The 72,089-nt window shown below is 41.9% G+C and overlaps 2 protein-coding genes across 2 annotated transcripts; both read right to left on the bottom strand.

The window, feature by feature from the left end:
- Positions 1-23,397: 23,397 nt before the first annotated feature.
- Positions 23,398-48,854, bottom strand: loxhd1b (lipoxygenase homology PLAT domains 1b; the record flags this gene model as incomplete). Its single annotated transcript, XM_083783348.1, has 44 exons — positions 23,398-23,878; positions 24,115-24,270; positions 24,534-24,666; positions 25,076-25,246; positions 26,006-26,191; positions 26,574-26,751; positions 27,394-27,511; positions 27,646-27,773; positions 27,895-28,080; positions 28,184-28,392; positions 28,783-28,912; positions 29,067-29,276; positions 29,448-29,602; positions 29,889-30,048; positions 30,735-30,851; positions 31,051-31,232; positions 31,313-31,477; positions 32,013-32,141; positions 32,228-32,332; positions 32,528-32,670; positions 32,816-32,949; positions 34,040-34,191; positions 35,406-35,736; positions 36,111-36,271; positions 36,966-37,158; positions 37,388-37,584; positions 37,938-38,014; positions 38,488-38,648; positions 38,844-38,998; positions 39,184-39,319; positions 39,699-39,785; positions 39,885-40,045; positions 40,545-40,680; positions 40,899-41,039; positions 41,315-41,424; positions 42,139-42,262; positions 44,738-44,886; positions 45,030-45,128; positions 45,311-45,495; positions 46,355-46,435; positions 46,787-46,798; positions 47,031-47,145; positions 48,200-48,565; positions 48,677-48,854. The coding sequence occupies 44 exons, from the start codon at positions 48,852-48,854 to the stop codon at positions 23,398-23,400; spliced, it is 7,083 nt and encodes a 2,360-aa protein (XP_083639474.1).
- Positions 48,855-66,190: 17,336 nt separating this feature from the next.
- ptger4a (prostaglandin E receptor 4 (subtype EP4) a) lies at positions 66,191-68,496 on the bottom strand (the record flags this gene model as incomplete). The annotated part of the gene is made up of 2 exons (XM_083783810.1): positions 66,191-66,792; positions 67,708-68,496. 2 exons carry the CDS (start codon positions 68,494-68,496, stop codon positions 66,196-66,198), a joined length of 1,386 nt encoding a protein of 461 aa, XP_083639936.1. The 3' UTR covers positions 66,191-66,195.
- Between the last annotated feature and the right edge of the window lie 3,593 nt (positions 68,497-72,089).

The following is a 72,089-nucleotide window of genomic DNA, read 5'->3' as shown; positions in this document are numbered from 1 at the left end:
ATGATGAAAAATCGCGCACTATAGCGTGCCACTTAATGACCTTGACCAATATCAATGACCTTGAGCAGTATAAATTACCTTCAATAAGGCTAGTAAATGACCTTGACCAGTATAAATGACCTTGACAAGTACAAATGACCTTGACCAGTATAAATGACCTTCACCAGTAGAAATGACCGTGACCAGTATATGACTGTGACCAGTATAAATTACCTTCATGAGACTAGTAAATGACCTTGACCAGTATAAATGACCTTTATAAGACTAGTAAATGATCTTCCCCAGTATAAATGACCTTGGCCAGTATGCGGTCCGTGACCATGGACTATAGCCTTTTACTTTTCCTTGATTTTCACCTTTAAAAAATCCTCAACAATGATGAAGAATCGCGCACAATAGCGCGCCGCTCAATGACCTGAGACCATGGACCAATGAATGAAATACAACACATTGAGCAGGGCACTGCAGGGAGTTGAACCCCGTTCCGGTAAACCAGAAGTCCGACACCAGTGCCTTAGTTTTTGTGTTGTTGTTCATTTACAGGTCCAGGTGTGCATACGCATGTGCGCCTGTGCGTGTGTAGGTGCATGTGTGCATGTGTGTGTGCACGCTTCACCACTGTTGGACCCCATGGGGATCAAGGACCTCAGGGAGCCACCCATAATTCACAACGGTCACAGCGAACTCTGTTGCATCACAACTGGTGGCCAACAGTCGTAACCAACACCGCCGCCGACCCAAAGGAGAATACAATCGCACAGTGGTATCAGACCAACCACAATCAGCCAGCTCTCAAACCAAACCCTTCGACCTAGAAGAACTCGAAACTGCAATGGGAAAGTTGAAACCTGGAAAAGCAGCAGGGATTGATGACATACTGGCAGAAATGATACAGCACCTGGAACCTAACGCAAAGACCTGGCTCGTGGGGATGCTGAACACATGCATGGCACAGAAAACCATCCCTTCTGTCTGGAGAAAGGCCAAAGTGGTTGCAATCCCCAAACCTGGCAAAGACCCATCATCCTCAAAGAGCTACCGACCCATTTCCCTCCTCTGCATCACCTACAAGAGAGGCTGCTACTCCAACGCCTCATACCACTCATAGACACCAAGCTGACTAAAGACCAAGGTGGTTTCCGTCCCGTCCTGTGCTGGACAGAGCTCAACCTCACCCAACACATTGAGGATGGGTTTGAGGGAAAACAAATAACTGGAGCAGCAACTGGAGGGCGAAGCAAGCACGCAGGCAGCTTGTGCCTGCCTGCGTGCCTGCCTGCCTTCCTGCCTGCCTTCCTCATGTGGAAGCTGCATAGTTGACTTTGTGTGTGTCTTTCTTTTTCTGTCTGTCTTTCTTAGGATGAAGATCAAGGTAGACGCCGTTGGAAGGCTCAACACAAGCCGATGCCCCTAGAGATCCATCCCAAAGCTTCCCTCAGGGAGTCCAGCAAGCCAGCTAGCCAGCAAGCCCGCCCAGTCAGCCAACGCAGCCAGCCAGCTCCGCCAGTCAGCCAGTGTAGAAAGTCAGGCTGACAAGCCAGAGCATATCAGCCCTTGCAGTCCGCCATTGCAGCCATACCAGCCTTGCTCAGTCAGCTCAGCCAGGCCTCTCTCGAGGCCTGGCTGAGCCCTGCCTTGCAGCAACAGAACCAGCCTTGCTAGCAAGCCAGCCAGCTCAGAATACGAGCTCAGCAAGCCAGCGCAGCTGGCAAGCACGCAGTTAGTCTTAACCAGTTTCAGACAGGCAGGCCAAGGCAGACAGACAGGAAGACCGAGGCGCCTAGGCAGGCAGACAGGCCAGGAAGGCAACAAAGTGCAGGCAGGGGGACTATCCGGCCTAAGGCTGCGCTGCAAGGGTTGGAGCCTGGCCAGCTCCTGCTGATCTCCGCTGAGTGGCTGTGGCTGCACAGTAAGGCTGCAGTAACCTAGTCTGGGCTTGTTGCTGCACTGGCTTGCTCAGCTCGCATTCTGAGCTGGCTGGCTTGCCAGAAAGGCTGGTTCTGTTGCTGCAAGGCAGGGCGGGGCAGACCGGGCCAGGCAGACAGAGAGCCAGGCCTCGAGAGAGGCCTGGCTGAGCTGACTGAGCAAGGCTGGCATGGCTGCAGTGGCTGACTGCAAGGGCTGATATGCTCTGGCTTGGCAGCCTGACTTTCTACACTGGCTGACTGGCGGAGCTGACTGGCTGCGTTCGCTGACTGGGCAGGCTTGCTGGCTAGCTGGCTTGCTGGGCTCCCTGAGGGAAGCTTTGGGATGGATCTCTAGGGGCATCGGCTTGTGTTGAGCCTTCCAACGGCGTCTACCTTGATCTCCGTCCTAAGAAAGAAAGACAGAAAAAGAAAGACACACACAAACCCAACTATGCAGCTTCCACCTGAGGAACCGAGACGCGAAAAAAGAACTGAGCGTCACTTGGGATGGTCACAAACTCTCCAACCATACCCACCCCATGTATCTTGGAGTTACACTGGACAGGACACTCTTCTTCAAAAAACACCTGGAGAACACAAAAGCCACGGTCAACACCCACAATAACATCCTGTGAAAACTAGTGAACTCCAAGAGGGGCGCAGACCCACAAACAATCTGTGCAACTGCCATGGCCCTGTCTTTCTCTACAGCAGAGTATGCCTGCTCAAGCTGGAGCCGATCACGTCACACCAAATTGGTCGGCACAGCCCTAAATGACACCTGTCGCATCAACACGGGATGCGTCAAGACAACACCTGTCCCGTGCCTTTATGCGCTAGCCGGCACCTCCCCCCGCACATCAGACGACTGTGTATCGCTCAAGATGAATGGAGAACACAGGAGATAGACAGTGAAGTTGGGAATGAACGAAGGAAAGTCTGGAATGAAATGATAGAGAACACCTCACACACACATAGTTTCCTTTTGTGGCTGTTTACATTCGAGGGTCGCCGGTCCTCTCGAACGGAACAGTTTAACGTCATGCCCAGGACGAAAAGATATAGAGAACACCAACATGACAAATAACAGCAGGAAGGCATGGGCCACAATCCACCGTCTTGGCAAAGACCACACCACCCATAATTCACAACGGTCACAGCAAACTCTATTGCGTCACAACTGGTGTAGTTATTGGATGGAGATGAAGAATTGCGCACTATAGCGCGCCGCTCAATGACCTGAGACCATGGACCAATGAATGAAATACAACACATTGAGCAGGGCACTGCAGGGAGTTGAACCCCGTTCCGGTAAACCAGAAGTCCGACACCAGCGCCTTAGTTTTTGTGTTGTTGTTCATTTAAAGGTCCATGTGTGCATGTGTGTGTGCACGCTTCAATGGCCACTGTTGGACCCCATGGGGATCAAAGACCTCAGGGAGCCACCCATAATTCACAACGGTCACAGCGAACTCTGTTGCATCACAACTGGTGGCCAACAGTCGTAACCAACACCGCCGCCGACACACAGGAGATTACCATTGCACAGTGGCATCAGACCAACCACAATCAGCCAGCCCTCAAACCAAACCCTTCGACCTAGAAGAACTCGAAACCGCAATGGGAAAGTTGAAACCCGGAAAAGCAGCAGGGATTGATGACACACTGGCAGAAATTATACAGCACCTGGAACCTAACGCAAACACCTGGCTCGTAGGGATGCTGAATACATGCATGGCACAGAAAACCATCCCTTCTGTCTGGAGAAAGGCCAAAGTGGTTGCAATCCCCAAACCTGGCAAAGACCCATCATCCCCAAAGAGCTACCGACCCATTTCCCTCCTCTGCATCACCTACAAGAGAGGCTGCTACTCCTGTTTACATTCGAGGGTCGCCGGTCCTCTCGAACGGAACAGTTTAACGTCATGCCCAGGACGAAAAGATATAGAGAACACCAACATGACAAATAACAGCAGGAAGGCATGAGCCACAATCCACCGTCTTGGCAAAGACCACACCACCCATAATTCACAACAGTCACAGCAAACTATGTTGCAACACAACTGGTGTAGGTATTGGATGGAGCCCGCACATCACAGGTATAAAAAAACCTTCTGTATTGAAATACTGACAACGTTTCGATCTATTTGATCTTCATCAGGTCATGTGTACACAAAACATACCACTTTTATACTAAGGGAGTGCCCCCATCAACCAATCAAAACACCACATTTTGGTGCCCCTCCCATCACTGCAGGTGTGACACGTCAACCCTGAGTGAGTAGGTGGGGACCCAGACATATTGATGTAAATATAGTCTGTTCAGAAATGTTAGTGCCTCTCATAGAGCTTGTAGGTGATGCCGAGGAAGGAAATGGGTCGGTAGCTCTTCGGGGATAATGGGTCTTTGCCAGGTTTAGGGATTGCAACCACTTTGGCCTTTCTCCAGACAGAAGGGATGGTTTTCTGTGCCATGCACGTGTTCAGCATCCCCACAAGCCAGGTCTTTGCGCTAGGTCCCAGGTGCTGTATCATTTCTTCCAGCATGTCATCAATCCCTGCTGCTTTTCCGGGTTTCAACTTTCCCATTGCAGTTTCAAGTTCTTCTAGGTCGAAGGGTTTGGTTTGAGGGCTGGCTGATTGTGGTTGGTCTGATACCACTGTGCGATGGTATTCTATGTGGGTCGGTGGCGGTGTTGGTTACGACTGTTGGCCACCAGTTGTGACCAACACCGCCACCGACCCACAGGAGAATACCATCGCACAGTGGTATCAGACCAACCTCAATCAGCCAGCCCTCAAACCAAACCCTTCGACCTAGAAGAACTCGAAACTGCAATGGGAAAGTTGAAACCCGGAAAAGTAGCAGGGATTGAAGACATACTGGCAGAAATGATACAGCACCTGGGACCTAACGCAAAGACCTGGCTCGTGGGGATACTGAATAAATGCATGGCACAGAAAACAATCCCTTCTGTCTGGAGAAAGGCCAAAGTGGTTGCAATCCCCAAACCTGGCAAAGACCCATCATCCCCAAAGAGCTACCGACCCATTTCCCTCCTCTGCATCACCTACAAGAGAGGCTGCTACTCCTGTTTACATTCGAGGGTCGCCGGTCCTCTCGAACGGAACAGTTTAACGTCATGCCCAGGACGAAAAGATATAGAGAACACCAACATGACAAATAACAGCAGGAAGGCATGAGCCACAATCCACCGTCTTGACAAAGACAACACCACCCATAATTCACAACGGTCACAGCAAACTCTGTTGCATCACAACTGGTGTAGGTATTGGATGGAGCCCGCACATCACAGGTATAAAAAAAACGTTTTGTATTGAAATAATGACAACGTTTCGATCTATTTGATCTTCATCAGGTCATGTGTACACAAAACATACACTTTTATACTAAGGGAGTGCCCCCATCAACCAATCAAAACACCACATTTTGGTGCCCCTCCCATCACTGCAGGTGTTACACGTCAACCCTGAGTGAGTAGGTGGGGACCCAGACATATTGATGTAAATATAGTCTGTTCAGAAATGTTAGTGCCTCTCATAGAGCTTGTAAGTGATGCAGAGGAAGGAAATGGGTCGGTAGCTCTTCGGGGATAATGGGTCTTTGCCAGGTTTATGGATTGCAACCACTTTGGCCTTTTTCCCGACAGAAGGGATGGTTTTCTGTGCCATGCACGTTTTCAGCATCCCCACAAGCCAGGTCTTTGCGCTAGGTCCCAGGTGCTGTATCATTTCTTCCAGCATGTCATCAATCCCTGCTGCTTTTCCGGGTTTCAACTTTCCCATTGCAGTTTCAAGTTCTTCTAGGTCGAAGGGTTTGGTTTGAGGGCTGGCTGATTGTGGTTGGTCTGATACCACTGTGCGATGGTATTCTATGTGGGTCGGTGGCGGTGTTGGTTACGACTGTTGGCCACCAGTTGTGACCAACACCGCCACCGACCCACAGGAGAATACCATCGCACAGTGGTATCAGACCAACCTCAATCAGCCAGCCCTCAAACCAAACCCTTCGAACTAGAAGAACTCGAAACTGCAATGGGAAAGTTGAAACCCGGAAAAGCAGCAGGGATTGATGACATACTGGCAGAAATGAAACAGCACCTGGGACCTAGCACAAAGACCTGGCTCGTGGGCATACTGAATAAATGCATGGCACAGAAAACCATCCCTTCTGTCTGGAGAAAGGCCAAAGTGGTTGCAATCCCCAAACCTGGCAAAGACCCATCATCCTCAAAGAGCTACCGACACATTTCCCTTCTCTGCATCACCTACAAGAGAGGCTGCTACTCCAACGCCTCATACCACTCATAGACACCAAGCTGACTAAAGACCAAGCTGGTTTCCGTCCAGGCCGCTCCTGTGCTGGACAGAGCTCAACCTCACCCAACACATTGAGGATGGGTTTGAGGGAAAACAAATAACTGGAGCAGCATTCAGAGATCTCTCTGCTGCCTACGACACTGTCCAACACCGCACAATGGTCAGGAAAGGCCTCCTCAACAACAGGCGCTTCTATGTCCAGTTAAATGACCAGAGGAGTAAATGGAAAGCCCAAAAGAACGGCCTACCACAAGGTAGCCTGCTCGCCCCCTCCTTTTCAATATCTACACAAACGACCAGCCACTACCCAAAGTAGTAGTACTGGAATTAAATGATAGAGAACACCTCACACACACACATAGTTTCCTTTCGTGGCTGTTTACATTCGAAGGTCGCCGGTCCTCTCGAACGGAACAGTTTAACGTCATGCCCAGGACGAAAAGATATAGAGAACACCAACATGACAAATAACAGCAGGAAGGCATGAGCCACAATCCACCGTCTTGACAAAGACAACACCACCCATAATTCACAACGGTCACAGCAAACTCTGTTGCATCACAACTGGTGTAGGTATTGGATGGAGCCCGCACATCACAGGTATAAAAAAAACGTTTTGTATTGAAATAATGACAACGTTTCGATCTATTTGATCTTCATCAGGTCATGTGTACACAAAACATACACTTTTATACTAAGGGAGTGCCCCCATCAACCAATCAAAACACCACATTTTGGTGCCCCTCCCATCACTGCAGGTGTTACACGTCAACCCTGAGTGAGTAGGTGGGGACCCAGACATATTGATGTAAATATAGTCTGTTCAGAAATGTTAGTGCCTCTCATAGAGCTTGTAAGTGATGCAGAGGAAGGAAATGGGTCGGTAGCTCTTCGGGGATAATGGGTCTTTGCCAGGTTTATGGATTGCAACCACTTTGGCCTTTTTCCCGACAGAAGGGATGGTTTTCTGTGCCATGCACGTTTTCAGCATCCCCACAAGCCAGGTCTTTGCGCTAGGTCCCAGGTGCTGTATCATTTCTTCCAGCATGTCATCAATCCCTGCTGCTTTTCCGGGTTTCAACTTTCCCATTGCAGTTTCAAGTTCTTCTAGGTCGAAGGGTTTGGTTTGAGGGCTGGCTGATTGTGGTTGGTCTGATACCACTGTGCGATGGTATTCTATGTGGGTCGGTGGCGGTGTTGGTTACGACTGTTGGCCACCAGTTGTGACCAACACCGCCACCGACCCACAGGAGAATACCATCGCACAGTGGTATCAGACCAACCTCAATCAGCCAGCCCTCAAACCAAACCCTTCGACCTAGAAGAACTCGAAACTGCAATGGGAAAGTTGAAACCCGGAAAAGTAGCAGGGATTGAAGACATACTGGCAGAAATGATACAGCACCTGGGACCTAACGCAAAGACCTGGCTCGTGGGGATACTGAATAAATGCATGGCACAGAAAACAATCCCTTCTGTCTGGAGAAAGGCCAAAGTGGTTGCAATCCCCAAACCTGGCAAAGACCCATCATCCCCAAAGAGCTACCGACCCATTTCCCTCCTCTGCATCACCTACAAGAGAGGCTGCTACTCCTGTTTACATTCGAGGGTCGCCGGTCCTCTCGAACGGAACAGTTTAACGTCATGCCCAGGACGAAAAGATATAGAGAACACCAACATGACAAATAACAGCAGGAAGGCATGAGCCACAATCCACCGTCTTGACAAAGACAACACCACCCATAATTCACAACGGTCACAGCAAACTCTGTTGCATCACAACTGGTGTAGGTATTGGATGGAGCCCGCACATCACAGGTATAAAAAAAACGTTTTGTATTGAAATAATGACAACGTTTCGATCTATTTGATCTTCATCAGGTCATGTGTACACAAAACATACACTTTTATACTAAGGGAGTGCCCCCATCAACCAATCAAAACACCACATTTTGGTGCCCCTCCCATCACTGCAGGTGTTACACGTCAACCCTGAGTGAGTAGGTGGGGACCCAGACATATTGATGTAAATATAGTCTGTTCAGAAATGTTAGTGCCTCTCATAGAGCTTGTAAGTGATGCAGAGGAAGGAAATGGGTCGGTAGCTCTTCGGGGATAATGGGTCTTTGCCAGGTTTATGGATTGCAACCACTTTGGCCTTTTTCCCGACAGAAGGGATGGTTTTCTGTGCCATGCACGTTTTCAGCATCCCCACAAGCCAGGTCTTTGCGCTAGGTCCCAGGTGCTGTATCATTTCTTCCAGCATGTCATCAATCCCTGCTGCTTTTCCGGGTTTCAACTTTCCCATTGCAGTTTCAAGTTCTTCTAGGTCGAAGGGTTTGGTTTGAGGGCTGGCTGATTGTGGTTGGTCTGATACCACTGTGCGATGGTATTCTATGTGGGTCGGTGGCGGTGTTGGTTACGACTGTTGGCCACCAGTTGTGACCAACACCGCCACCGACCCACAGGAGAATACCATCGCACAGTGGTATCAGACCAACCTCAATCAGCCAGCCCTCAAACCAAACCCTTCGACCTAGAAGAACTCGAAACTGCAATGGGAAAGTTGAAACCCGGAAAAGTAGCAGGGATTGAAGACATACTGGCAGAAATGATACAGCACCTGGGACCTAACGCAAAGACCTGGCTCGTGGGGATACTGAATAAATGCATGGCACAGAAAACAATCCCTTCTGTCTGGAGAAAGGCCAAAGTGGTTGCAATCCCCAAACCTGGCAAAGACCCATCATCCCCAAAGAGCTACCGACCCATTTCCCTCCTCTGCATCACCTACAAGAGAGGCTGCTACTCCTGTTTACATTCGAGGGTCGCCGGTCCTCTCGAACGGAACAGTTTAACGTCATGCCCAGGACGAAAAGATATAGAGAACACCAACATGACAAATAACAGCAGGAAGGCATGAGCCACAATCCACCGTCTTGGCAAAGACCACACCACCCATAATTCACAACGGTCACAGCAAACTCTGTTGCATCACAACTGGTGTAGGTATTGGATGGAGCCCGCACATCACAGGTATAAAAAAAACGTTCTGTATTGAAATACTGACAACGTTTCGATCTATTTGATCTTCATCAGGTCATGTGTACACAAAACATACACTTTTATACTAAGGGAGTGCCCCCATCAACCAATCAAAACACCACATTTTGGTGCCCCTCCCATCACTGCAGGTGTTACACGTCAACCCTGAGTGAGTAGGTGGGGACCCAGACATATTGATGTAAATATAGTCTGTTCAGAAATGTTAGTGCCTCTCATAGAGCTTGTAGGTGATGCAGAGGAAGGAAATGGGTCAGTAGCTCTTCGGGGATAATGGGTCTTTGCCAGGTTTGGGGATTGCAACCACTTTGGCCTTTTTCCAGACAGAAGGGATGGTTTTCTGTGCCATGCACGTGTTCAGCATCCCCACAAGCCAGGTCTTTGCGCTAGGTCCCAGGTGCTGTATCATTTCTTCCAGCATGTCATCAATCCCTGCTGCTTTTCCGGGTTTCAACTTTCCCATTGCAGTTTCAAGTTCTTCTAGGTCGAAGGGTTTGGTTTGAGGGCTGGCTGATTGAGGTTGGTCTGATACCACTGTGCGATGGTATTCTATGTGGGTCGGTGGCGGTGTTGGTTACGACTGTTGGCCACCAGTTGTGACCAACACCGCCACCGACCCACAGGAGAATACCATCGCACAGTGGTATCAGACCAACCTCAATCAGCCAGCCCTCAAACCAAACCCTTCGACCTAGAAGAACTCAAAACTGCAATGGGAAAGTTGAAACCCGGAAAAGCAGCAGGGATTGATGACATACTGGCAGAAATGATACAGCACCTGGGACCTAACGTAAAGACCTGGCTTGTGGGGATGCTGAATACATGCATGGCACAGAAAACCATCCCTTCTGTCTGGAAAAAGGCCAAAGTGGTTGCAATCCCTAAACCTGGCAAAGACCCATCATCCTCAAAGAGCTACAGACCCATTTCCCTCCTCTGCATAACCTACAAGAGAGGCTGCTACTCCAACGCCTCATGCCACTCATAGACACCAAGCTGACTAAAGACCAAGCTGGTTTCTGTCCCGGCCGCTCCTGTGCTGGACAGAGCTCAACCTCACCCAACACATTGAGGATGTGTTGGGCAAGGTAGCCTGCTCGCCCCCTCCTTTTCAATATCTACACAAACGTCCAGCCACTACCCAAAGTAGTAGTACTGGAATGAAATGATAGAGAACACCTCACACACACAGTTTCCTTTCGTGGCTGTTTACATTCGAGGGTCGCCGGTCCTCTCGAACGGAACAGTTTAACGTCATGCCCAGGACGAAAAGATATAGAGAACACCAACATGACAAATAACAGCAGGAAGGCATGGGCCACAATCCACCGTCTGGGGAAAAAAAATAGCTGATCAATAAGCCCCAAACGCGTTGCACTGCGACACGTTTTGAGCTTGTACATCGGCTATTTTTGCTACAACAGTAATATGCAACGTGGCCCTCTGGAGTGAGAGTGGAAATATAGTCTCTATCGTCAAAGTTGCCCACCCCCATTCTAAACACTACAACATGCAGAGGAGAAGTCATAACAGAACCATCTAAACACTACAACATGCAGAGGAGAAGTCATAACAGAACCATCTAAACACTACAACATGCAGAGGAGAAGTCATAACAGAACCATCTAAACACTACAGCATGCAGAGGAGAAGTCATAACAGAACCATCTAAACACTACAGCATGCAGAGGAGAAGTCATAACAGAACCATCTTAAACACTACAACATGCAGAGGAGAAGTCATAACAAAACCATCTAAACACTACAGCATGCAGAGGAGAAGTCATAACAGAACCATCTAAACACTACAGCATGCAGAGGAGAAGTCATAACAGAACCATCTTAAACACTACAACATGCAGAGGAGAAGTCATAACAGAACCATCTAAACACTACAACATGCAGAGGAGAAGTCATAACAGAACCATCTAAACACTACAACATGCAGAGGAGAAGTCATAACAGAACCATCTAAATACTACAGCATGTAGAGGAGAAGTCATAACAGAACCATCTAAATACTACAGCATGCAGAGGAGAAGTCATAACAGAACCATCTAAACACTACAACATGCAGAGGAGAAGTCATAACAGAACCATCTAAATACTACAGCATGCAGAGGAGAAGTCATAACAGAACCATCTAAACACTACAGCATGCAGAGGAGAAGTCATAACAGAACCATCTTAAACACTACAACATGCAGAGGAGAAGTCATAACAGAACCATCTAAACACTACAGCATGCAGAGGAGAAGTCATAACAGAACCATCTAAACACTACAGCATGCAGAGGAGAAGTCATAACAGAACCATCTAAACACTACAGCATGCAGAGGAGAAGTCATAACAGAACCATCTTAAACACTACAACATGCAGAGGAGAAGTCATAACAGAACCATCTAAACACTACAGCATGCAGAGGAGAAGTCATAACAGAACCATCTAAACACTACAGCATGCAGAGGAGAAGTCATAACAGAACCATCTTAAACACTACAACATGCAGAGGAGAAGTCATAACAGAACCATCTAAACACTACAACATGCAGAGGAGAAGTCATAACAGAACCATCTAAACACTACAACATGCAGAGGAGAAGTCATAACAGAACCATCTAAATACTACAGCATGTAGAGGAGAAGTCATAACAGAACCATCTAAATACTACAGCATGCAGAGGAGAAGTCATAACAGAACCATCTAAACACTACAACATGCAGAGGATAAGTCATAACAGAACCATCTAAATACTACAGCATGCAGAGGAGAAGTCATAAGAGAACCATCTAAACACTACAGCATGCAGAGGGGAAGTCATAACAGAACCATCTAAACACTACAACATGCAGAGGAGAAGTCATAACAGAACCATCTAAATACTACAGCATGTAGAGGAGAAGTCATAACAGAACCATCTAAATACTACAGCATGCAGAGGAGAAGTCATAACAGAACCATCTAAACACTACAACATGCAGAGGAGAAGTCATAACAGAACCATCTAAATACTACAGCATGCAGAGGAGAAGTCATAAGAGAACCATCTAAATACTACAACATGCAGAGGGGAAGTCATAACAGAACCATCTAAACACTACAGCATGCAGAGGGGAAGTCATAACAGAACCATCTAAACACTACAACATGCAGAGGAGAAGTCATAACAGAACCATCTAAATACTACAGCATGCAGAGGAGAAGTCATAAGAGAACCATCTAAATACTACAACATGCAGAGGGGAAGTCATAACAGAACCATCTAAACACTACAGCATGCAGAGGGGAAGTCATAACAGAACCATCTAAACACTACAACATGCAGAGGAGAAGTCATAACAGAACCATCTAAATACTACAACATGCAGTCATAACAGAACCATCTAAATTCTAAACACTACAGCATGCAGTCATAACAGAACCATCTAAACACTACTCTGTTCACCTCTAGTCGATTATTTATTCAGCCACGGACCACCATTTGAGGCCATTTAGCCTCTCAGACCCATTTGAGCCACTGACCACCATTGTGACCATAGAGTATATTATGAATAGAGTAGAGAAGGCACCCAGAGGAAACCCTGAGGCGAAATGGACATAGTGGCCGAATGAAGGTATTGCAGCCTGGCCCCAAACACATGAACGCGCTGGTCCGTTGACTATCATTGTGCACGTTCACGACGGCAGCACGCTAGCTAGCCATAAAGTTAAGTAGCTAGCTAACGAACTAGCGTGCATCCCAGAATGCTCTGTTCCTACTGTGTTGTGTTCATATATGTTACTACCACTTTATAAAACTAAGATCCAGTAGCCGTCGATGGCATGTGAACATCCGGGCCCGGGTTCACTTCCCAGTCGATGACCGAGTTTCTTTTCTTCTTAACAAACACAACACTGTTTGTTTGCGTCAAGTCGAGGTCCTTTATTCATTCAGTATCTGAGCCACGGGACCACCATTTTTAAGCTCAAATACTGAATGAATAATGGACCTCGACGAGAAAAGCTAAAACAATTGTGCTAGTTTGGTAAGAATGTAGCTAACTCTCAGTCCTCGATGGGGACTCGAACCCGGGCCCTGTTATCTACTAAGCGCCGAGATAAACCATTCGGCTACTGGAACACGGTTTTACAGAGCGGCACGAACATAATATATAAACATCACAACAAGTTAACATATAAAGTGATCACAGATGTTTGAACAACAACAACGTTAAGTATTAAATAACATTGAACGTACCTGCTTGCTGCGGACACGACGACGACCGACATGGTGACGTGGCAAAACAACACTGAGCAAAACCCCCTCCACGCGTCTCTTCCGTATTTGAGGGGGGGCGGCACTTCCTTCCGGGTGTGACGTGAGGCCACGCCCGCGAGGACGTGGAGCTTCCTTGAATAAGACCCGGAAGCGGGTTACGTCACGGCTTATAAATAGTCAATACAGACATTAGTCCCCTTCCTGGCAGCGTCCTCAGTGGTCTAGCGGTTTAGACACCCGCCTTTGAATTAAACTTTATATAACTTCACGGGTTCAAACCCCTCTGATGTTTTTCTCAATCATTGATTCACAATACCAGAATGCACGTTTAATCATAGTACATAAAGCAGACAGCCCTGTGATTAAACCTTCAGCATTACACTGCAACCCCACTGTGGCTATACCTTTTTATTCACAATGCAAAGTTATTGTACTCCTAATAATATATCATGGTGTAGTCTAGCTCTGGTTTGATTGATTGATTGAGATATTTATTAACAGTTTGTAGAATTACAGTACATTTCAAGCACAAACTCAATACAAAGACTTAACTGTGAGTGGACGACCCAATTAAGCATTACACTTGTTTACAACAGGGTCCACATTGTTCAATTCATCAAAACATTTAGAGACATACAAATAGACACTTCTATGTAGTTTAAAGAACAGAACAGGAATTCATCATATAGGAAGCAAAAAGGGAAAAGATACATATACAGTGAGGGGAAAGGGGGGGGGGGGCGGTGGTCCATAGCTCAATGGGCATTAGAACTATATATGGACCTGCTGTAGCAGTCAGCACAGTAGATTCATATTTCAATGGATCTGGGATGTTAAAATTGTGCCAAACTGTGTTCAATTAATTGCCTCTTCTGCTACAATAAACAGCAGTTATACTTATTATTGAGACTCAGAGAGCATGTTGACATGAATAGCTTAGCATATCTGTGTTATAATGAATGGGTTTGATTGATTGATTAAATTAATATTTTATAAAAAAAATGTAGAAGTAGGCCTACCGTCAAAACAAAATAATTCACATGCAAGTAAAGGCATGGTGTTGCAGAGGCAAAAAAGCACTGGTAGGTACTTACTAGCCTGGTTAATAAACCAGACCGAATCAGCCGTTAGGTACTTACTGCATGTTGTACCATATTATACACTGGTAGGTACTTACTGCATGTTGTACCATATTATACACTGGTAGGTACTTACTGCATGTTGTACCATATTATACACTGGTAGGTATTACTGCATGTTGTACCATATTATACACTGGTAGGTACTTACTGCATGCTGTACAATATTATACACTGGTAGGTACTTACTGCATGTTGTACCATATTATACACTGGTAGGTACTTACTGCATGCTGTACCATATTATACACTGGTAGGTACTTACTGCATGCTCAGGGTGGAAGACAGAGCGCGGGCTTGTTGTTTCATTCTCATACTGCTGACAGAGAGGTAATAAACATATCGTACAGCATACTATAGCACGCCGTTTTTCATCATTTTTGAGGATTTGAAAAAAAATCAAAAATGCACTATATTCACACTATATTTCTAAAACTATGAAACATTTCAAAGATTCCTTTTCAGGCAAACATGTCCACCGTGATGAACCTAAGTAGGCTAGAATGGGGTTGGTAGGTTTACATACTTACACCTAGAAACCCCATTCCAACCTATATACATGTTTGCCTGATAAGGAATCTTTGAAATGTTTCATAGTTTTAGAAATATAAGGCTTATATTTATAAATGTCTCAAATTTGAAAGCCTTATATTTCTGAAACTATGAAACATTTCAAAGATTCCTTTTCAGGCAAACGTCATTGTTTATCTAGGCTACAGTACCAAGTCCGCCATACCACCCATGACCGAAATGATCATTTTTAAACAAAATGACACTAGGGGGGTTTAATAACAAAATGATAGATAATAGGCCTATGGTAGAATATGACATCAAAGCATTGAAGTAATATGTTGCTAACACCGTCCCATCCCACTTGTCCCACACAAGTGATACTTCTGTCCCTCAAATGGACAGTTTTTGATCTGGTCACCCTACACAAATACCTCTGTAAGATATAGTGGTTGCATCACTCAAAAAGGATAATAGAAATGACAACCATGAAAAACGACATACAAACAACATAGTATGTTATCGAAAACCATTTATCTCGTAGTTTATCGTCTACTCTAAAACTATGAAAAACAATGTTGTTTTTCATCATTTATTTTTATGGTCGAAAGCCATGAAAAACAACATACTATATGGCAGTGTTTCCCAACTTTTTTGTCCCAGGGCACACTTTTTTAAACCATGAAAGACAACATACCATATAGTATATGGTATGTATGTATGGTATTTTTTGCTTTTATCGCCTTTCTAAATGCAATGGGATATACACATTTTTATATTTGAATTTTGACTTGTGGTTTTGAAGGCCAGCACAGAAAATATGCTATACACTGAATCTGACATTTGTCAATACAATAAAACAAAGACACAAAGTAACATACTTTATTTTCCATATCAGCTTCCAGGTTTCCAGATACAAAATACAAAAAAGATTGATGCACTCTCAAAAGAGATACATACATCAGGTATAAAGTGTACAGCATGAACTCCTTTCTCAGTTTGTAACATTTCTTCTAGCAGATTCAGCTAGGCTGGTAACAGATTCATTTTACATTGATTAGTGCCGTTGTGAAAGTGCAGCCATCACAAACATTCTACCAAAGTAAATGTACAATCAGATTCAGTAGTTATTAATAACAGACATAATTATTGATCAGCTAGCAGGGTTACTGCTAGTGGGAGGACTTTCAAGGGGCTACAAACCAGATGGGGCCTTCAGAGACAAGTTCATTCTTGGCTATGATGAGAGCTGTTCTCTTTATAGGAAAAGATCATTATGTCAAAATTCATACTAAAATCTGTCAGTTTAACCGTATGAAATCTGGTATAATATTCTGGGATAAACATTGTGCTATTTTCGGTGAAGAGATTTGGGGTAGATTTCTTGCATATTGTACCGTAGTGGGGCTTTCTGTAGTTGCGTTTGCAGTCTCTAGTTATGGTACGGTGGGGGGGAGTGGGGAAGAGGAGACAGTCTCTAGTTATGGTACGGTGGGGGGGAGTGGGGAAGAGGAGACAGTCTCTAGTTATGGTACGGTGGGGGGGGGAGTGGGGAAGAGGAGACAGTCTCTAGTTATGGTACGGTGGGGGGGGGGGGGGAGTGGGGAAGAGGAGACAGTCTCTAGTTATGGTACGGTGGGGGGGAGTGGGGAAGAGGAGACAGTCTCTAGTTATGGTACGGTGGGGGGGGGGGTGGGGAAGAGGAGACAGTCTCTAGTTATGGTACGGTGGGGGGGGAGTGGGGAAGAGGAGAGCCTAGCAGAAGGGTGAAATTAGCCATCTATCCCATTGGTCGTATAGGGCTAGTCTCCCATTGGCTTATAGGCTAGCCAATCATGAAAATATCGCTACTACATGGCTACTAGAGATTTTTATCAGCTCTGCAAGCTGATTAAAAAAAAAGGAGAATTAGAGCCCTTGAGACCCCAAGTCAACCTATTTTTATGTATTTTTAAAAATTTAAAAATACATTGAAAGAATCATTTTGGTCTACTTTTAAATTCAGATTACATTATGGGTCACGGCCACCAATTTTTCTCCTGTCCTCATCAAAAGACTGTGGTGGTAACCACTAACCACGATTAAAAATATATATTTATTTAAAATAAAATCTTATCAGTTGATCAAATTAACAACAACCTTTCTATAAATGGCTACAGTGGCGGTTACAGTCAAAATGTTCATATGCATATACAGCTTTTCTTCTTTTTTTAACCCAGAAGTATTTGGTCACATCGGTCCTGTTTTAAAGTGAAATTAATTGTTCACTCAGTCACACAACACTTTGAAGTATCAAGATAGCTTATAAAATGATTGCATTGTTACATACTGTATAATAAAACCGCACAGTATAATATATTTAACTAAATGTACCATTATTGTACCATATTCCATTTGTTTTGACAGCTCAAGATTGACATGGTAAATTCTGAATAAGTAAAAGGTGTTATTGTCCTGAAAACAATACACTCATAATTTAAATACAGCAGTAAACATTTCTAGTAATTATTATACCTTTATACTTTGTTGTCTCATTCCAAATTATTGTTATCTCTCAGAGGATATTGCAGGACGTAAAACGTGTTTAACATTAGCTAGTAAAGAATGAGCTACAAATGGAATGTGCAAAATTGTGGAAAATATATTTTGACATTCTTAAAATTAGCATGAAAAGTACACATATACAGTATACACTTTAAGATCAATATTCCTGCTGTAACACTGTATAGAATTATTCCAAGTGTATTCAGTGTTTCAATGTACATAACAATAGAGTAATACGGTATATGTCAACTGTTACCTGAGAAAGGTAAGTCTACCTCAAAATATATCTTTGCTGTTGAGAGTGAATACGGTTAGAAAAGTTGCTTTCACAATTATGATCTACTTGCATCAAGTAATAATTAATGTGTTGGATTACATTAACAAACTATCCTCAGCACGGTACTTAAAGTGTGTTTTGAATTACGGTTTTGTATAAAATATGAAGTGAAATGAATGATATAGTCTGATTTGATCACTATTACTGTATCTAATATCTAGTCAGTATTTTAACTCAGGCCCGCCATTAGCGTGAATTTGCGTCATTGGCGTTAGTCTGGCCCAACGCCATTGGCGTAGATTCACGGCGCAATGGTCTTTTTTAGTGCTTTTGATCGAGATGCTACTCACATTAGCATTGGGTTGCTAGCTGATGATGTCAACAACAATGGAGTGCACCATCTTGAATTTCGGATCCGTTTCTTTCAAACGCCTTTATCTCCAATTAGCGTCACGTCACGGCTTAAATAGTCAATACAGACATGAGTCCCTTTCCTGGCAGCGTCCTCAGTGGTCTAGCGGTCTAGACGCCCGACTTCTTAATACAACTTTATAGAACTTCACGGGTTCAAACCCCTTTGATGTTTTTCTCAATCATTGATTCACAATATACCAGAATGCACGTTTAATCATAATACATAAAGCAGACAGCCCTGTGATTAAACCTTCAGCATTACATTACACTGCAACCCCACTGTGGCTAATACCTTTTTATTCACAATGCCAAGTTATTGTACTCCTAATAATATATCATGGTGTAGTCTAGCTCTGGTTTGATTGATTGATTTAAATATTTTATTAATAGTTTGTAGAATTACAGTACATTTCAAGCACAAACTCAATACAAAGACTGTTAACTGTGAGTGGACGACCCAATTAAGCATTACACTTGTTTTAGAGGGTCCACATTGTTCAATTCATCAAAAGTCCACATTGTTCAATTCATCAAAAAACAACATTATTACAAACCTACATTATGTGGGATCCTTTAGCTTACAAACGGAGTGACATTTCTGGCCACAACGTGGGTGTCGCTGGGCTGTGGCGCTGCCAACTGACTTTTGTGTTTCCCTCTGCTTCATGATCACCTTTTAGTTCCTTTATTACAGCGAATCAAAGGTGTGTGAAATACTTCTGTAATTAATGACTTGCTGACTATCTCGCGATTTTAGCCTGGATTTAGTGTTCACGCCACATAGGCTATACATTGAAGACCACATAGGCTATAGCCTACATGAAGACCCGACTCCAGCAGCAGAACTGACAGGTAGGCTACAGTACCAAAAAAAAGCCCTATCTTGACCACAGAAACGCCCCTAAAAGACACGGTATCCTACCGTCGGTATACGTGTAACATAGTGTGTATAAATTGGCAGATTTTATTTTTTATTTTGCACGTCACTTTCTGACTTTCCAAAGGAAACGTTTTAATGCCTTATTGCTGTGTTGTTGGTGATTTGTGGATTCGTTTTAGATCAATCAGGGATCTGTTAATAACTTAATACTGTACTGCAGTCTGCAGTTGTTCCCAAATCCACATTTGTTGAGCCCCCATTAGACCCCCATTAGACACTACTTGATATGTATCAAACAAATTTGGCTAATAATAAATTAATTAACATAATTTCAAACATTAAACCATTTAAACTTCTTCACCTGAACTGACCAGCTCGGTGAAATAACTCAGTACTCAAAACATGTTAATTTATATCAATTTTATTTATAACTGCCAATGTCATGTAAATGTACAACGCACAAAATGTATGTCACCATAACCAAACATGTATTTCTACTTGATAAACCTTATTTATTGGAAGACGGAGCACTTGCAGCATGTATAGATTTTGAGTCTATAATTTTGTTCTAAATACCTGCAAATTGACAAATTGTACATAACTCCTGTACTGGACGCTTTATCGTATAAAGTAAAGAAAATAAAGAACCAGACCACGTGATTAGACAAAAAGTCTCTGCAAAAAAAAAAAACAGTTTCTTACCCAAACTTACAAGTGAAACTTCAGTAGTATTGAACCCATTCTGACCTGAGATCAGATTCATACGAGGTTTCCACATGGACACACACTGGTCTGATTAACCCATTCTGACCTGAGATCAGATTCATACGAGGTTTCCACATGGACACACACTGGTCTGATTAACACGGTTCTGAATGTGAAAATCTGACATAACATTTCTATGTTCCGCATCTAGAGCCATACTGTAAAATAGATTCCAGCCTCACAAGAACTATGCATACATTTCACCTGGGCTGGTGGTGATTCACATTAAATGCCGGCAAAGCCATCCATCCTTTAATCACTTGAAACATGTGAAATTATCCTTTACAAATGTTCAAAAACAGCCTCACAATGCTGTGTGAGTTTGTAGATCAGCCATTTTTACAATTGAACATTGTTGTGCGACTAAGTGTATATATTATGTAGGACTTAAGAGGTTAATTACAAAATGATGTAACAATAACTGAACGACTTCTACAAACATCTGTCAAAGGCATCACAAATTTAAAAAATTTGCAGAGTGTGGTTGCCGCAGTGGCTTACATATGCCCCTCCCACTAGTATTGCCAGCCAATTACAATTTCAAGTCACGCCTTAGATCATGCGTAAGTAATTCGGAGGGGATTTAACCCCCGAAATTCATGTTTTTGCGACAAACGGTTACATTTCTCGCATTTGCGGCGCCCCCTATGGATGAAAATGGAATTGCTTTTAGAACTTGGTTGATTGAACCACCCCGGACATGTGATTGAAATGTGGGATGGATTGGACATTCCGTTCGTGATTTATGGCATTTTTTGTGATATAGGCCCCTCCTACTAACTTCGGAAGACGATTACGGCCGAACGATACGCACTTTCAAAATTCTGCAGTTTTAATTGGATGGGTCCAGAGATCACGTGTGCCGATTTCTGTGAGATTTGGACAAAATCTGTAGGAGGAAAAGCAAAAAGTGTGTTTTGGACAAAATTCAAAATGGCGGAAAATCTATCATGGCGGAAATGGGCGTGGCCTATATGGGGAGATGCGTCATGACCCAAGGAATCCAGGGAAAAATATTTTTTATTTTACGACCTATGGTTCAAGAGTTATAAGCCAAAAGGTAAAGTGGGCTGTTATAGCGCCACCATGAGGCCGACCGATAAAATTTTAAGGTTAAATAATTTTAGGGATAATGTTAAATTATCCCTAAAAGTTTTGTAACTATAGTGATTACAGTCTCCGAGGAACAAATACTTGAATGTGAATTTTTGCCTTTTCCCATTCATGTCAATGGGGAAATTTAATTCACTAATAAATTCATATCAATTAAACTATACAACATTTCTCTTAACAAAATACAAGCAAGTGCGTACAGCGTACAGTGTGGGAGGTATAAAGCGTCAAAATAAAGACTACTCCAGTGAAATAATAAAGTGTCACAGTTACAAGAGTCTGGTTGCCCATTCGGGCAACCACACTAAAAAGACAAAAAACAATTAAGTCAAAATAAATGGACATCACCCCTCCACATTCTGTTGTTGACAATAGTGATTATATCATCTGTAATGTATTACAAATTGTTAATGCATAATATACAAATAAAAGTAGTCCCATACTAAATGTAATTTTCCTTTGACATTGTTCTTCCTGGCAATTGAGTATTCAAAAGGTGCAGTTTCAGTCATAAGTTGGGTCTGTGTGTGCATTTTGAGATAGAACTACAGACACTAGATTTCATGCTTATTTATACTTCATACTTTACACTTCATAGGCCTACTTTCACCTAGAAACTTCGTTCGAAATATTTAACTTTATTCATACATTTTTAATCCCATGGTGAAAATCATCCAACCTACCTAGCTTTGGCATACTTTTTGTAGAAACCTTTAAGACTTTTGAATATGTCACACATTTTCACAACAAAATCACAGTTCAACTATGCTTCTATGCAGTATGCACAGCTTTGTGTGTTTGTATGTATGAGCACGGAATGTGCTCAGCTGATTGGCTGAGCACAGAATGTGATGTATGATAATGTATGTTGATGTGAATAGGTCAAATGCAGTGCGTGATTAGGCACACCTAAAAGTGTTCTCAAAATAACTTGTGCTCACGGCCAAAGTATTCACCTTTAAGAAGGCAGGGATCCCCCAGAATTTATAAACCGAGACTAAAATCTAATTCCGTTTCCCTAATGAGTCTGACCGTGATATGATTGTGTATTCTATTCCAAAAATCACTGATTTTCCGGCATGCCCAAAAAGCATGCAGGTTACCCTCTTCCATCTGACACTTCCAACAATATGGGTTTTTCCTTCACACCCAAATCCTATTCCAAAACTGTTTTTTTTTAAAGATTTGTTTTTTCTGCCTTTATTGATAGTTTCAAGTGAAGCTTGACATAGGAAAGAGGAGGGGAGAGACATGCAGCAAGGGTCGTCATGTGCGGGACTTGAACACGCAACACGCTGTCAGGCCAGAGCCTATATGTGGCATGCACCTGGACCACTAGGCCACCGGACACCCATTCCAAAACTGTTTTAAGGGCAGACACCATCTTTGGGTCGATTCATACTCCTATTTTAGCGCTGTTTCGGCGCTGTAGTGCCGAAATGATTTCGGCTCGTCAGAAATTTTCAGTAGCACCGAAGAGCCGACTTTAGGACGGTACCCGCCCCCCCAAACCTCAAATGACGTCAAATTGTAGGCTCTACAGCGCCGAACCGACTTTTATTCGGCTCTAAAATAGGAGTATGAATCGGCCCTTTGTCCCCTCACTGTCAGAAAGCATAGAGTAATATATAGAAGTCTCATCATGTCCATTATTTTCAAAATAAGAGCTGTACAGGGACAAATGCTGGCGTGAATTATATCATAATTTATAAAAAAAAAATGCTAGCGCTAAAAGTGTTAAGAAAAGCAGTCTGTAGCAACGGCACACAACAGGTAGTCTAAATAAATATGCCCTCTCTTTGTTTTATTTGACTTGCATATTGTACATCACATAAATTGGCCGTATACAATTATGGTTCTAAATACGTGCTTTATCATCTCCGTTTTATTATGAATAACCATGTTTCCACAAACTTCAAATGTGTGAAGCAAATGTATAAAATGGTGCGGTAACTGTTTGACAGATGCTGTACATTTGAATACTGGCATTTCTTTCTGGTAAGATCCATGTAAACAATGTAATCTGGTTCAGTTCAGTACGGAGCGTTCATTTACACATCTCCCACAGTTGACATGTCATATAAGAACCAGTAGGAATTATCCCCAAAGTCCTCATCTGCCCAAGTCCAGAACTGGGCTTGGATCCAATGTCCTTTTATGTACTGTAAGCCTCTCTCCTATCACCTAATACCTGGGGTACAGCACCCTCTGAATCTGCCCATCGGACTTGCGTGTGTCCAACCACTTCCCACATTGGAAGATAGTGGTCACTGAATTGGCTGTGTTGGTCACTTCAACGCACTCCAAATACCACCCTGCACTGGGTCCGGAGTTGTCATGCTCCACCTTCACTCTCAGCAGCTCGCCCAGATCCAGCATCTCCAGAACAAAGCGGTCCGTGTGTCCCCGCTCGAAAAGGTTCCGGAATTTTTGCTGCATTTGTCGTATGCCAGAGTCCCCGTTGACACCGAAAAGGGTGATGAAAATGTTGGCGTCTGTGCCTGCCCCTTTGACGTCCCCAGTAATGACAATGATCTCATACTTGACAGGAACAAGGTTGCGAACTTTGCTCGCAAAGCTCTCTATGGACTTGTAACACTCGAAGGTCTGAAACTCGTCCTTTTTAGATGCCAGAGGAATCCGAGCGTCACAGCGGAAGAAATACCTACAGTAAACAGCAGGGATGGGCAGAGACATGGTGTTTAGGATCAGCATTCTGTTTACTATCAGGGTTTGATTTGCATGCATGCATGCATACATACGTGCATGATTTGATTATATTACAAATTACCAATCTTCGCTATTTGTCAATCAATTAAGTACATATGGCTGAAGTGGTTAAAACAATACTTTTAGTTTTTGTTATTTCAGGAACCATGTTTATGATATTCTTTCACTCACTTGTTTCCAAGCTCCTTTTCTGTCACCACAACCTCCATGACATGCCAGAAATGTTCCCCCTTCGCCTTCTTGCCCTCTTTAGTTATGTGGCCGAGGCAGATGCCAGCTATCTGCCCCACGTGCTTGGATGAAAATTCAAATGTGTCTGTGGCACCACTGTAAAGATACAAAAAGTTAAGTAAATCAATTAAAGTCAAATCCAGTTTCTGCATACAGATAGGTGGTAAAATCACTGGTGCTCTGCCAGGATGTTTTACTCGCACATCATGATGACGTAACTCCTGAGAGTCTGAGAATAATGCTTGTAGAACAGAAAGTACAAGATAAAAGGGTGGAAAAACAAAGTGGAAGAGACAAGATTCTGCAAAGCCACATACTGTATAAAGCAAGCAAGGGTCTCTTTGAGTTTGAGCTCCTACCTTTGGAACTTCTTTTTCTTATTCTCCATAACAAACTCCTTTGAACGGGCTTTCTTTCCTTCCAACACGATCCAGGCATTTTCAGAGGTGTCAGCATCATCTGTGGTAGCAGTTGTTGTAGCGATCTCATATTCTGAAACATAAAAAAGATAGGTTGGGCAACAGCAATAATTTAAAACTGTGTTTTCCAAACAGGGCCGTGACCCTTCTTGGTTGCATCTAAAATAAAACAAATTCCCAAAGTTATAAAGTTTCCAAAACATTTCTGGAAAATTCTCTCATTTTTCTTTCCAAAAGTGTTTCAGAAATGTTCAAAACCATTCAAAAATAGTGTCTATTGTTTTTTAACAGGATTTAATTCCAATCTAATCCACTTTATTCACTGTATAGAGCACATGTACACTCAGTAAAACAAACATATAGTTAAATATACAAATACTGTGATCATATATTATTATTATTATCGTATATTATTATATAGACAGTATACTACATAATACTGTCATACAGACAGTTGGACAGTTAGTAAATCATACACTAACTTGTTTTATCACTGAGGTCCACGTTGTCATTGTTAGCACAGGCCAGCTCTCTCATGATCTGCCCGTCATCTTCACCCCTTGCCAGCCAGCGGTCACATGGGAACCTGAAGGTCTGGCTCATGGCTTCATCCTTCACATCAATGAACTCAAGATGCCATCCTGGACAAGGACCTACAGCATGGGCAACAGATCCTCCTTTACTATTATACTACATCCAATCCCAATTTTGTCTTTTATCCTTTATCCTGTATCCTGTATGTCCTCTCGTGATTTATATAGATGAAATTACTATCTCAACCTGAAAATATATTTTCTTTTTACTAAAGAGGTGGAGAGAAAGTGACTCCTTTTTCTAAAAAAACACAATAATAATGATATAACTATCAGAATATCAAGCTATTCGGCCCAGGCCGTAGCGTAACGGTCTGGGCACCGGACTGGTGATCCAGTCGCGGTGTGCCGCGGGTTCGACTCCCGAACCCGACACGGCCTTTACCGCATGTCATCCCCCCATCTCTCTCCCGTTTCCTGTCAGCCTACTATCTGTCCCTTAAAAAATCAATAAAAGGCGTAAGCCGCAAAAAAATATCTTAAAAGAAAAAAAAAAAAGAATATCAAGCTATTCGACACATATTCTAACAGAAAGCATCACATACAACCCCTTTAACTAATGATGTGAATGAACCCTAACAGAAATACACATCTAATAATCAATTTATTTAGTGCATTGTGGAATGTTACTGTATACAGTTCAGTTTAGTCTAGTTTCTATGGCAATAAAAAAGAATAAAATAATCTGATTCTGATCAGACAGTATTGAATATGACTGATCGTCATGATTTTGTGTTGGTACAGTAAATCATGAAAAAAATGATGCACTTTCTTGCTGGTATGCTTTTCTAAAACTCATCCTTGCCATCACCTCCTCACCTTTGTTGTCATGCCACACCCGGGCCTTGGAGAGCTCACCAATACTGATAATGTCAGGGAATTTGAACACATCCTTCGCTTTACGTTCAAACTTGTTCCTGTTAGTGCTTTGATGCAGTAGGAGTGTCCCTGTGTCCCCGTACTCTCCAAAAAATATCATGGACACGTTGGCATCAGTGCCAGCATCTGGAATACAGCATAACAAAATAAGAGCAAGACCGTTACAAAAGGGACAGCTTTAGATTGAAATCCTACAAGAAAACATTTGTATTTGTATTATCAGCCATAACCATATAAGGAGTTCCCAATGCAGTTACGGACAAATATGGAGTGTGTTGTATATCCTAATGTGTCGTCATGGCATCAGGAGCAAACAATGGAGCTGAAACAGTCAGCTCCATATGATAGATTATTTCTGTTGCTCTAACGAGCCTTAGACATGTACTGTAAAGTAATACTTGGCCGAGAGACTACCGGCCACAGATTTATAGCTCACAAAAAGAGAGTTAAGCTTTTTCATAGGCCAGGAACCACAGTATGTATAGGACAGTATAGTGTGTGAACCCACTTCCAATGTCACTGGTCTGTATGTCGACGGTGTAGGTGGTTTTCTCCACCATCTCCTCATCATCCACAACAGCTGCCAGCTCACAGACTGTGGTCCTCTTTGGTCCTTTGGTCTTCGACAGCCACTCTTCATAGGTGAACACATATACCTCCTCAGTGGTCAAGTTCCGCATCGTGATCTACAGAAGACATTGTGACTGTCACTGTGATGTACTGTGAAGTAACACATCTTGGTTGAGAGACTACCAGCCACAGGTTTATATCTCACAAACTATCTGGAGAGAGAATGGCACTAAAGGTTATCTCAGGTTAATCAAAAGTAAAAACTTATATTATAATGATAATGATTATGAATGATTTATTATGATTTATTTATTGGCACTTATTAAGTGCAAGTTTGACTACACCTGTCCTGCACATCCAGGTACACTAGCATCCCTATAGGAAGCTATAGCCCTTGCAAAATAAATGAGTGAGGTTGATCCTTAAACTTCCCCCCAGAACACGTATTCTCCCTGCTCATTTTATTAGCCTCAAGTGCTCAGAGTGGAGGAGAGTGTGTCGCATTAAAATCAGTATGGTCCACAGGATTGTAAACAAGGTGGAACCCAAAGACCTAGTCAATTAACATTGGTTATTCCAAAGATAGACCTTGCAAGTTGTAGCATGTTCCATTTACAGTACTCTCACACAGATTGACTTTTTGCTATTTTCGTTGTGTAGTACACTGGCAATTGTTTGAATGTATTTATTGTTTGCTTTTATTGTTCTGTATGTCTCTGTTACACTCCCACTGCTATGGCCTGGTCTCTGTGACCAACCGTGTCAAGGAACCAGTCCGGGCGACTTCCCGTGCCATCAATTCGGAGTCTGATCTTCTTCAGAGGAGCAATGTCATCTACCTCCAGGTTGAACACGTCGTCTTGGCCCCGTTCAAACCTAGTTTGCATTGAAAGTATCAGAAAGGTTAGTGCCAATTGCCAATGCCAAACAGCTAAATTAAGATTTGACTATGCAGAGGGTCTCTTCATTACTGATGCATATTCAAGTTGAAGTGAAGAGAGAAGACTGACCTGGTTTCACACTTCTGTAGCATCATCTCCTCTGTGCTGCCGTTGGCTCCAAATACAGTCAGGAAGATGTTGGTATCTGTTCCTGCATATTGAGTATCACCTGTGACAACTGTGGTCTCATAGACAACCTAAAAGGAACATAATATTGTTGTGAGCGTGCGTGTGTTTGTCTTTTCAAACAAAATCAAAATATTTTTAAATCTATCATCCAAAGCTGGGTTCTATTATTTCTTTTTCAGAGTGAATCACCTTGCGGATAATGTTGAGCATGCTGGAGTCCAGCACATTGAACAGTCTGGAAGTGAGGCCGTCTCCTCTGTCTTTAGCCAGCCAGCAATTAACATTGAAGATATACTTGATACCTTTAGTTGGCACAGCAACTGACAGCTCTCCCACCAACCAGCAGCTCTCTGGGGTGATACCATTATGGCCGAGCTGAGGGTCAGATAGAGAGAAAGAGAAGAATTAAGGAAAACAAGAATTAATTTGATAAATGCGTAGTGGCTTTAAAAAGAGACAACTTTCCACATATTCTCACCTCCACCCTTTTGAGCTCTCCCACATCATTTCCGTAACTAATAAACTTCTCCATCGTGCCAGCAGCAAAACACTTCTTCCCCTCTGGCAGGTCCATCCATAGGCGCTCCGTCTCCGAGTCGTTGGGTCCAATGAGGATAACGTAGACCCTGGCCGTAGTTTCGGCATCACGGTCATTCACCGTGGACAATGTGAAGTGATAAGGGATGACTGTGTGGAAATAGAAGAGTAGTCAATTTTTCACGTGTCGCTGTTGACTCAAGTCACATGTTGCTGTCTTTTTATTTTTTACCAAATGGTAAATGGTGCATAGAGCCTTTATCCAATTATTTCATACACCCATTCACACACACATTCATACACTGATGGAGGAAAAAACCATGCATGCACCAGCCTGCTCATCAGGAGCAGTTAGGGGTTAATTGTCTTGCTCAAGGACACTACAACACAAAGCCAGGAGGAGACGGTGAACAAAACCAGGAACCTTCCAATTGCAAAATGGATGCTCTACCTCCTGAGCCATGTGTCACCCCCAAACCACTAGAAAACAGCAAAGACATTATTTTTCCTGGGAAAAATACGAATAAATGTTTGCCTTACTTGGACCCTCCTCTACAACTGCTGCCTTCTTTTTCTTTTTTTTCTTGTTGGCATTTCTATCCAAGCCCAACTTGGCCTGGGCAATCCGCTTGGCGTTTGGATCAGTGTTTCTCTCACTTCCCTCATAACCCTGAACACAACACAAAAGATAAACAAGCTAGACATAGCAAGACAAACCTGTATGCCTGTTGACAGCAGCTAACCGAAATCTTTTAATGATCTATTAATTAAAAAAATAAAATAAAAATAAATAAATATTTGTTGTTCTGAAAACGAAACCAAACCTTGACAAAGAAGGTTCTATCTATGCGTTTGTCCTCTTTCTTCTTTGATAGCCATCGCTCACACAGGAACATGTACACCTCCTCTGTATCCTCGTCCGCCACCTCTACCTGGTCAAGGTACCAGTCCGCTCCCAACCCAGAGTTGTCATGGACAATGCGGATCTTATACACCTGGCCCAGGTCCACAGCCTCAACCGTGAACTTGTCCACCTGGGAGCCAAACACGCAGGATATCTCAACTACAATCTTGACACTCTTTGCAACAAAACGACAGCTCAGCCATGTCAGTTTTCAGGTACTTTGATAGGATGCCACCTCAAAACTGGGACAGCTGGGGAAGAAATGCACTGCCCAAGTCATGATTGTGTCTTTCTCATGTACCTCTCCTTTTTCAAACTTGTTGCTGTTGGTCTCAGATTTTCTGAGTTTGCGTGGTCCAGTGTCTCCCAGATCTCCGTAGATGGTGAGGAAGACATTGGCATCAGTGCCTGCTCCTCCCATATCGCCCGTCCGCACAGAAACGTGGTATATGTGAGCTATCACGGAAGAAAACCGTGTCAGTCAATGATGAAACTGATCTCTTACAATTCCACCGTTTTCATGCAGTTACTTTCTGAGTTATACTTAGTGTCTCAAGTGAAACTGTCAGTGTAAAATGTTCACACCTTTAAGCCCTATTTCATTGCACAATGAATAGCGACAATAGCTGATATACAAGCTCACAACAAAGCTCACGCTGTGGGCTTGTAGATTTACTACTTTATTTATCCTTTAAAACTTGTTGTGCTACCATCTCTGATGTGACACACATGGGGGACCTACTTTCCAGGGCGTCCTCTACCTCGATCTCAGTCCGTTTTACTTTTTTCTTTTCGAGTTTTTCAGTGATTATATCAGAGGGAACCAGCTCCATCACTGTCTCCCCGTCTTCCTCCGACTTGGCTAGCCAGGTTTCACATGGGAAAATGGTTGTCTCCGAACCCTAGACCAAAAAACAGATACGAGTCCTCATATTGGGTTTCACTGCTGCCCTTCTTCTCTGCCTACAGCATCTATCTCACCATCATATTGTATATGTTTTACAATTTATGCATTTAGCATAAATCCAGAGTGACTTACATTAAGAATGGTGAACAGTAACATATACATCAAATGCAGAGAGACAGTGTAGTACCTCAGTAATCTGGAAACCTAGCATTAGTCTAAACAATATAATATCAAAACTATAAGTGTACATTGAAACTATAGATACTATAGGATGCCAGGTAAACAAATTAAGCATCTGTCTAAATGACATTTTAACCTTTGCATAAGACTGCATAGTCGTCAAGGCTAAGTAGGAGTATATGAAAAGGTGAGTCTTCGGATTACGACAGAAAATTGGGATTGAATCTGCATTGATTGAAACTGGAATGGGGAGTTTGTTATAGAACTGATGCCATCTTTGCCATCCTCTTTGGTGAAAATGACAACACAGGTAACTCTGCGGTCAAATGCCTAGTCCTATAATTGTTATGACATGGTATGTGCTGCATGCAATGTTTAAATAACTCAAATCTAACTGGTCCTGTATCTCCCACCTCCACAATGCTGAAAAAGTGCAAGTCCCATAAAATGTGCATAAATCAGCATTAAAGAATAACCAATGGGGTTTCAGACTTTTAGTACCTTTCCTTTTCTTAGCAGCCGTCTGATCTCCACTCGGTCGAGGTGCCATCCAGGATTGGTGCCTCTATTGTCGTGTCCTATCCTGATTTTTTCTATGACTTCGCCAACATCCTCCAACTGGGGAAGGGTTAAATTGCATAAATAGAATTTAGCAATGAATGAATGAATGAATTAATCAATCAATCAATCAATCAATCAGTCAGTCAGTTAATCAATCAATCAATCAATCAATCAATCACTCAATCAATCAATAGGTTTCCACCCGACAAGTTATTTAGCAAGTTTAAAGTTCATGCAGATACATGCACTCACCCACCTCCACAATGAACATATCCTCAGCCCCCCTCTCAAAGTACAGCCTTCTCTCTCGCTCGTTCACACACAGGGATTTCTGCTGTGTGCAGACGCCCTTACGGCCGTACAGAACTATGAAGACATCAGCATCCGTCCCAGCGCAAAACTCATCACTGGTGTATACCTTTATCTCATAAGGCACAACTGAAAAGACAAAAGAAATGTCACGATTGCATGTTAAATATATGATGCACGTATGATATCATACATACATGCTCACTCACATGGCATGTAGAGTTCTGTCTGCAGCTCAGCAGGGTAGAGGTCTCTCACTATGAAGCCGTCGTCCTCTCCTTTGTCCAGCCAACGGCCACACGGGAAGCGTAGTCGCAGTCCTTGTGATACGGCGTCAATCTCCACCCAGTCCAAGAACCATCCACTTGAGGGCCCTGGTAGCAGTGGTGGAAAGAATCCTCACGTGTTTTACTTAAGTAAACGTATCAATACTGCAATGTAGATATTACTAGTAGAAGTTCCGTATTAAAAATGTACGTGAGTAAATGTACAAAGGTATCAGCATCACAATAGGCTACTATATACTATACTATTATACAAGTAACAAAAGTAAAAGTAGTCATTGTGCCATTTCACAAGTTCAAAAAATTATATTTTGAAAAGTGAAAAGAATTCCCAAGTACCACGGAGCAGGGCGGAAAGTAAAAATACCTGAAAATTGTACTTAAGTACAGTACTTGACTACATGTACTACTGTAGTTACTTCACACCACTGCTTGGTAGTAGGATGCTTGTTATATGTTATGTCTGTTTCATACAATTCACCGCTCATGAGTCATTACTGAAAATACATAATTTTGATCAATACATAAACATTATGTAAAATAAGCATATTTTTATTACATTATGCTGTAAGCTATGATCTACAGAAGTTGCCATTTTACACCATAATTTCACTCTGAAGCTCACCAGAATTGTCGTGGCCAATGCGTATCTTTTCAAGGTCTCCCAGATCCACTGCCTCAACAGTGAACTCGTCAACCATTCCCTGTTCAAACTTATTTTTATGGGACTTGCACGTTTTCAGCATGATTATCCCTGAGAGAAGGAGGAGCAGTTAGATTTGAGTCATACCTGTCATAACAATAGGACTAGGAATTTGACTACCGACACCGCAGCGTTACCTGTGTCGTCATTTTCACCAAAGAGGATGGCAAAGACATTGGCATCAGTTCCAGCGTTCTTCTTTTCCCCAGTTTTTATTTTCAGAGTGTATGTGGTGGACATGGCTGTAAGATGCAACACAAGAAGAACAAAACAAATTGGTGCCAGACTTTGTAATGTTACAATGTTACACTGTATGCAGAATCTGGTTTGTTTATACATTAGTTGACCGCAGTCTCTACTTCATCCCCTCCTTTGAACAGGGTTAATTTTTCATCCATAAGATCTCCATACAAAAAAAGATGGAAGGGGGGTGTTACCTTTCTGCTCGAGGCCCAGGGCGGTGGCCCCCTCATCATCATCATCTTTCTTCATAAAAGCTTCGTCCACAGGCACCAGCTCTCTCGCTACCTGTCCGTCATCCTCATCGATCGCCAGCCAGCGGTTACATGGGAAGTAGTAACTACAGACCCAAGAACAGAAGGTGATCAGCCAGACATTTATGTTATTATGTTGTGTAATTACATTGGGATTCAGGCATTTAGCAGACGTTCTAAGCATGAGCCCTAAAATAGGGGTGGCAGATTGTTGAAAGTAGTTAAACTTACGTGGTGTCATCCTTCGTGTCCACTATTTCCACGCGGTCCAAGTACCAGGCTGAGTAGTTGTTGGTGTTGTCATGGCGAATACGTAGCTTTTTCAGAGGGCCCAGTTCAACAGCTGTTATGGAGAAATTATCCTCCTGGGAAATAAAATCATTATCCAATATAAGACAAGTATCAGTGGATTCTATGTTTGGGAAGCTTTACTTAATTGTTCACACATCATTTACAAATGTACAAAGCAGAGACGGTGGCTACAATAACGGCTAATGCTGCCCGAGGAAGACCATAAACAATCACAACACCAGGATCTGGTGATCCTTGTCATTAATACAATATTTGTGTTGTTTCTTTGTTTCCCCACTAAAAGCCTAAATACTGTACATTTCAGTTTTATAACTGGGGAAAAAAACTATTGTAGATTCATCACGTTCCTCCTTTTTTTAAATATTTAAATATTTCAACAACTAGCGTGTATTTTTGTCCATGGCTGACTTCACTCATTGATGTCAATATGAATGGCTGCTCTGTAAGCACAAGTCCACTTCACAACAGTGACTAGACTCCTGTTACAGTTGATCTGAAGAAATCAAACCAATTGTCTGTTGACACGAGTTTCGTGATCCTACAGAGCCATGTGTAATGTTTATATAAATAATTCACTGGCTTGAATTAATCAAGTGATGAGTAAAAGCAGGACAGGTTGAGTGACTCTGGGAGGGCCTTCTCGGCATCACAGCTGGCTAGCCTGCATGTAATCATACCAGAGCACACTCCCATCTACAGCCTGCTGGAGGGCTCATGTTGCGTGGAAGTGTTAGTGTCTTTGACTAACTGCTCATCTCCAATGGGATACCCTTTTCAGCAAGGACAAACACAGTGGCAACAAAGGCTCACATTTCTGTCATTGTTATGTGGGAAATTGTACTGACTAATATATAAAAGAATGAGGTCCTGGCCAAGAAGTCAGCTTCTAAACTTATACAGAAATATTGTTCCTTATAGAAAAAAAAGAAAGAAGTAGAAAAAAAAGAAAGAAAAAACGTGGCTACTTTATGTGATATTATCATCATAACATTTTATATCAAATTATTATTATTCTTTCTTATGTTGTTTTCCATGTACCATCTTGTATTGATGTTAGTAAGCTTAATTCTTATTCAATGAAAACTGTTTGTTTAATCTAGCCGATTAACACCATTGTTCTCGCCTCTGTTTCACCTATCGTACCTGTCCACTCTCAAACTTGTTGAGGTTGTTGGATTTCTTGAGATAGCGCTCTCCGGTGTCCCCGTTTTCTCCATAAATATTAATGAAGGCCTTGGCATCAGTCCCAGCGCCCGTCATGGTTCCAGTGATGACGGTCACTTCATAGGTGTTCACTGTCAGACAATAGAGGGGAGGAATTACTGACATCCTTTTTGACCTGTCATATGTAGGCCAGCCAGGCAGTAAGGAAACTGTGTCAAATCAAACCACATAGTATGCATACTGTCTGTGCTGCACTTCCTCAAACAACATTAGCTACTTGTACACACGTATGATGTGCAGAAAATATGTAAATATCATGTAATGCTCAGTGTGTATCCAAAACGTTCAATTGGGGTCTCTTCCACTAATCTATATTATTCCAAAATGTCCTGTGTGAAATGCAACAACACACTTTTGTGTGTGAAGCACATTTTTTATGTTTGAAAAATTGGAACCTGGGCTTTTTGAGCAGTGCTAGCCCCTCCTATGCCCAGCTTTCCAGGTTTGTGTAAACACAAACATTGAAGACAAAAGTGAGGACGCAAATTGTGATAGGCCAGAATGAGATGAAGTATGATGATAAGAGCGCCCCTCAGTCACGGGTGTGATTTTTAAATGTCAATTGCCTCTCTGCGTAAGGCTGTTTTTTATCCCTTTTCAGACAGCTTGCATCTACACAACCTCGCAATGCATTGTGAGCTTGTAGATATTTTTTTGCTGATTTGGCAAAAATGACATGCCCAAAATAGGGATTCCAGGATGAAAGTGGTTACCGGAGAGTCCGTCTGTGGGTTATTTTACCAATGAAAAGTATTAACAAGAGACTAAATAATAACAACATTGGATCAAGTGGAACATGGGTTATTTTGTCCATTTCCTGAAGATTGTTTACAACGTCTCAGACCGTCAAATACGCTATTAACATATTTGATGTACATAAAATAATTATAATTAAATTAATAATTATTTTAAACCATTAATATAAGACATTAGCTCCCCGTCCTCCTCTCCATGGGCCAGCCAGCGGGAGCAGGGGAACACCTACCTTCCAGTTCCTCTGAGTCGTCAGGCAGCAGCTCCACCACCAGCTCCCCGTCCTCCTTACCTTCCAGTTCCTCTGAGTCGTCAGGCAGCAGCTCCACCACCAGCTCCCCGTCCTCCTTACCTTCCAGTTCCTCTGAGTCGTCAGGCAGCAGCTCCACCACCAGCTCCCCGTCCTCCTTACCTTCCAGTTCCTCTGAGTCGTCAGGCAGCAGCTCCACCACCAGCTCCCCGTCCTCCTTACCTTCCAGTTCCTCTGAGTCGTCAGGCAGCAGCTCCACCACCAGCTCCCCGTCCTCCTTACCTTCCAGTTCCTCTGAGTCGTCAGGCAGCAGCTCCACCACCAGCTCCCCGTCGTCCTCTCCGTGGGCCAGCCAGCGGGAGCAGGGGAACAAGTTGGTCTGCACCACCTCCGTCATCTCCTCCTCTCCGTCCCCTTCCTCGTCGCTGTCCTCGTCCTTCTTCTTTTTCTTCTTCTTCTTCTTGTCGTCCTTGTCCTTTATCTTGGCCTTGGGCCTCATGGCCATGATGGTACGCCTGAGCTCCACCTTCTCCAGGAACCAGCCGGGCCCGATGCCTTTGTTGTCGTGACCGATGCGAATCTTGAACACCTTCCCGACGTCTTTGCCTGCTATCTGCGCAACGGATGGAGAGAGGGATGGATGACTTATACAGTACCATGGCAAGGTTGCTATTGGCTGGGCAATGTATCAATATTATATCCATATTCTGATATGAGATATCACCTAGATATCGTGATATAGGTAAGTGGTGTTTCCTGTTTTCAATCACTGAAGCCCTATTTTATACTTTCAAATGTTCAGAAATAGCAAAAAATGCAATGCATTGAAACATGTTGTTCTATCCATCCATCCATCCAAAATATATATATATATGTGCAGTATTAGTCATAATACAATATTATCATCACGATATCTAGTTATTTGATAACTAAATACATAACAAAAATGCATACACAAAAACAAATATGAGGCACAATTGGAAATACCTTGAATATGTCTGTGGTGTTCCTCTCAAAGTTGTTGGATCTGGTTGCAAGGGTCAGTACCTCCGTCTTACCATTTTCTCCATAGATCTGGATGAACGCATTGGCATTGGTGCCAGCGAATGTCACATCTCCAGTTACCACCGTGACTTCATAATTAATAACTGAAAAATAAGAGTATGCAAAAAGCACATGGATACGTGCGTTGTGTGTTGTGCATAACATTTGCAGTTTATATTTCTGCCATGCATGTGTGTACGTAAAGGTATGGTTCTCTTTGCAGGGGGGGATGGGGGGAGTTCATGCCTCTTATCTCTTCTTTTAGATTTTCTTTTTTGCTTTTTCTGCCTTTCATTGATAGGTTGAAAGTAGATTGACAGGAAATGGAGAGAGAGATTGGGGAAGACACGCCGCAATGGCCATCGGGATCGGGAGTCGAACCCGTGGCACGCCGTCAGGCTGGCTCAGCAGCCTAGGTGCCCAGATGGTTGAGCTAACCGTCCGGGCCACCTCTGTTTTTGATATCCCCCTCTGGTAATTCATTTTTCTTACTGGTGGGAATATCGGTGAGACTGAATAAACTTCATGCATTTCCTTTTGGGAAATGTAAACTGTCTTACAACTGTACTTGGAATACAGCATAACATTGCCAACGATAGCTGATCTACAAGTTCACAATGTGTTGTGTCACGTTGTCAGCTTGTAGATCTGCTATTCTTGGCGAATGTTCCCCCCAGAATAGGCATGCTGGGGTTCAAGTGGTTAGGAAAATGTCCTCTGCTCTGTGTAACCTGATTATGTGTCTATTCCTATGACTGCAAGAGGGAGTATGTACATGTATGTGTTTCTGTCGCCTACATTGTTCAGCGTCCAGGACCTCACTGGGGTAAAGCTCCACCTCTGTCTTGCCATCAGCCTCTTTTACGTCGAGCCAGCGGTGACTAGGGAACATGTACTGTTTCCCATGTTGAGGCACTATGACCTGAACACTGTCCAAAAACCATCCAGCACGCATACCTTCATTCATATGGCCGATCAGGAGACGGTTGATCTGTAATAACAAGCAAATTACGCAGAATATTCAACATACTTGGAGACACTCACTGTATAGAGTGTAGAAGGGTTTAACCACTTTCAACCTGATCATTATAGGCAAAAAGTCAATATTATTCAATATTATTAGCTTGTACAGTAGATCAGCTATTTTCGTTATTTGTTGTACGACAAAGTATACAGGGGTGAAGTGGCTGACAGACTAGTTTGTCTCAATTATGTCCCACCTGTCCAATGTCAAAGGTTTCCATGACGAAGATGTCAATCCGTCCGGTTTCGAAGTAGTTCCCTAGGTCGTTGTCTGAGACCACTAGCATATTCTTAGTGGTGTCACCTTTCTCCCCGTAAAGCTTGACAAACACCCTGGAGTCTGAACTGGCCCCAGGGACATCACCTGTCTTCACCGCAATTATATAATCGGTATCTAACACACACACACACACACACACACACACACACACACACACACACACACAAAGTATACAGACAGATATACACACAGATATACACACAGACACAGATACACATACTGTGGGCATTTGTATCTTCATCAAACCTAACACCGGGGCTCCACCGGGTGCGTCAGCGTTGCGTCTCCGTCACCGTCAGGGAATGTTCCCTTTTTAATCAATGAAGGGTGGCTCCACTGCCCGCGCCCGGTGGAGCCCCGGTGTTACACACAAATTACACCCACAATTTGGGGTTGTAAATAACCCCCTTTCCCACAAAAAAGAAGGAATAATAGAAGAAGAAAGAAAGAAAGTAAAAAGCACTTACTGAAGAGACGTTGCCCTTCTACTTGTGGCACTAACTCCCTAACAATCTGTCCATCATCCTCACCGCGGTCAAGCCATCTAGGACAATATAACACGAAAAACATTGTTATCTCACAGTCTAACTAACAACTGTTGACTAGGAAGACTGCATTCAGTGCTAGAGTGCATACCTCTGCTATATGCAACACTATAGCCTATGCAGTTTCATGATATTACATGGATCCGCTCAAAAGAAGCCAAGCTCACCACTCAACAGACATGCCTTTGGACAATCAGTTAAAAGGTTCACTTCTTCTCTGTCCCATGGTGAGTCTGACCAAACATTCCACAAGGTTTCCTACATGATAAAATACCAATCTGGGACATATCCCTCTAACAGTCAAAGTGAATCTGTTTGAAAGTTGCATTCCCTTTCATGAGACGACAGGGCCACAGCCACACACCCCAGTCTTGTGGAGATAACCTACGAACAGTAAAAACAAACAAACAAACAAACAAACAAACAAACAAACAAACATAACTCCTTTATATGAGCCTCTTGTACAACCCACCTATTACAGAGGAACTCCAGAGCATGGGCCTCAGGCTGTCCCTCCTCTCTGACGAGCACTTTATCCAGGAACCAACCACAGCCACCACCCCGGCCATCATGTCCTATCCTCACCCTGCGCACCTGTCCGATGGTCACTGCCTCCACTAAAAACTCATCAAACTGTAAGAGACAGAGTATAAGGAACATATCATTAGAATACCGTGTGCCCATTGGCACACTGACATCTGCCATACTATTTGAGCAGATAAACTACATTATTAGATATGATAATTGGACTGTTTATGCCACGAATATTTGTTTTGAAATATGACATGATGACAATGTTACAATAGGTTATAACATGGTTGTACGCACGTTGCCTTTCTCAAACTTGTTGATGTTATTTTTGCAGTTGATCATCATCCGATCCCCGGTGTCACCCAGGTCTCCAAACACATTGATGTAAACCGTCGCGTCTGTGCCACTGCCACCAACCATGCCCGTGCATATAGTCACTCTGTACTTGGTCACTGCCAAACACATTCACATCCTCTGTCATGTTCAGACTTTCACTGTTGTTCTCTATATAGGACAAGACTTTTGATTTTGGTTGCATATAGGTGAATTCACACCGCAACAATTTTTTTATCCATTTGTATGCTTTCAGAGTTCAAGTAACACTAAAGGTATAATAGAACAGCACATATGAACATACCGATAAGTGGCTCTGCGATCAGATCTCCAACGGCAGGGAGTTCTCTCACCACTTCATTGTCATCCTCACTGACGTCCAGCCAGCGCTCACATGGGAACTTGTACTTCTCCTTTGTTAATGTCTTCATTAGAGTAGCCTGGGCAGAGGAAGAGAGAACCGGAGAAAAGCTTGTTTACTTGTTATAGGCATCAGGGTTTGTGGCATCAATGTTTGAGTAGTCTCCATATTCTGGGCATGGCATAATAGGCGAACATTTGGCAAAAATAGACACAAATAACAGATCTACAACCTCACTATGCGTTACACTATTTTCAACAAAGGGATTTGATGTAATGGGAAAAAAGTATACAGTAGATCCCTGGGGGACACCGCTTCAGGTTTCATTTCATCTTTTAGATCGAAATGTGCTCTTACAGATTAATATAATTTCACAATAAATAGAAATGATAATAGAACTATGTATACAGTATACAGGCACATCAACAAGCTACTGTAGTAATTACATATCTGCTCACCTTACTGAGATGCCAGCCTGCGAACGGACTTCTCTTCTCATGCCAGATGCGAAATTTAAGTAACTTCCCCATTTCAGGCAGCTCAACCTATCAGACCACAGCAAAATAAAACTCTGATTCTACTAGTATTCATTACTAGCATACATGCATGTGAGGTATCTGCATATGAAGGCATGGGACACTTACCATGAACTTATCCACCATGCCCTGTTCAAAATTGTCTGTCTTGTTGTCCAGCCTAATCATATCTGACTTGCCCTTCTCTCCATAGAGCTGAAAGGAGATGTCTGCATCTGTCCCAGCACTGGACAGGTCTGACGTCCAGATCCACAGGGACCAGGGGTGCCCTGACAAGAACCAAATACATTTCATTACCATATTAGTCCCACAGAGGGAATTCAGTTTTCAGCACTGTTGGAAGAAGTACTCACATTTTTAGGTAATAAAGTAGCCTATCAATACTGCATTGTAGAAATACTCTGTTACAAGTAAAAGTCCAATAACCAAAATTTACTTGATTAAAAGTACAAAACTTTGCATCAAAATATATTAAAGTACCAAATGTAAAAGTAATTGCGCAGAATGTCCCATTTCACAAGTTCAAAATGTATACAAATCTTTTGAAAATAGCCGAAATGTATTGTATATAGGGCTGAAGTGGGTAATGTAGCCTATGTTTTGAGAGAGATGAGATGAGATGAGAATCTACATGTACATCCAAATCTACAAAGTAACTAGTAACTAAAGTTGTCATATAACTGTATGACAACTTTACTCAAAAACACCCACAATATTTACACTCTCACTCTTACCATGGTGTATCACAGCCAATAACATGTGACTTACTCTTCTGTCTTCTCTGTCTGAGTGAAACCATCTCGTAGATCTCCCGCTCTATCAGGCAATCTCCTTCTCGCTCATCCAGCCACTTATTGCAAGGGAAGGTTTGCTCAATCCCTGTGAAGGGACAGTACACCACCACCTAAAAAAACCCACAACAAAAAGACTTACAGTAGTGTTTCAGGTTAGTTTTAAAACCCTTTGAGCGAGAGTAACATGTGATTCTAGGCTTTACATATAAACTTGAGTGGAATTATATCTGTGTGTGAGTGTGTGTGTGTGTGTGTGTGTGTGTGTGTGTGTGTGTGTGTGTGTGTGTGTGTGTGTGTGTGTGTGTGTGTGTGTGGCCATGCACTGTACCTTATCACAATACCACCCAGCACTGACCCCATCGTTGTCATGTCCGATAGTGACTCTGCTGAGAGGGCTGAGGAGGGCAGCGAGCTCAACGTTGAAGATGTCTGTCAGACCACGCTCAAACTTACCACCCTCCAAAAACACCTGAGTCAGAAATAAAAAACTGATCATTTGAACACAATCCAAGTTCTGCCAAGGAAACTTTGTTACTCATTGTGTGCATACACATGCCCATGAATTAAAGCATTAATGGAAGCGTGAAGCATGGAAGCATGGACTTATGCTTCAATGGCTGAACGTGTTGACCAGACCTTCTTTGTTTTTCATAAAGCCATTAAGCCACAACCCATGGTTTTTTATCATTTATCCAGCAAAAAGTGCTTTTACAGCCTTTCATCCTACACACCGCTTCTCATTACCTTGCCACTGTTCTTCGTACCCTTGGAGCCATGCATCACAATGTGTATGTTTGAGTTCGTCCCAGCACCTCGGATGTCCCCTGTGATGACCTGAACCCGGTACACAATGCCTGATGGGTACAGTTACATGTCAGACAGACAATCAGAGAGTCTGCCAGCAGCAGCGCCTCTCTGCCTCATCACCCATACTCCCAGAGGAGATGAGCATGAAAATCTGTCAGGTCAAAACACTGACCTAAGAATTAATCCTGTAATAGCAACTGGTAAGCCGGAATCCAATGTTTGGAACAGTGGAACCATAGCACCATAGCTTTGCGGCGAGATACGGTGGAGTTTTATGACACTTTGCAGATTGCCCTACAGCTGCAATGTTAGTGAATTGAATGTTGTTTAATACAAGCAGATCGGAAATGCAATTTGGACCAATGGGCTGTCAATGGAGGGTATTGCAACTCGAGTCTAGATTCATCCCATTACATTACATGACATCTAGTGTTGCAAATTGCGGCTACTAGTAGCCTACAGTTTATTAAAAGTAATGCAACTATTATTACTTATTCTGTAATTAGATTTGAATAAGCCATTACTTGACATGAGCGTAATGTACTCAAGTTAGTGCACTCATGTTGCTCAGCAGCAGTTCAAGTTGCGCTCGCTCAGAAGGTTGGAGTGTTTGCTCAGACCGATGAAAAATTTGAGGGAACAGGGAACATTGGTGCACCAGTTCCTGAATAGTATACAGTATACGGTTATTAGTACTATATAACTTTTTTTCCTGTGTTCCATTTACACTCATATGTATGCATTCATAATGATCAAATAACCTGTGGGCTCCGTCCCTCCCACTAGGATGTCCCTCTGGATCTTCCCATCGTCCTCATCAAGAGCAAACCACCGACCGATGGGAAACTCATACACAACCTTGTTCCCCATATCATCCACTGTCGCCTGCATTGAAAAGGAAAGTATTATAATTATAATAAACAAGGAAGGCAACCTAGAGGTTTGTATTACGTTCAAGCTCAAGTTTGTTTTGCATTTGCAGCAGACAGGGTGTAATAAAAGTAAGGTTGTCCCGATCGGATCGGGTGATCGGAAATCGGGGCTGATCACGTCATTTTCAAATGACCGGAATCGGATCGGGAGCCAAAAAAATCGGGACATCCCTAGTGTCAATATTATATCCATATCATGATAATAGACTGGATAGTGTATGTGATTTGGGATATTGTACTATTGTGATATGGCATAAACGTGTTCTATAAAATATATAATTATCGGATCGGTTGCAATCGTTATCGGCAGATACTCAAAATCAAATGATCGGAATCGGATTGGGAATAAAACGTAATCGGGACATCCCTAAATAAAATTAATGTTGCACTTTCGCCTTACATGACTCCACGAATACCAAACGAGTCGCCCCTTTACCAACTCCCCCCGGGCGTACAGCTGGCGGAACTGTACGGCCTAGTATTCCTAAAGTATAACCTAAGTAAATTATAACCTTTTAACTTTGAACTTTTAGTGTTTCTAGTAAGACTAAATCATAATTGCCCAGACTCTTCTTCAACAAAGATGGCGAAAGCAAACATTCTTTGTTCTGTACTTATACATACAATTAAAATAGTATGGTACAAAACACTCAAGTCCTTAAACCAGAAACTTAACCTCAGTAAAACTATGCCTAAACCTAACCCTATGCCTAAACTTAACCCCAGTAAAACTATGCCTAAGTAACCTAAACTTATTTCTAACCTTATTCTCAGTAAAACAAAATAAACAATACAAGAACCGCGGCACAGAGCGGTCGACGGAAAGATTTAGGGGCGAGACGGTTTAGGGGCGAACGTACCTGTTACCGACTCCACTAATATCATACTATAATTAACCGAATGTCTGTCCGTGTGTGTGTGTCTGTCAGAAACAGTGCCGTAACTCCTTACTGCCTCCTCACTCCCACTTTTCACACAGGCATTGACCATATGCATATGGAGGGCGTAACGAAGCCCTTTTTTCGATTTGACACATTAATGATTATTAATTAATTTATTAGTCAATTACAAACGCACCCGGGCGCAGTACACTTCACGGCCACAAGGGGGGGGGGGCAAATATCTCACAACGGGTAAGGACTAGTAACTATAACATAACATAATATGTCCTTAATCAACAACCTGGCTCAGTAATGCTATAAATGTTGTGTACCAATATAACAGTGACCCAGTACTTTGAGGTGGTTATATTCACGACAATTGTTTTGCCAAGTTATACACAGTACAATAGTGGATGCAACAGGTGGCTTGTGTTGACTGGGCATTTTGGCATAACAACACCAAACCCCATACCTAAGCTTATAACCTTATAAGGTAGAGAGAGATTTCAGACACTCCCATAAACCTCCACTGTAAACAGAGAATATTCATAAAATATTCAATATACAGTACGATCATCCAAAACATGGAAGACGATGACATGGAATTTATTGTTTTTGGGTGTGCCCAGAAATAGAATGCGGAAGTAGTGCCAACTCCTAGATTCAGAACATGTAGATTGTAGATACTGGGCTGTATTTTGCGTGTCTTAAGTACCAGGTCTTATTACTTAACTTAAGACCTGGAGACGTGATCAATGCCATTTGGCTATTCTGTGTGGCCAAAGAGCATTGACCACACAGGTCTTAAGTTAAGTGATAAGACCTGGTACTTGAGACACGCAAAATACAACACTAAGTCTTGGTTCCTACTGATTCAGGAGCCATATACTGTACATTACAAAATGCTCGGAGTACATTTACATTCACTGTATCATTTGTACAAACTATACAACACATACACTCTTATATACAGTAGATTAGTTTAGACTCTAGATGACTTTGTTTGGACTCCTTTCATATAAATATAGATAATCATGGTTATCATTGATGGATCTACTGCAGGAAAGCTAATCCGTTAATGGAGCAGGGTTTCTCTTTACAGTGTATAGGATGACGCCATGCATTGTGTGTGTGTGTGTGTGTGTGTGTGTGTGTGTGTGTGTGTGTGTGTGTGTGTGTGTGTGTGTGGCCATTTGAGTGATCTCATTGGTCCTGCAGCTTGTACTGTACTGTATGTGTTGGAGTAGCAGGGAGGGACTGTATCACATGTCTTAAGTACAGCAACATAATAACTTATTTAAAGACCACTGTGTCTCTGAGGGATGCAGACATTTCAGAAACCTGCCTATAGTGCCTACCAGTCAGAGTGACAGTGGCAGTGGCTTCTATTTCAGTATTCTAACTTTGCAAGAAGAAAGGATCACATTGTGTGTCGCAGTTGTGAGCACTTGTAGATCTGCTAACTATGACATGTGATACCTCTGTATGAGCAGTATGACAAAGTATGAAATAGGACAGGAGAAAATAAAAACATGGTTCATTCTTACTCTGTCCACAAACCATCCTGCGGATGAGCCTTTGTTATTATGGCCGATGGTGATCTTCCTGATTTTCCCCAGGTTTGGAGCTTCAAGAGTGAACTTGTCTTCCGAACCACCTTCAAAGTTGTCTTTTTCACTTTCAAGTCGCCTTTCCCCTTTAAAAGCAAAGCAAATTTAGAATTTTAGGAGCCTAACTTGCCTGGCTTTTATAATACAGATGGAAATAAATGCATATATACTGCAAGTTCCATTGTGGAGGCGGGTAGATCAAGTTCCACAAAATAACTACAGTCTTTACCTGTATCCCCAAACTCCCCAAAAATGTTGAGGAAGACATCTGCATCTGTTCCACTGCCTTTCACGTCAGCGGTGAATACACTAACAACATATTTGTTATCTAGAATTAAGAATACAAATTAATATAAATGCTTATAGAATTAAAAAAAAATCATTAAAAGCAAGAACTTGAAACCAAAACAAAATTCAGGCAGTGATGCACCATAATTATGTAATCATGTTTAAAATGCAGCAGCACGATGAATTAAACTACTATGGACATATACAGTTTAATACTCATACATTTGGGCATGTCCATGGGGTCATTGGACCCCAGCAGGTCTCTAACAAAAAGGCCATCTCCCTCCACTTTACTAAGCCAGTTGTTACAGCCAAAGTAGAATCTCAGATGTGGCCTGATCACATCTGTCACAACCACCCTATCCAGGAACCAACTGGCGTTCATTCCTGTGTTGTCATGCTCAATTCTGTAGGAAGCAAATAGAGATAGAAATGACGAAGTAGACAGCACAGCAGTATATCTGGAAAAATATTTTACTTTCACTAACCTGTTTTTGACTATACAATATTATGCTCAATAACAATTAACCTATAGTTAGAATTTACATACTAGTAGTCCATATCTAGACAACATCAGTTTATTTCTTTCTTAAGTATGGAAATGACTTAAAATTTGAAAAGTTCTCCTGAAGAAGCAGGAGAATCATGTCTAATGACTTCACAGGTGGAGGATCAAGTTGCTAGTTGTACATTCTGTATTGACTATCGGTACAATATTGGCCTATAAATGTAGGCTACATTATAAAGGTCTATATTTAGAGAGCTCTGGAATCCATTCCACTATTAAATATAAAATGATTAATGACTATACTGTAACTAAGTATGTTTGAATTTGTTTATATGGAGGTTGGGTGAGTTTGGTTGGACTGGAAGACTGGAACTCCTGATATCACAAAACTACTTTACTGGGAGATTGTTTGCCCATTATGCTTAGAACAGGGTTTTGTTTTTCTGTTTCTCTTTGAGAGAAGCATACCAGCAAATAAAAATTCATTAACAGTTCTCTATAACTGTACAGTAAAAATCGTCAAAATTCAATGGCAGTCATTAGTGTGTACAGGATGTAAAGGAGAGGAGAGCATTCACAGCTCCCATGGGCAGAACGGTTGTTTAACTTGTTGCACTGTTCAAATATAGGTTTAAGAAATGCATAATATATTGATCCTTAATGAGAATGCCCATTCTCTTATAACATTAACACTTATTTGATTTCCAGCATTTAGCATTCAGTTGTCTTAAACATGCCATGGTAGTCACATGCATTACCTTATCTTTTTAATAGGTCCAACATTGTGGGTTTTTAACCTGAAGACGTCCGTTTTTGCCTTCTCAAATGCAGTTCGATTTCTGAGATGGGAAAATGTAATTGAGTTAGTGTATGAGTGCAATGCATGGGAAGGCAGTACAAGAAAAGCCAAACTGCAGAATTAGCTCTATTTTAAAACACTATAAAGTATTATAATGTCTTATAATTCCATATAATTGGATTTATGAAAGAAAGGGGTGAATTGAAAGAAATATGCAATGTGTCTCCATATGTAGTCAAATTGCATGTCCAAAATAATGGCTTTTCTGTGCTGTATTTTGGGCAGACATCTGATGATGCAACTCCAAAATCCAAAAGCAGAAGCTGTCTTCTGGGAATCCACCTTCTTACCACTACCACCTACTCACTAAAGCGAGAATATGAAGCTATACCTCTTCTCTGTGCTGTTGAAAGGGAGAGAAAATAAATGGTTTCAATACTAAATCATAATTTATAATATTAACAGAATGTAATTTTATCTTTCTTTAAAACTCTACGTACTGCACACATTTGAAATGGTACCAAAAAGGTTCATTTTATTTGCTCAATATCAAGAAACTTGCTTAATAAACTTTTTTCCTGTTATCACATTGCGGACCTAACATCACACTTCGGATCAACTTTGAAGGAACTCACTTGCTAGCCAGGTGCAACTTGGGTGTGATGCCAGATTCTCCAAACAGAGTGACAAACACATTGGCATCGGTGCCTGCCCCTCTTTCATCTCCAGTGATGGTCACCACTTCATACACTAACAGGATCAAAAAGAGATAGAGATTGTGTGTTTTAGAACAGATTGCTATTACACTGAGATAGAGAGAGGGGTCAAGTAAACGTTTGAGATTATGCTGGGTGTATCTGCTGAGGTCTGATCTGGGTCAGTGACATACTGCACTGTAAATTAACCATGGATACTCAATGACTGCACTGGGTTTTCATTGCATACCTACCGTAGCTTTACATGAAGTCATCCTGCATATAACAAAGCTAGAGTAGGTGACTTCAGGTCACTAGTCTAAACCCTTACCTTGAGTGACGTGAAAACCTCTTTGTACGGTAAAGATTAGTGTCATGACAGGTGTAATGTAGCTGTAAGCCGGAGATAATACCATCATAGTGGTGTGTGGATACTACACTACATGGTGTGTAGTGTTACCAAGACAGTTCATTTTAAACAAGATGCTCATTCATCCAGGAACCAGACAGCTCGATGACGTAATTGCAATCAATCAGAATTGGCTTTTGAAATAAAATACTTCAAGTTGATTTTGTTTCATAAGCTGTCAAATCTTTATGGGGGGTCCACCACTGGCTATGATGGCATACGGTAATACCTGTCTGCTTTCTATATCCATTCACTGTGGCGGCGTGGCCCCTTTTCCACCGGTTGGTTCCCAATGGGAACCGGTTCAGTTCTTTTTGGTTCTAGTCCACGAGCCAGAGCTCCAAAATTGGAACGTTAATTATGAATTGAGTGGGCAAAACCATACCAGATTGTTATCAGCATGAAACTTCCCCAATTGAGTACTTACACGAAGACAATGATTTATTGTATTACAAATTTTACATTTTTTAATATGCAAATGAGGCATTATGTAGAAAATATGCAAAATAATCGAAAATATGAAAAAGCTACTACTGTGGAAGGGTTATCATGTATTAATTCACTTGTATTGAGCCTAAACAATTTAATATAGGTCTAGTTTTTCCCACCAATTTTGGAACTCAAAAAAACCAAAAAGAACTGAACCAACCAGTGGAAATTGGCGCGGGTCTCAGTGAAAAACTGAAAAACACTCCTTTACCTTTCTTCTTATGGTAGTCGTCCTCGTAGTTCTCTGCTCTTTCTTCATAGTTTCGCAGCTCGTTCTCATAGATCTCCATATAGTTTTCGATCATCGTCTTCTTCTTCTTCTTGTCCTTCTTGCCCTTGGTGTCCTCGTCGCTGTCCCCATCACTACCCCCCGACTTCTTTTTCTTCTTCTTTCCCATGTCGTCCTTCTGGCTGTCTTTGCCTGAATTATTTTTCTTCCTCGTTCCCTCCCCGGTGGTCTCGATCACATCAGGGAGCTTCCCTGCTCTCTTCTTTTTCCTGGGAACATCATTGTTGTCCTTCTCGTCATCTGTGCTCCTGGTAGATTTATTGCTCAACTCATCCTCCTCCTCGTCCTCTGCGGATTTCTTCTTTTTCTTGACTTTTCCCTTGACCCTTTCTCCCCCTTTTTTCTTGCTGCTCCTCACATCAGTTCCCGATGTGTCAGAGTTGTACCCTTCCTCCTCACTAGTGGACTTCTTCTTTACCTTCTTCTTTGTCTTCTTCCTCTTCAGCCTGACAGCATCCTCAGTCTCACTGACCTGCTTACCTTTGTGCTTGGGTTCCTGATCCTCCAAGTCCTCGTCATCCACATCTTTGGTTTCCTCCACTGCCCTCTGAGAGTTTTTTTTCTTTTTCGTGGGCATCTTTAATTTATTTACTACCTTAAGTTGTAACCGTAACCTGTTCTTGTGGGTTCCGGTGAAACTTGATTAAAGTGACCTGTTGTTGGGGCAGCACGGCAGTGACCTGCGAGCGGGTTGAAGTTTACGGTGAGGGAACCAGGTCGGGCCGGGGCAGAGCAGCTCACAGACGGTTGTGTCACAGCTGAGCAGGTGCCTGGCCTGGGGTCTCTGCTTAATTGCTTATCCCCCACCCATGGCAACAGCGGATACTATGACCTCATCATTAAACATGACAACTTGTTGTCACCCGACCACCGGAGATAACTCTGAGTGTCACGGCATGCCAGAAAAGGCTATGTACCTTATTACAGGCATTATTGTCACTTTAAAATTATGAGAATATGACATGAACGAGGCTACAGTAAGGCCTACTACTGCACTGCTCTCTTTACATGACATCTATCTTTTACTTACACTAGGGGAAGGCTATCTGATACCGAGGAGTCATTCTTCCACGACTGCCTCATAGTAGTGCAGTAAGTAATAGAACTTAACACAGTCTACGTACGCCAAACACTGGGACATACATTTTGTCCTATCTCAGAATACATAAACTGTATTCATTGTCTCCACCAGGCCGAAGGCCTAGGGGGAGAGTATGTTTTGCACAGCGTCCGTCCGTGTGTCCGTCCGTCCGTGTGTCCGTGTGTCCGTCCGTCCGTCCGTGAGGAGCTAATCTCGGCCACCGTTAACCCGGTCGATGCCAAATTTTGCACACACACTCCCTGGATGCCAACGATGAACCTCTGCCCCAAACTTTCCACAACGGCCTGTTATAGCCCCACCAGGAGGCCGCTTTGTGCAAAACAAGTTTTTGCACAGTACACCTACAGATTTTGTCCAAACATCACGCAAATTGGTACACAGTCTCTCTACAGCCATTCAACGAAACCGGTCTTTCACATTTCTCAGACTCCATCCTGATTGGCTAAGATTGGCTTCCAAAGTTCACAGGAGTGCTCAGTTTGAAACAAAATGCTGCAAATCATGAACACATCGCGTGATTTCCCTGAAATTGTGCACCCACATTCCCACTAGGCCCAGGACGAAATGCCACATGAACAATTTCAACTCAGCCTCAAGGTGGCGCTATAACTGGCCCAAAAGTGTTTTACCTCTAACTGCACGGATCTGTGGATAACTTTGTATGCCAACTCCCTAGAGGCCAAGGAAAAACCTTTGTCTGGAATTTTTCACATCTGCTCTTTATAGCGCCACCAGGAGGCCCACATATGTAAAACACATTTTCTATTATTACTCCTTCAGATTTATCCACATTTCACGCAAATCGCTACACATGATCTCCATAGTCATGTGATCAAGACAGCTTTGTTTGATTTCTCATATTCCATCCTGATTGGCCACGATTGGCTCCTACAGTTTTCAGGAGTAGCAAATGGCCACAACTCCTCAACGCAGCGTCCGATTGCGATGAAACTGTGCACACATATTCCCACTAGGCTGAGGAAGAATCCTGGTGGAGACCTGTGCCGATTGGCACTTTATCTAGTTCATATTGTTACTGCAGCCATGTCAAGGTTTTCATTTTTCTGTATTTGTCCTTTTGGGGGCGCTAAGTGTGTTCTATGTGTTAAGGGTTCTCAATTATGTGTTTTTGTTGCATCTGTGCTTCTGGTAATTACTAACCTCGCATCACCAGGCTTTCCTCCGAGGCGGTGGAAAGCCTGGTGATGCGAGGTCTCTGTTTCAAAAGTCCGTATGATCCGGGCTGGGGCCGGATGATGTGGTTACGTCATGTTGTAGTATTGTTTTGTAGTCGCCAGACAGGATGAACAGGCGGCGGCAACTTCCTTTTCCCTCTCAATAAAAGCTCTCGTAAGCGAGAGCTTTTATTGAGAGGGAAAAGGAAGTTGTCGCCGCCTGTTCTTCCTGTTTGTTGTAGGCAAACCATTGCCTACTACATGACGTAAGCACATCATCCAGCTCCAGCCCGGATCATATACCGAAATGAAATGGTGCCCAGGCTAGGTAATTACGCTTGTTGGTTTCACCTGTGAGTGAGAGAGGGCAGAAGTCTCATTACATTGAAGGAGAGTGCACTCACTGTGAGAGAGCTCTGGTGCAGAGGAAGAAAGCAAAGTAGACAAGAAGAAGTAAAGTAAATTAGGAGAAGTAAAGTGAACTATAAAATGTAAAGCAGAAGAAAGTTAAGTTAAGTACACGAAATTAAGTAAAGTAAAATAGAGAAAAGAAGAGAAAACAATGTGCAAGCAGGCAAGTGGTTAGCCCTCCAAGCAGAACCCAAATGCTACTGAAGTTTCTGACTTTTTGACGACACAGAGCATTGGGTCCTGTTGCAGCTGTATACTGCCACCTGGTACGCAGCCATCCATAAAACATAAACAACGTGTTTACGGCCTGTCTGCGCTCTTTGACGACATTTTTTCGTGTGAGGGTTTCTGAATATGTGAAGTATAAGTACCCATACATGCCGCTGCGAATATCTCCTGTGGCGCGGAAGCCGTTAAGTATTTTTAATCTTTGTTTGACCGATTTGGTCGCTTTGATTCTTCTCTTCCTTCCTTGTTTATTGACACCTCATTGTACCGCCTATCTGGCTAGCGCTAGCTAGTGGCGCTATAGCTATGACAGAGCAGATCAGAGGCAGGGACGTAGCCGCACAAGCCAACCGCACACCGGGAGGCGGTACAATAAATGGTAAACAAACAAGAAGAAATAAAGCGACCAAATCGGTCAAACAAAGATTAAAAATACTTAACGGCTTCCGCGCCACAGGAGATATTCGCAGCGGAATGTATAGGTACTTAAAGTTCCCGAATTCAGAATAACGCAAACAAAAAAAGGCCGTCTAACGCCGCAGATTCGATCTCAGAGAGCATGTTTATCATCGCGTTCCAGAATTCCCATACGAAAATATAGTTATGAACAGGGACCCTACATAAAACTCATAAAATTTTCAGAAAAGCTTTATGGAGGGTTCCGAGAGGGGCTAGCAAGTGGTCAGTATTGTATTTTGTTTGTGAATCTCATTGTGAAAGTCATGTATTATTGTGGCTGTAACTATGAATGTCCCAAGTTAATGTTTTGTTTGTTGTTTTAAGAACATGGTGTTAATAAACGGCCTCTCTCGTGCGATGGATGGTCGGCACAGATTCATATCTCTATACTTTTCTTCATGATGACAGGAATGATTGAAGGTAAATTACCCAAACATATGTCTCTGATGCCTTTTCATAATGTAGCTTCATGCTGCAATCTTGTGTCATATTCATGTTTGCAAAAGTGACTCAGTAGTGGTAACTAAAATCAAATTAACATATCAGCATAGCCACTCACACAAGACTGCCGCAGCCGTATCACTTGTTGGTCAACAAGCAGAGGCGTCAGGTTCCTATAACGCCCCCCCCCCCCACCCCCAGCCTGCTTGGATTCATGGTGAGTGCGCACCGAAAAGTAATTGGAATATATTTTTCTTGCCACATTATAAACAAGTTTACTTTACCTCCTCAGTGTTTGGGACGGGACATGCGTAGGCCTGTATCATGTGCTGTCTTCGTGCATATAAGCGCTCCGCTCCAGTGAAATTGTGCGGCTTGAGAAAAAATTGTTAATTTGTGTTGGATAAGGGCTTATTGGAGGGTTTTCCGTAGATATTAAGGACTAGTTAGTTAGGGTGTGTTTTAGCCGGCGGCGGCGGCGCCGAATTGTAGCATGGACTGGACGAATCTCTTCTTGGCTGGAGGTGGCTTCATCATCGTAGTCAAATGGAAATAAATCCTGTACTGTACTGTATGCAACATTTATACTCTTTACCATTGTGCTTGTTGACAACAAGCACAATTTTCATATATCTCAGGCAAGCCGTGTGTATTCAGAGAAACACATGTACTGTGCTTTACTCATTGCATCCAGCAGAGGGAGGCAATTGATTGCTATTTAGAAGCCTGGGTATCGAGGCTATATTTTGGGGGGAATCTAAAAGGACCCCATTGTGTTTGATAATGTCAATACATTTCTATGCACAAACAAACAAAACAATTGTTTAACATTTATACTACCATAAAGTGCTTACAAAAAATATCAACGTGTAGGTTGCTTGGTTGACATCTGTTTCCCCCATCACATTTTAATAAGAAACTAGATTTAATATATTCACTTCATGATGTGATGGAATTTCAACAGGCAAGGAAGGAATTCCTTTTTGAGACTAAGTCGTTAGAACATAGTGGCCTGTGACCTTCCTTTCCGAGGAGATAGTTCAGCTGCAGCCTGCGGGTTATGGGAATAACTAAGCTTCCTGACAGATACTTCTCTGAATGATGTGTAAAAGATGGCTGGCAAGAGCTCTTTCAAGTCTTTCACAATGTTTATTCCAACAAGCTACAAAAGTTACTGCAGTCATTTGATGCTTTCAAACGCTTCAAGATTTGTTTTGCTGTGACAGGGAGGAGGCCAGTTAGATAGCATGTGCACTGTGCACACTGCATATCCATAGGGGACCAGATACTGAACTTCTGAACGCAGAATATCTGACTGTGGTTTGTTTGAACACAGATTCAAAGGATCAAAATAGATTAGCTTGTTAGGTCGAAAGGCACATCAACATCTGCCACTGACGGGGCTTAATACTACTGTATTTTCTGTTTCCAGTTATTTTCGGTATTAATGATGGAGTGCAGTGATTTTTTGTAAGTTTTTCTGTTTTGTCTATGGAGTTAACATTACTCTAAGGGTTTAATAGACCCTTGGATGTGGTTATAATTACTTGCGCAAGCGTTGTAATCCGATATTTTCTCTCCTCTTTCGTATGTAGGCTAATATTTGACAATTTGGCCAAATTGGTATTAAAGGGTTCTTAAACTTTAATTCAAAATTATACTTTTGGAAAATCTGTCAAATTAATGCAATTCCTTGCCTTATAAGCTACACTAGAGGGAAGATTGTCTATGTTCAATTTACGGGCATCATCACACATCACACACAGAGTTCAGTGAAAATGAGGCGTTAGTCTCTTATTTTCAGAAAAACATGGATGCTAGAAATCTGAATGAGAATACCGGATGTGACGCTGACTTTTGCTCCCAGCAGGCCAGGCCATAACCTACATTTTTAATTGCTTTCCCAAGGCTCTAAATGTTTATTTTTATTCAGTCCAGAAGAACCTTATCACAGCATAACGTTCCTCGACAGAGAGGACACTGAAAAGTGAAAAGACCCTCAAAATAAACACATTTGAGAATCTCACAGTTCACGCAGGATGTAAAGAAGGAAATGAAGGGGAGATAGTCACAGCAGGATGTGTGAGCTCCTGATGCAAAGTTCATGCTCCAATCAGTGCAAATGGGAAGAATGCAGCACTCTGAAATGTTAGTGTCATCATCAATGAAATACCAGAGCTCCTGAGACATTTTAGCTTTTGATGAAGGTTTTACAATCTGTGGTATTGAATTAAAAAAGCAATAGGCTATGTAATGTCATAAGCTACTTCTACCCTTTTAGCAATTGTCTGAGTTTTCCCACTTTTAATTAAACCAATTTAGATATAGTTACAGAGAGAATAATACCTGAGCACTTCAGGAGAGACTACCCAAATAAAATACTGCAGCACTCGAATGGTCTGCATGTTTTTATTATTTTTCAGGGCTGAAGTCAAAGTCCTCAGTGTCAAACAGGATGTGTTAGATATAGTTACTTCAAGGGTCTCGCTTGCTAAGTAAGACACATGACAGTCCAATGTAACCCAAACCTAAAAATTCTCTTTCTCTGTCTCTGTCTGTCTATATCTGTCTGTCTCTCACTTTTCACAAACACCCACTGACACATTTACACAGTAACGCACGCATGCACTCTCTGTCTCTCTCTCTCTCTCTCTCTCTCTCTCTCTCTCTCTCTCTCTCTCTGTCTCTCTCTCTCTCTTACTCTCTCTCTCTTACATTATCTTCCATTCTGTTCAGTGAATGAATTGAGTCAACCTAAAGGCCCATTAGTGGCTCTTTGGATTGGGTGACTGTGTTTACCTACAGAGGTTGTCATGGCGAAAACAGTCACGTTTGTGTTTCATAACCAGACAAACGGAACATATTTGACCTTTAATGTGTCTACTTGAAGAATATTTTTAGGGAATTTCTGCGTTATTTGTATTTGTGGGGCTGAAGGAGTGACTTGATAAAGCCTGTGAGTCATATTCATATCCATAACACCAAAATTATAAGGTAGGCCATATCATAGCCCACTGAGGGTGTCACAAAGCACAACATTTTGGTAACAAAGAGTAAATGTGCTATTTGTGGAGCAAAATGAAATGATTGATTGAGTACTTTATTGTCAGAAATGTAATCAGTAGTAGTACAGGGTACAGTCAAACAAATGTAATCAATACAGGGTACAGTCAAACACACGTCCAATGGGATCACCGGAAAAAGTCCTTGCGGTATGAGATAAACATACAATAATCCAGTGACGGTGGTATGGTTGATTAAGTAAACAGCTGATGAATTGACATTTCAATCAGCTAGTTCAATTAAGCTATTATTAATTGTTTCAATGTGTCAATTCATCGTCCTCTTCATCTTTCTTTAAATATCGTGGTTGATTCTTTTGTGATGTTTGTTTTTATTTCATACCTCAAGGATGGGATGATAAGTACCTTTTTATATAGTACAGCCAAGCCCTGGGGATAGCAGTGAATATGATGAGAGCATACTCGTGTCTCCACATGTGTATGACACTAGTATACAGAACTGAAACCAGTGTTGTCTATGAACAGGACAGGAGCAATGATGAATGTGACAGCTGAATTTGAAATATTGGATTGATTGATTGATTAATCCACATCTTTTTTTTTTAATTGGGGTGGGTCAGTGTTCAACAACGAAGATTATAGACTTGAGAGGATCACACATCATTTTCTCAGCAAGGCTGTTCCACAGTTTATGTCGCAGGAGCAAATATCTGGAAAGATCCTACCCGTGTGTGTGTGTGTGTGTGTGTGTGTGTGTGTGTGTGTGTGTGTGTGTGTGTGTGTGTGTGTGTGTGTGTGTGTGTGTGTGTGTGTGTGTGTGCGCGCGTGTGTGTGCACGTGTGCGTGTGTGTGCGCGTGCGTGCGTGCAGTGTGTCATAGGCGCCGGAGGGGGGATTATTTGGGTCTGAATGTCCCCGCACTATTGGGGGATGCCTTGTCTATTTTTATTTCTTTTCCCGACCTGCACTGGTGGAGTGGTGTTCTGTGCACAGTTTCCATTTTGCTGCGCAATAGTCGTTGTGTATTGGCTGCATACATGCAGTAATTCGATCAAGGTGTAAGACAAGCTAATACAGAGTCTGAGTCATGACCCCCAAATAATGTCACTTTTTACGTCCTGGGTAAAATGTTCGTCAAATGTTTGCCTATTTTCAGTTCAAATGTTTTATTATTATGACATGCAGGGATGGATTCATGAGGTTAAGGACCCGAGTTCGAATCAGACTGCATCCTCTGTTTCCCATACATTCTGCTATCTAATAATACAAAGAATAAAATGGCCAAGATAAAAAATAATAATCTTACAGAAAAGAAAAATGAAAAAGAAGACTTCGCTCCACTTCTGCAGTGCCTTACATCCTGACGTCTTTGGTTTACTTTGCTCGCCGCAAGAACACTTAGAGGCGACATCTGATATAGTGTGTGTGAGTAATATTCCTTGTTCTCTATTCCCAGTCCCCTGGTAAAGCACTCACATTCATGTTGATCCATGCCACTGCCAATTAGGGGCCCTGGTCTGCGCAGTGGAAACAAGGCTGGTGTCTCATTGGCTCTGCAAAAGGATGAGGAACTGAACGAGAGCATCGCCACAGGACGCAACCGCAGATGGAGAGGGGGTGTCTTAAAATGTCAAAATGGTCAAATACAGTATACAATACAGTCTCATAATGTAAAGACTTGCACCCACGCACACACGCATGCGCGCACACACACACACACACACACACACACACACACACACACACACACACACACACACACACACACACACACACACACACACACACACGTTAAATAGCATGCAAACTGTTGGTGCTTGCTTGTAAGCCATTTTCATCATTATATGCAGAGAAGCTAAATGTTCTCATTAGTTCCTAGCTTGTGGCCTCACATGAAGTCTGAAACCATGTCAGATGATTTAGGACCTGTCGTTTGTGTTTATTTTGCTTGTCAAAGTGACCCGGCCACTAGATCATGTTTCTCCAATATACAGTAGGTTTTCCAGTGGACAGTAATGATTCCCACGCTTGATTCACAGGCTCAGAATCATACCTGACAAGATAGTCCAGTAATTAACCCACATGAACCCTAGCTAGCGTCCATGTTTCGGGCATGTCATACTGTATAGCCGAACATTCACTAAGAATGCTGATATAGTATAGACCTCGGTCAACAGGTTTAAGTGGTTAAGAACATAGCTACCCAAAAAACAAATACATCTTATAGCCCACATAATTTCTTCTTATGATGAGTTCCCATTTTCAGAGAGCACTGATCTTGTTATGGACAAATCCACGGAGGGGTGTCCTGGGTGCCACCATTACTGAGGTGTACCATTAACTGATTAGCTACCTGGCCTACAAGGCACTGCTCCATGGATTCGTGCCCTAAAGGCCAGGTGTAGCTAATCAGTTAATGCCTCGACAACCTTACAGGCGTATATATGCAAAGGCTCAACTTATGTAATTTAGATAGCATTTGATGTAGATATAGCACTCTATAGTGTATACGCATAGTTTCATTATATAGATATTCCACTGTCAGGTTCTTAGCTTACGTATGATTCTTGATGACTATTTTTGTATGTATTTTATGTATTACCATGTTTTGTTCTTGCTTACTGTAAATCGCTATGGATTAAGAGCGTCTGCTAAATGCCTAAATTGTGAATTGTAAAATGAATGGTACATCTTAGTCATGCCCGCGCCCAGGGCATCTCTGTGGATTTGTCTATACAGGATCCAATGAAGCAGTAGCATTGGACTATACCATTTCTACTTATTGAACTATTATTGAGTGTATTGGGGTCACCCTCATTTGTGTTATCAACACGGTTCTAGAATAGCATTTCCGGTGCGCTGCACAGCTGTTGCACTGACTCAGTGTGCCTTGTATGCCTTAATGTGTTTAGTCTATGTGTGTATACCGCAATGTGTTGCATACAAGGCCACTGGGTCGCAACTTCGCAAGACAAATGACAGTGCAAACTGACTGAAGTACTATCATATCATTTGTCGCAATACTTCAGTGAGTTAAGCAACCTATTAACCTGCTTTTGTGTTTAATGATGTGCAACACCGAAGTAGATAATGTGATAGGTAATCGGTATGGATAATACAATTTTTTATTACAGGCAGCTATAAAACTCTTCTCCAAAACAAATCAGTGAAGGGGCACCAGAGTTGGCCAGTAGAGTGGTGTAGGTTGGGAAATGTTTTATCATTTCCAGTATCCTTGGACACATGACTTTCAGTTGCTGTGCCTCTCCTCAGACCTGAATCAACACTGGGAATCTGTTTACTACAGCACTACATTGCTCATCTGCCTGATCCTGATGTAGAGATTATAATGGCAATCGAGGCAAGTGCCATTAACGGCTCAGGGAGCGTGTCTATTTGCATACATGGTATTGATAGAACATAGTTATAGTATAGGCTACTGCTAATGGTACATTTTGAAAATTGTTTAACCCATTAAGACCTGGACCGCACCTGTGTCGCCTTAGCTTTTAACCATTCTCTTACACTTTAGATATTGGAGGGGAAAAGAGCAGATCTACAAGCTCATAGCGCGGCACCGAGTCTCGCGCTACAGTACGTAGCTTGTAGATCTGCTTTTTTATCGTAAAAAAAGGTGTGCAAATCTTTGAATATATATATATATATTCCTTCACAGCGAACGTTTTTTAACTCATATTTTAGCTTTTGGGAGGGGGGGGGGGGGTCTCTGGAACAAAACCTTTTTAGATGGCGTTCGTGTGGTGGCCAAACATGAAATTGTTTGAGAACCACTGACATATAGAAACATATATATATATATTCAGAAAACGGTCATCATTTTTGTAGTCTTTTGTAGAATCTGGTCTCAGGTTTTAACCCATTTTGGGTGGGCACCCATTTTGGTGTTAGCATCATGTCATGCTTTAGCTATAGAAAAATAGCATATCTACAAGCTCATAGCGCGCCACCGAGTGGCGCGCTACAAGCTTGTAGGTCTGCTATTTTTGAAAAATCGAAGAATGACTGACATAGAAACATAGCTTTTTCTAGAAAACTGTCAGGATGTAGAAGACATTTTTATAGAATCTGATCTCAGGTCAGAATGGGTTAAAAGTAGCGTCTTAGGAGGTCTGAGATCTACAGTACATAGAGTTGGAGATTTATGGAGGTTTTTTATTAAGAATGACTGAACACTGAACACTCTGACTTCCCTTCCGCAATTATATGACCTAGATTATGGGAAATGGTTTCACAGTATAAATCTGACACTCATACATAAGTGCATGCACGCACACCAGATGCTTTTATGCTTTAATTTGTAATGGATAGCCCATACCTGTCCATCTTGGGCTTTCACAACTCTGGACAGATGACATACTTCTTGGCAGTAAAGTCCTCCATACCCTGGAGTCTCATCAAAATGCTACCCCTTCCTCCCTTCCTTCATCTCTCAGCTCTGGTTTAACACTTTGCAAGAAAAGGTGTTTTGACTCTCCCTCAATTAATTCTTCTCAAAATAAATGGCAAAATTGGAAAATGCTATTTGAATGTATTTCTACTCGTACATAAGTGCGCGCACTTACAGGTATATGTATGAGTAAGTTATGTAAAATTTCAGTTTAGTTTTTGGTTTCACATTTATAACAGTGAACTTTATAACAGTGAAATTTAGTCTAAAGTTTAAAACTGTAAAATGAAAATGAGTCAAATGAATGAATAAAATATGAAATATTAGTTTTGTAAAACAACAGCAATAACAGATTAAAATATTCTGAGATTGGCTAAACTGTGGGCGATCTCATTTGGCTATTTCCTACTGGCTTTACCTAGAAATGCACTACTGTTTGATATACCAGAAGAAAGTTTTTAATTCATTGCTTTTCTTGTGGGAACAAGTTGGTATATAATGCCACTTGAATTTCAAATAATTGCGACCGAAGGTTGCAGTTAACTATGGAATCGTGCATTACCCGTGTGTTGGTCGGGCACCATGGTGCCCAGGTCTCGTGACATCATGTGACATCATCAGGGATGGAGATGTGGAGATCCTGATGTCATAGTAAATGCGACCTGCTGTCGCAGGCCTATATATGGAGATCCCTGATGTCATCAATATTGGCCATAGCAACTCTACATCTGACCTCAAACCCTTAGATCTCCATATATGGATATATGTCAGAACCTGTTCTGACATTCAATATATTGATCCTTCCCCATCCATCCTTCCTCTCCGATGTCTCCCTTTTGACTTATACCTGTCCATTCAAATTTCAAACTCTAGACTGGCCTGCACCAAAGATATTAGTGCAGCCGCGCCCGGCAGCCGGCGAAAACTAGAGTTCTCAACAGGCCCGAAAATTAACGCCCGGCCCTACCTGCATGGGCCCTCATCAAACCCTGTACACTCAAGAGAATGTCCCTGCACCCACCCTTAGATCTCTATATACTGTATGGATCTCACCTGTTCTGACATTCATATGTTGACCTGACCTCATCAAACCCTGTACACTCAAGACATGCTCCTTATATGGCCAGAATTCATTCCATGTTGATCTGACCACCCATGCGAAAGCGCCAGTGCTCGCCCAGCAGTCTGCCGTCAACGAGGCAGATGCGTGCACGCGACCTTAGGCCGAGGTTGCTTCTCGCCCTCAGGCGTCTTAATGGTATATATACAGTAGACTGTGTTTACTGTATATTTGTTTGAAATTGAAAAGAGTCATATATAAGGTTGACTAATTCTAGCTATTCCGGAGCAGTTCTCATGACCACATGCCTATCAGAGTGAATGTATATGGCTTGGAATAATATGGGTTGCATCAAAACAGGGCAGAATACAGTAAACCAATAATCCTCCCACAAAACACCACCACAACAACATTATAGGGCCTTGGATTTACTCAAGTGGTGGAGCAGTAGATCACTGAACCTCTGAGGTATGCCGCGTTCAAAAAGGAATGGGAAGCCTGATGGAGGGGAAAGGAACTGGTTGGAATAACGTGTTCCACACACTACGTCCTACCTGGGAAACTCCCCCTGTCTGGTGAAAAGAAGCGGCTTAGACTCCTCATGCATTGAAGGAAGCATGAGGTCAGTCCGTTGCTCTCCCCAGGTTGGCAGAGGGAGTGTATAGCCCAGGATTTTATTAGATAATTGACACTAGGTGAAAAGAATGGGTTACAAAATCGTGCGATAAGAATTATAAGAAAGAAAAAGGAACCCATTTAACCAGGTTATTGGAGGGATGGATGCTTTTCCCCATACAGTGACAGACAAATGGGAATACATGAGTTAGTGGTAAGGATATGCACTGCTGATCAGATCACTGGGTCAACATCCCTTGTTTGATTGTGGCTGAAGACTTGTGTTGCATGTTTTCCCCCTCTCCTCCCTCAGTGACCTATACTGACAGTGAGTACTCAAAATTGGCTTGAGGTTAGAAATTGTGTTAGCATCGACAAAGAACTATGATAATACCAAAGACCAGTAAAAAAGGGGCACTCTGCATCAATGGGCTGGATTGGGGGGTCAAATCAACTAATGAAATGATTCCCGAGATGGGTCAAATGAGGGGATTGGTCCACCTCCTCAAGCCACTGAATGTTCAGTCTCATGTTCAGTCTCTACTGCCTCCCCTACTCCTTCCCCTGGTAATAGTGCTCAGGAAGAAAAGTAAGAAAATAAATTCACAATAAGGCCTGAAAACATGGGTCAATTGCTGTGTCTAACTATACGCCTGTTCACACCTATACAGTAATCACAGCTGGAGTCAAATACAAACTTAAAGCCAATCCAAGTCAACAAATTAAAGGCTGTTTTCTGAGAACTGGTGTTTAATGGTAGAGCCTAGGTCAATCTACATACTACGGTTCATTCCGGTAAACAAAATGAAAACAGAGGTCTCATGTTTCTTGACCTTATTTGGTTTCCATCGCACCCTGAATTACGTCTCAGCATTTACTTCATCACTTTCAGGGCAATAACACATGCACTTACGTCACTCTGAGACCTTAATCACTGTTCCCTCCATACGCTCTGTTCTGGCTCATTCACATTGACATATTGGGATTGGCTTTTGTCCTTTACTCTCAAGCATGTCTAGCAGCAGGTGCACTCTGTTGTTTATCACTGTCAGTGCCGATGTCACAGCCCACAGGCGACAGAGTGCAGAGTGACAGTGTGGACCATATAAACATGGTTCTTATGTTTCTTCCATTACTCTAATGTGATGCACATAGACCTGCATCATAATGTTGTCCCTTCCTAATTGTAGTTATGTTATATTGTTGTATGTTATATCCCCTTGGGGAAATTTGTCCATTACATTTGGCCCATCCTAACTCATTGTAAGTTGATACGAAGCACAGCAATCTGTGACCTGATTATCTGATTAGCCTTCAACACACTCCATAACATACAACAACATAACACTCATCACTCTATTTGCTGTTTAGAATGGACCAATTTCCAATGGAGGACCGAGGTCACTGAGGCCACTGTGCGGAGCATTTGTGAATGGACACTTCTTCACAAACAGTCTGTAAATGTCATCATGTCTCATTGGTTGACCATTTATTTGCACATCTAATGAGGCACAGCTTTCTGGTAAGAGGAGAGAATATTGAATTGCTCTGAGGTAAAGAGAGCTTGTTCCATGCAACACGGCACCTTGCAAATTCAACACTTTTTGCAGTTTAATTTGGTTTATGTGGTACTTTCCAGTGTCTAGAGATTACTGTGTTTAAAGCCTTCTCCACAGTGTTTGCCCACACCACTGCATTGCTTGTTTAAGCTTAATCACATTGAATTGGAGCCATAAATGGTGTTTATTGTTTAACGAGAGGAGATTCTTTTTCTCAGTTTAGCTCCTTGGGAATTTTGCTCTTGCTCTTGCTTGTTTTCACACATTACTTTCGTCTCAATATTACAATGCAAAGATTTTACTCTACTCCGTTAGTCTTTATGTCAACCTCAGCCCAGCGTGTTAATAAACCCTAGGGATGCCCCTATCCTTTTCCCCTCATAAATCTGCTCTCTGAAAATAGCCGATCTCTACAAGCTTACAGTGCATCACAATTCTTGTGACTTGTGAGCTTGTACTGTAGAAGCTTGTGGATTTTCTTTTAGCTAAATGTTCGCCTATCTTTGACAAATGCTTGCCTATTATATGCCATGTCCAGAATAAGGACACTCGGGTTCATGCATAGTTAACTTTCATTCACTCACTTTTGCTTGTGTCAACTGGAAAGTGGTGGCTCCAAGGGGCTGTTTGTTTGCGCAAATGGGGGTCATGAGATGATCTCAGTACATTTTGAAAAGGGCAGCGAGTGTGAGAACATTATGTCATCAATTTCCATATTATATTGATAACAGTGGTGGAAAGTATAAAGTACTCAAGTAGGACTGTGCTTTTTTTTCTACTTTACTGGAGCATTTCCAATTTTAAATACTTTTACTTACACCACTACCTCTCAGAGGCAAATGTTGTCCTTTATTCCACTGCATTTATTTAAATTAAATAGATAAAAAGAAATTGTGGTTACATTGTAGATTTCAATTATCATTACTGTAACATACATTATCACTTCAGCCCTATATTGGCTACAGTATACTGCGGCTATTAAAAAATATCCCTAACCCAAGATCACAAGGCATCACAAAGCCAAAGAGGGGGGGGGGGGGGGGGGAGTTGCACCACTCAGTTCACACAGGTGTGATTATTTTTTTCCAACCAAGGTTCATGTTTAGGTTGTTATTAGAGAAAGTGAAAGGTTTTTTTTTCTTTTTTCATTTGCTGCTTTATTTCGTTTTAGCTATTTTACCTGCTTTTTTTTTTTGACCAAAAAATGATGGCGAAAATAGCAAAAATCTCTAAAACGAAAGAAAGCAGCAAATGAAAAGAAAAATGAACACAGATCTTTTACTTTCTCTAATAACAACCTAAAACATGAACTTTGGTTTAGTTTTCCTTTATGTATATTTTGATGCCAATACTTTTGTACGTTTACTAGAGTCAATTTGGAATACCGGACTTTTACTTTACTTTATTTTACTTTTACTATTAAAACGAGTAATATATAGTATGGTAATTTTCCATATTATAATTCATATAATATATACACTTGCATGTATGCATGCTCATAAATACATGCACAAATAAATACACACTAATGCTGGTGATGCCAGAGGTGTCAGAGATGATTTGTAACATACTGACACAGATAAAACAGTAAAAAAATTAATATATATATATACATCCTTATGACTCATAACTAATACACTCCAATCACATGTAAGTTCATGTAGAAAGAATGCAATAAAAGCACATACAATTTATTAAGTGATTTAAAGTGTTTTCAGTATATCAGAACACAATATTCTTAAAACACTATTTATGATAATGTCACCATTTTCATTACAGCATAAAGTCTACCTATAAACTGAATTAATATACATTCTATTTTTTATTGTATTTCTGGTGTCAGGCTAGTCCAGATTTATGTAGCCTATGAGTTAACACCATCAAGACAAACCAGAATGGCTAGACTGTAATCTGCTATAACACTAAACACTTTCAAAACAGAATCCATGTGTCGGGACTGTTGCCTAATACAATGATATAAAGTTCAGTTAAAATATTCTATGAAGCCAAAGGTTCAGTCTCTCACAACATGCGAGGGACTGAACAGTATGAACAGCATCTGTGTAGCTAAATAACAATATACCTGTATTGTCGCTGTTGGTGGAAGCCTTGTATGTCCAAAAACTGGAAAAGATAACCTGTGTTCCAATTAATCTAATGTTGTTATTTTGTCACAAGCTCTTATTAAAAATAGGTTTATTATCTATAAAACCTCACAGCATGGATGGACACACTTAACCACTTTCAAAAATAGTTAAGATCGATATGCTGTGAGCTTGTAGAGCAGATATTTTTGCTACTTTTGTATGACACTGTGTATGATGAAGTAGGACATTTCAACAAAATATGTATCAAAAAGGTTTAATGCAAGGTTTCTGCTCTACAGCAACAATGTATTTATTGACAGGGCTGCATATCTTCATTATAGAAGAAAACAAAAGCCGAAACTCTGTTTTAGGATGGATTGTCCCTCCATGTGGTGAGATTTATTATTTACCTTCTCATAGAGAAGAATATTCTTTATTAATCTATACACATTGATTTTGTGAACATTTTCTATTCTAAAATTGACTCTTAAGTCTTAAAGGTGCTATTTGTGAAGATGCAGAATAGACATTCAAGCATTAACATTTAGACTCTAAACTTTCAAACCACCCAGTAACTGTCCACCAAACTGATAACACTCTGTAGCAGTGGAAAGATGTTAATACTTTAGCAATAGTGTTGCGAACAGACATATGATAGTCTTTTTATAAATATGGCACTGGTAATAATTGTACACTTGGAAGATGGAAAAGGGAACATGTTCAATGGAGATTACATATTTTGTATGCACTCCAAGTCTGTGGAACAATAACACTCTCTTCAGAGACACATCATGATACCACACTGTACAGTACATTAGTCATGGAACTATAAATGAACATACGGTATAGGTTATGTGCTTCAAACTACTGTAAAACAGAGTACAGTATGAATTGATGCTTAGCTAGCAAGCAATACAAAGGCAGCACAAATACCAGTGCTTACTCATCAAGATTCAATGATTTTCTATTTACCATAAAGACCACAAACATACTGACTCAGGCATTCTAGTTTACTGGACATATGGACTTTCACATTAAAGTTTTCCACAGTGATTGAGCAGTTATTTAAAGTTAAGGCGACAGCTCTGCCGTCATTGACATGTGAGTCATGAGATGTATCATCTCTGTCCTTAACATCTGCTGTGGTCGAAATAAAAGAAGACAATTGTGTTATAGTTATCCATCATTGAGATACCGTGGTACTTCTGTACTAAATTTGCTATATATGCTTTACTCTTTTTTTTAAGCCTTAAGTGGTTTTCAATTAAATTACAGTCTTGTTTGACAAGTTAGCTTTGACCAGTCTTTTATGAGTCTCACCAACAATTCAGTTCAAACAATAACAAGGTTGTCAGATGCATTTCTCTTCCACTGTCTCTGTGCTGAGCGACACTTGAAGTGCTTGGTCTTTTGCGCATGTCTGCATAACAGTCACAGCCGAGATGTCCTTGGTCACATATGTACCCTCTCTACTCTCTTTTTCCATTTTCTCCGCATCACTGACCTGTTCTGTCGAGTAAGAGCACTGGGAGTCTCTGACTGAAGGCGATCTAGAGTCAAACTGTCCATCTAAATGATGGCAGCCAGTGTACATTTCACCTGCTTTGGGCAGGTAGAGAAGGGTCTGAGAGGTACTGGATATGGATCCATCTCTCAGACCGCGGGACATCAGGGTGTGAATGTCCTTAGTAGAGATGATGGAGGACAGCCGATGAGCGTCCATGCAGTGGAAGTGTCCCTGTCTTTGTTGTCTCCGCGCTCCAATCTTGCAAAAGACGCATTTGATTTTCTCCAGAAGCTTTAGAAACACAGCCTTGCGAAGCAGGATGTAGATCCAGGGATCGAGAATAGGATTGAAGGAGGCGAAACGAATCGCTCGCAGGTCGGGATTCTTTTCCAGCCGTAGCTCCACTGGAGTCTTATACAGCTGGTTCCAAAACACCTGCGCCTGAAAGACAATAATATATAGGCCTGAATTAAATATATAATAGGGCAAAAGCAGGATAGTTAAAAAGTATATATGTGCAATGCTCGTGCAGTTGTTACCTATGTGACTCTTTTTATTTTCATGATATAAGTCTAATCTTTACATTATAATTAAAGCAATCTGGGAACTTGGGAAGTGGGTGCTGGCTGCTGAATCTGTTTTGAGATTAAAATCAAAGTGACTCGAAAGAAAAACACAATTGAAGATATAGTCTCAAATCTCTCAACAGAACCAGACCTCTTGATGACACAATCAGCTACATGTTTTGATAGCTTTGAAAGCCTCTTATCGTGGAAGTCTTTTAGGCCTACTGAATTGAAAAGGAAAATCACACCCCGTGTGTGAAGTGAGGGGCGCTAATATATTAAAGTCTAGCTCATGTTGATTAGGTGATGTAAAACAAACGGTGCCAACACAAACATTAAATTCTCTTTATTGTTAATGGCATTTCATGTGTGTGTATAGGGACAAGATGACACACATTTCCCTTCATTGTCAATCGCGTTTTTAAAACAAACATTGAACTAAAAACAAGCATAAACCTATAGAGGGGCTGGCGCGGCAGAGCCCCTCAAAAATAACAATAATCAGGGAGGTCCAATTTGTCTTCTCTCTCAGGGGGGTCCAAAATGTGAAGACCCCTAGATTAAAGCATTGATTGATGATTCAATTGACTGACATTTGTATTGAACTTAAAATTCCAAGGGAAAAAAGTACGTAGGCTACACAAGGCTTGTTTCCACTGTGGTCGAAGAAAACTCTATTAGGCCTACACACAAAAAGTGATAAACAATAGCATGTTCTAGATAAAATATGTGCATACGCTTTTGTGCGTAAAATACGCGCGCAATTTTAATGACAAGAAAACAAACTTACTACAAGTGGAATGGAACAGACGAGCACCACTACCGACGTGCCGATGAGCAGAATAACCATCTGGATCTCTGCACCTGCCAGGCGGCCGAAGCTGCGTCCTCCTCTCCTCCTCAGATCCACAACATTCCGCCCCACGTCGGTGCCCAGCGACATCCTGCGAACAAAGCGCCGGTGCATCCGAATCAAAGCTCCGCACACCAGCACGTTACAGATCACGGTGGCGAGGATAAGAACGGAGCTGAAGCCAGCATACATGAAGGAAAAAGCGGCACCGCTGCTGTCGTTGCTCCTCCAGTCTATGAAGCACCAGGTCTTCGGATACTGCTGTTTCACTTGTCCAAAGCCCATGCTGGGCAGCGAGCAGAAGAGCGCGTTGGAGATGTATATTGCCAGGAGCGTTAAGCCCGCCAGTCTCTGGTCAACGAAGTCGTTATAGAAATATGCATGATTTATGGCCATGTATCTCTCTACTGACATCGCACATATGATGCTCAGTCCCGCCAGAGAGAAGAAGAGCAAGGTGAATCCAAAGTACTGACAGAGCGAATCTCCTCCCGGCCACGATCCTTTCACGTAAGTGGCGATGGTGACTGGACTGGCGAGCAGTGTCCCCAGAAGGTCTGTGACTGCCAGTCCACAGACCAGTGTGTAAAACGTGGTCTCTTTCTGCTCTTTTCGCGATTTACACAGAACCACTATAGCGATGACATTCCCAACTACACCGAAAATAAACATAATAGACGGTATGGTCGGGACCATGATCCTACCTGTCATTGAGTGATTGCTCATTTTAGTGACCTTTAAGCAAAGCTCAAGAAGTAAAAAAATATATAATTTATCGCCAGTATTTCCATTCTGCAGTCAACAGGTGCCTTAATGGCACCAGTGCAAAAACACCTGACAAACATTGTTAAATGTTATAGTTACACATTTTTTGTTCAAACTAACTTACAAAAAACTTTTATCCAAGTTGACTTGTTAGTTTACTGTGGTGTTATACTGACAAATCCTCCATAGAAAAGTTTTCCACACAGAAGCCTTCTCGCTGACGCCGAGACATTATACCTGGAGGCTACATCAAGTCAGTCAGAGGTCCACAATACGAGTGACTGTGAGTTCAGTTCATTGAAATTTGTCTAAATTCTCCTCTGTAGAATGTCGTCCCGCCCCTTTATTTCACTGCCCCCCGCACGCACGTCACCTCTTGTCAAAAAAAGCCTCGACTGGCTGCACACATTCACATCCTGTCTGTCTCCCATACAGGGCAGGCTACTGTGATTATGTCAAGCTTTATTAAAAACTATCCCTAAAACATGCCAAGAGAAATGATTTAGAAGCTACCGGTATAATAAAAGGGAAAAAAGTAATGAAAGGGAAAAAAAGAATGGGCCAAATGCATTGATATAGGCCTAATGGCAATTATTTTGTCTTTACCCAAAACATATAGGAAATGTCCATATTGGCTCCATTGCACGGTCATGATAAGGAGCATGCTGACTTGAATCGGCTGATAACATCCGAAGTGGGTGATATTATACACGTGAGTCACCACATAAACAGAGACAAGAATAATACTACAGTAATTCTGCCTGCCTCTGTAGAGTAAATAAACACAGTGTACGACAGAGGGTCAGCTATGATACCCCTGGCCCAGGTCTGATGCAATATGTGTAGACCACAGGCACACAAACACTGGTTTCGGGACCCATTTGTGGGCCACACATTTTCATGGTTGTAGATCGGCTATTTTCACTAGTTTGGGACTTTGGGTCCCGGGCAAACTGTTTTGGATGTTGAGCTAAAAGGTTTGGGAATCGCTGAAGACTTGTCTTTAAGGTCCATTACAGATACTGAATTTGCTGAAATACTACCTAAAACAACAGAGCTTCTTAATACGGCACAGTTAATAGGAGTTAAACATAACAACATAATATTTACAATATTATGTTGTTATGTTGATATTATTTAATGACATTCCCAAGTGGTTAAGTTATCCTAGCAGTTGCGTGTGTGCGTCAATTCAACAAAGGTGCAGACGATCAGAAATCAGCAGAGTGACCCAGACTTTTTTTTTCTCCCTGGAAATAAAAACGTCTGGGTTTCCGAGGCTATCCTAGCACTAGCCTCAGGCTTTTTGGGATTATTCACATCAGTTATTTTGTTCACAAACTACCTACTGCACAGTACCTTGGCTTGAGTGAAACAGCCATGTGTTGAACTCCCAGGAACACAAACCTTGAGTCCCCACGTCATGTGTGACGTCATTACACTAGACTGACCCCGCTGGCTCAAACAACACATGGATGCTGCTTTCTCTGTTCACAAGGTAGGCCTATAGAGCACCGAAGTCCTGACGTAACTCGCTCATCCCGACGATTCCCCTGGTTCACGGAAGTAGTTTCTCTATGGAGAATAACATGGGGTGATCTTAATATCGTCTACTATAAGCGTTGTGGTCCAAAAATAAACAAGCTGTCTCGGCGTTATTGTCAGGGAGGTGTCTCTGTATCGTTTGCAACAGTCAGTCACTCATATATGATACAGTCTGCTTCTAGCGAAAATCTAACTAATTCAGCAGCAGTAACATTAGCGTTTTCTCTCAGTCAGTTGATTCTTCATATCCATGTGAGTGAAGCGGCCGAGATGACATGTTTATTTTTCAAACACAGTTCTTATATGAATCAATCTAAAACTCCTCCTATGGTGATTTCAATGCAACTAAACAAATACATGAACCTGGGGACTGACGCCCTCTACTGAAAGTGACGTCAGACTTCGGTGCTCTATAGTCCAGGCATTCTAGCTCATTTTGGACCTAAAATCAAAAGTAATTGTAACAAAAGAATTTTTTTCACAGACCATTTCTATGAGGTCTCCAGAACAACATACTAAAAGTCCCAAGAAATCCCAGTTGGGGAAATATGTTTAATTGGCATCAATCCAAGATGTCCGCCGATAAGACTATTCTCAGAAACTGCATAGACAATTACCAATCTTGGAATAAATTCCTTACCAATAAGTAATTGAAACAGATTTTTTTTTCACAGACCATTTCTATGAAGTCTCCAGAACAACATATCAAAAGTCCCAAGAAATCGTAGTTGCAGAAATAGGTTAAATTGACATCAATCCAAAATAGCCACCAACTGGGACTATTATGAGAAAAATGGCCAATCTTGGAATAAATTTCGGACCAAGAGTTAATTGTAACAGATTTTTTTTCTTCACAGACCATTTCTATGAAGTCTCCTGGACAACATACTAAAAGTCCCAAGAAATACTAGTTGCGGAAATATGTTTCATTGGCATCAATACAAGATGTCCACCAATAAGATATTCTCAAAAGAATGCATGGCCAATTACCAATATTGGAATAAATTCCTTACCAATAAGTAATTGAAACTGTTTTTTTTCACAGACCATTTCTATGAAGTCTCCAGAACAACATATTAAAAGTCCCAAGAAGTCGTAGTTGTAGAAATATGTTAAATTGGCATCAATCCAAAATGGCCACTAACTGGGACTATTATCAGGAAAAAATGCCATATACCAAGAGGTCATCATTTCCTTCTTCACAGACCATTTCTATGAAGTCATCAGAACACCATACTAAAAGTCCTAGGAAATCCTAGCTGTGGAAATATGTTTAATTGGCGTCAATCCATGCAGGATGTCTGCCAATTAGTGGCTCAGCAGCAGAGGCTCAGAGGTAGTGTGGCCGAATGGGAACCGCAAGTTTCCCAGTTCGAACCTGGGCTCCCCCAGAGTTAGTGACAAAGTGTCCTTGAGCAAGACGCTGAACCCCTGATTGCATCTGCAGGTTGGTGCCTTGCATGGTTCCCTCCACCATCTGTGTGTGAATTGGTGAATGTAATGCACAATCTATGTAAAACGCCTATGTAAAACGCGCTAATATTTACCCAAATTATGACGGGCACAATTTTCATTCGTCTGAGATTTCAATTGACTTCCAAATATATTTTGAGCTGAGGATATTCAGATACAATACTGTGTATTTTAGCCATTTTGAACCAATATAACTGAAGGCTGTTATTATCATGTTCTATCTAGACTATAGAACACGCTGCCATCATATACACGGTCATCATTTTGTTTAGCACTTTGTTCGTTATAAGCTAACAAGCCAAATGGGCATTACATTTATAACTAACATTAATGTTAGATTAATGTTAGATTAATAATGTTAGATTAATAATCGTTATCATTTTTCCAGAAACACAAACAATTTAGTTGCCACTCACCTATTAATTACTTTCCAAAACTGAAACTAAATAAGAATAGTTACAATATAATGATAATAATAATAGTAATAATAGTAATAATAATACTCAGTTCTATTGACTTCAAAGGCATTTGACTCG

The sequence above is a fragment of the Protomyctophum parallelum genome (genome assembly GCF_964188405.1).
Source record: "Protomyctophum parallelum genome assembly, chromosome: 15".
Taxonomy (NCBI): Eukaryota; Metazoa; Chordata; class Actinopteri; order Myctophiformes; family Myctophidae; genus Protomyctophum; species Protomyctophum parallelum.
The sequence above is the reverse complement of the archived record's forward strand: the minus strand, read 5'-3'. Positions and strand labels throughout refer to the sequence as shown.